The following is a 60,178-nucleotide window of genomic DNA, read 5'->3' as shown; positions in this document are numbered from 1 at the left end:
CTGTAACAGCGCAAAGGCGATTCTGGCCGTTGTCCAGGTAGGAATGACCAACCCCCGCAGGGCCCTGACCTATATACTGCCCTACAAACACCACCCTCTGACCAATCAAAAGGCCCCATATCCGACCCGTCCCTATAGCTCTACCCTACACTTTTTGCGCACAAAAGATGCAACTGAAATTAACCCCTTAAACTCACCCTAAGGCCTAGCATCCTTCCTCAGTCATGCTGCCCTTCCTTGAGCCCAAGCCGCACTACCGATCCTTCTGAGTCCCGCAACGCCACTTCCGGGGCACGGAACATCACTTCTGGGTCACGTGACGTCCCCTCCATGTCAGGTGATCGGGACGCCAGGGCACATGATTGCGTTGCTGGGCCACACAGCTGCAATGCCTGCGTCATCGCGCCGTCCCACAGTCTGGAAGAGGAGGGGAGGTTGGCGCTGTCCATTACTGCGACTTCTGGCCCGAGCTCCGCGACGCTGGCACCGCTCCAGAAACTTCCACTGGGGTTGCGGGTCTTACGCTGGGGCTCCGGACTCGGCGCTGCCCCCGGGGGACCACATCCGGGCTGAGCCGCTGCGGTGGCCTGGACCATCGCTGCTGCTTAGGAGGCCCAGGAGTCTCGACCGCCTCTGCACATTCTCCGGCACCATCGGATGTCCACAGCTGCAGCTGCTCCTGAAGCCAATGCTGCCCATGCTGCTCCGCCATTTTCTTCATCTGCTCCATCAAGGCCTCCATCTCTGGACAGATGTGAGACAATATGAGACGATTCTGGCCATTGTCCAGGAAGGAATGACCAAATCCCCCCTCCAGGGCCCTGACCTATATACTGCCTTACAAACACCACCCCCTGACCAATCAAGAGGCTCCAAATCCCAACCGTCCCTATAGCTCCACCCTACACTTTTCCCGCACAAAAGATGCAACTGAAATTAACCCCTTAAACTGATCCAAAGTCCTAGCATCCTTCCTCAGTCATGTTGCCCTCCCTTGAGCCCCTTCGGGGCAGCAGTCTGGGCTGTCCCTTTCCTTGATAATCAAGAATTAAGTTTAGAGATACAGAATGGTTCAAGATCAAGAACGGCACAATACAAAAGGCATCCTTTCTCCTTTTTTTTTCAACCTATATGTAATTTAATCATGTGGAGGATGGACTTAGATGATTCGAGTGTTGGCATGAAGATAGATGGAAGAGCCATCAGATGGGAAAACGCACCGCAGAAAAAAAGGCAGCCTTCCTTACCAACACCAAGACACCACATTAATGCACTGCAGGATGCAGCAGATCTCCATTATGAAGGCGAAGGAAAAACAGGTGCAAAATACTGATGAAACAACCACCACCCACAAACTTACCATTCATGGAGGGGGTGGTTGCTTAGTATTCTAAATGTACATGGATAAGGCTTGTATAGGACGCCATCTCACAGGTTTGTGTAGTGCGCAGTGTCTGGCTTATAGCCTATTTGTGATGCCCATAGATCAGGCGGGCTGCCCAGCACTGTACACTGTAAGTTCCTCTCACAAGGACAGACACCCCAATTCCCTAAGCTAACACTAAAGTGCCTCAATGCACCCTACAAAAATGAAAAAGATGTATAAAAAGAGAGTGAGAAGGAGCTGATCCTGACGTTGAAAGAAGAAAGTGACCATACCTGAACGTCAATAAGACCAAAATCATGACTACCACCAACGAACAACGCGACATGTAGCTCAACAAACAAGAAGTAGAAGTGGTTGACCTCTTCATTTTTCTTGAGTCCCCCACATTTCTCCACAGAGCCAGTTCAAAGGCGGACAACTAGATTATTACAAGGAATGGAAGGCCTCCCATGTGATGAGAGGTTGGAAAAGTTGGATTTGTTTACCTTGTAAAAAAGACGTCTCAGAGGAGATCTCATTTATATGTATAAATACATGTGTGGTCAATAAACGACTGGCACATGACTTAGGCTGGTTTCACACTACGTTTATTTAACATCCGTCCTTAACGTTATTTTAGCGGAAATACGGATCCTGCTTTTACAGCAAATAACGTATGCAAACGCATCTGTTATTTTGCAGGATCCTGCACTGGATGTTTAGGGGCGGGCATTGGAGTCATGTGATCGGGAGTGAGGGAAACTAGACTGGGAGCCGGCTTCTGACAGCTGCAGACACTGGTAACCAAGGTAAACATCGGGCTTGGATACCCGATATTTATCTTGGTTACGAGTGTCTGCAGCTGCTAGGAGCAGGGCTGCCTGCACACGTAACCAACGTAAACATCGGGTAACTAAGAGAAGTGGTTACGCGATATTTACCTTGGTTACGAGTGTCCGCAGCTCTCAGGTGGGAGAGAGAGGAAGGGGGAAAGACATAGATAGAGAGAGAGAGGGTGAGGGAGGGAGGAGGAGAGAGACAGATCACGCGAGACTGGTTCTGGGCATGCTCAGTACTTTCTGGGCATGCTCAGTACAAAAGCAGGATCCTGTCTATCAGCACGCCAGCGTTCACCTGCGTTCGCGTGCTGTTTAGTCAGGATCCGGTGACTTGCAGTATTTTGACGCAGCTCAAAAACGCTACAAGTAGCGTTTTTGAAACATGTTAAAAAACTGCAAGTCACCGGATCCGCACTATAACGCACGCAAACGCAGGTGAACGCATGTTAACGCGAGTCCATTGCAAATGCATTGAAATGAAAACGCATTTGCACTGGATCCGTACTTCCGCTAAAATAACGTTTTCAACGGATGTTAAAAAGACGTAGTGTGAAACCAGCCTTATTCTTTCCAACAACCTTACAAATGATTCAGTAGCTAAATAGGAAAGGGTTCTTTACAGTCAGCCTATGGAATACCCGACCACAAGAGGTAGTAAGGGAAGACACTATATCCAAATTTATAAAAGGACTACATGCTTTTCGCACCAGTGGCATTGTGGGTGATAGATAATATAGCAATAGAAAATGTATAACCAGTGGAGAAAGGTAGAAGTTAATGGACCAATGTCTCTTATCAAGCTATATACCTATATTCTGGACAAAGGAGAGAACCACGATTAGGAGATCTTATGTGAAAGCTGCCAGCTGGTGATTTATAACTGCATCTCTTCAGAAGATGGGAGGGAAGTTAAGCATATAGATCAATAGAGTGGTATCTGGTATGTTAAAAGTTAACCTCTCTCCTGGAAAGTAACTACTGCACACTCTTGGTCAGGCATTAGAAGCCGAGCTCTATGGAAACAAGCTTTAAGGTGGTGTCACACACAGCGACGACGATGACAACGACGTCGCTGCTACGTCACCATTTTCTGTGACGTTGCAGCGACGTCCCGTCGCTATCGCTGTGTGTGACATCCAGCAACGAGCTGGCCCCTGCTGTGAGGTCGCCGGTCGTTGCTGAATGTCCTGCTTCATTTTTTCGGCGTCGCTCTCCCGCTGTGAAGCACACATCGCTGTGTGTGACTGCGAGAGAGCGACGAAATGAAGCGAGCAGAGAGCAGGAGCCGGCGTCTGGCAGCTGCGGAAAGCTGTAACCAGGGTAAACATCGGGTAACCAAGGGAAGACCTTTCCCTGGTTACCCGATATTTACCTTCGTTACCAGCCTCCGCCGCTCTTGCTGCTAGTGCCGGCTCCTGCTCTGTGCACATGTGGCTGCAGTACACATCGGGTAATTAACCCTATGTGTACTGTAGCTAGGAGAGCAAGGAGCCAGCGCTAAGCAGTGTGTGCGGCTCCCTTCTCTCTGCACTGTGACATGTAGCTGCAGTACACATCGGGTTAATTAACCCGATGTGTACTGTAGCTAGGAGAGCAAGGAGCCAGCGCTAAGCAGTGTGCGCGGCTCCCTGCTCTCTGCACATGTAGCGACGTTATGATCGCTGCTGCGTCGCTGTGTTTGACTGCTAAGCAGCGATCATAACAGCGACTTACAAAGGTCGCTGTTACGTCACAGAAAATGGTGACGTAACAGCGATGTCGCTGTCGCTATGTGTGAACCCAGCTTTACACTAGACAAGATAAAATCTCTTTATACAAAAGAGTAACAGCAATAGAAGAAGCAAGTCAATTGCAAACTTCCTTATATTCATGTTAAGTAATTACCGCAATTTAAGAACTTGAGAAAACCCCTTTAAGATCTTTTCCGTTTTTTTAAGGCAAACCTTTTTTAAGAATTATATTGATTTTATTTTGTGTTTTAATCTTTATATTAAAGAAATCCTGATATCTTAAATATTTCGCTCTCGCCACTAAGCCTCATTATTGGCAGAAACTTGTTCTGCAGACATCACTTATCAGCAGCCATCACATTATCATCAGAGGCAGGATTACAATGACATAACAATAGATACAGAAGATCCTGACCAAGCCTAGAGCGGTGAAACACACGTCGGGGCTCCTTCTGCTTTCCAGGTGTCACGTTTATACTAACAACATTGCTCAGGGTATTGTTTGGATGCTTTTAGATAAGCTTGTTGAGTAATCACTTTATCTTTAGTCAGCACAATGCACCATTGTGATGCTTTTATAGACAGTTAACATTACTTAGTCTACCAAGAAAAAAATGAAAGAGCAAAAATTAAAATCCTCCCCCTCCCCCGCCCTGGGAAGTTACGATCTTGTAGTTTATTTTTATCCTGTAACCAAGCAAAGTTTAACTTCTCCTTCCCTATGACAATTGTTTTTGCTGACGCTGAATTTGGTGCTGTCATAATCATATCATGACACCTGCAAGCCCCTTCCTCATCAGTGTTTATCCATATGCACCCATAACTAGACATTGTGCAAGACGCAGAGCTGTCCGGTTTGAGGGTGTGGGCTTATAAATTGGACGTGTGGTCAAGTATTGCATCATTTTAGGCTGAATTACAACATTGCTTCTGACAAAAAATAGAAGAATGTGGCCATAATTCATAAAGTGTCCACATAGCAGGGATGTTATCTGCCAAAGGTGGTAGATAGAGTTCCCCCATATCTCCCAACCTGTAAACATAGGAAAGAGGGACACATACTGCTTCAGCATATCAGCCATTCTTAATCCATGCTAATGTTAGGGTGAACTCTTAACCAGAGATCACTTGTTGCCTACTGCCTGGCCTAATTGGTGTGGACCAAGTGCATGCGTAAAGAATTCACGCCAGACACAGTTGGATGTGAAATCTCTTCTTGATCACAGTAAAAATGGCAACCAAGAGAGCAGTACAGAGCATGCGTCCTCTGATATAGACTAGGGGCGTACACAAGTTCGGATATGCCCATTTAGTGGGACAGTTCAAGGGCTAGCCAATGTGGAGATCCGTGTTGCTGTTGATGGGCGGGTCTGACTTCAGTGGATGAATCCATGGTGTCATCTGATCTGTGGGTTGGTCCTCTAGCTTGGCCAATGGGTATTTTCCTTATATGGTGGTCTTCTTACATCTGGACATTCCTTGCATTCCAGGCAAGGTGTGGAGAACAGGAAATGGCAGCCATCCTTAAATCTGTGTCATGTGTATGATCTGAAACCTGAATTATGTAAGGCAAATCGACATATATTTGCCACAATCCTCTGTCAAGAGGTTAATTAAGTATTTGATGGAAAGGTCCTCCTCAACACTAAAGGGCGCTTTACACGCAGCGACATCGCTAGCGATGTCGCTCGTGAAAGCACCCGGCCCCGTCGTTTGTGCATCACGGGCAAATCGCTGCCCGTTGCACACAATATCGCTGGCACCCATCACACATACTTACCTTCCTTGCGATGTCGCTGTGGGTGGCGAGCAGCCTCTTTTCTAAGGGGGCGGTTCATGCGGCGTCACAGAGACGTCACACGGCAGGCGTCCAATTGAAGCGGAGGGGCGGAGAGCAGCCGCATGAAAGTCACGCCCATCTCGTTGCCGGAGGACGCAGGTATGGTGTTGTTCGTCATTCCTGGGGTATCACACGTAGCGATGTGATCTGTCTCAGGAACGACGAACAACCTGCGTCTAAAAGCAGCAACGATATTTTGGAAATGGACGACGTGTCAACAATCAACGATTTGGTAAGTATTTTGCATAGTTAGCGGTCGCTCGTACGTGTGACACGCAATGATGTCGCTAACAAGGCCGGATGTGCGTCATGAATTCTGTGACCTCAATGACATCTCGTTAGCGATGTCGTTGCGTGTAACGGGGCCTTTAGACACCTACCTAGCCTTGCCCTGTCCTTTATATGTGCCCACACAGAAATATTGCTCATAGTGAAGGCCATTAGTGTTCCTAAACAGTATGATACCCCTTTCATGGTCTCCACAAATAGTATGATACCCACTGAGACCCCCCGATACCGAATGATGCCCTACAGTACATTACCTATCACTTTATGATGCACCCACAGTATGAGGTCCAGACAGTTCCCCCCACATAGTATAAAGTCCCTCCTCATCCAGTATGATTCCCCCCACATTCCTCCAATACAATATAATATAATATAATATAACCTTGCCAGTTGTATTCTCTAGTTCTTTAGTTGTGCTGTTGGCTTGTGTCTCTGTTAGTGTTCTGATCTTGGTTTTCTGACCTCAGACTGTTATTTGACTTCTCTTTGACCGCTTCCTGTTCCTATCATGACCTCCTGCCTTCTGACCTCGGACCGTTACCTGAGCACGTTTCTGTTTTCTCCCTGAACCTAATGCGTGCTCTTCTGGATTTCTCATCTTTGGATACTGACCTGACTACGCCTTTGTCTACGCCTTTGACTACGGCTCATACGCCTCTTCCGTTACCAGACCCTGGCTTTCCTAACTACTCTTCCGTCCATACTACCTGTAAGTAGTGACTAGCATCACAGTAACAGGTTAGAATAGGTATATCATTATATATGGAAAAAGATAATGTGTTCGATATAAATAAGATGTCAGATCATCCTAAAAGTAGCCAACCTGTAAGCATGTTCTCCTGCCGCTGGAATGGCACCAAACCAGCGGCAGAAGAACCTGTATTGAGCCATAGGTGGAGGTAAGAGCTAAGAAATTAGTATCATTGTACGGGATATTGGATAAAACAAAAATGGCTGAAGCTACCTGGTAAAGAGTAAGACCAATATGTCTTGGACAGGCTGACAGTATATTATTTGTCCCTAGATGTCACTGTTCCCATGCGGACAGGACCAGGAGCCGATGTGAGTCATACTGCCAGAAATTCCCTCCTCCACAGCTAAAAATAACAAAAGCTTCCGGCTTTTCATTGAAAAGTCACACAATGTCCAGGATGACTGAAAGTGTATTGGTGTCACAGGTTGGGTAAGGGGAGGTTAGCAATTCATGGAATAAACAACTTCTAAATGTACCGACCGTACGTCGGGCAGCATAATGGTCAACCTTGAGAAAATCCCTTTCAAAACTTAAAACGATAAGTTGTGTTTTGTGAGAAGTAAAATAAGCGAATTGTTAATCCCCTTTACATGCTAAAAGAAGAATTGTGTAGATTCAGCCTGAAGGGAAATGTTTGTGCCCTTATTGTTTTCAGTTTTGGTTTTGGCTGAAATAAAATCCAGAAAATGACACCAGAACGCCTAAAAATAAAAATCATCAGGAGGAGCCACCACTTTATTACATTTTTTCTGCCCAGAGACACTCCATGGCTCCCACTGTCCAAAATTAGCAGAGGCAAAGGTATCGCTGCGGTTCAATTATGGTGCAAAAGACGAGGGTTCAGAAACACGGGAACAGCTTGATTATCGGACAGGAGATAAAGATGTGTGACGCCCTGGACTATCCAGGTCGTCCCAGGTAGACACAACAACACTACACACCACCCTTCCCAGTTAGGTAACAGCAGTCAAACTAAAAGCCTTGTCACCACCTTCCAGGTTTGATGTCCACACCAGGGGGGGGGGGGGGTGGAGCCAGGCCGTTGGCTCCACCCACCGAGGAGTTCACAGGCCTGGAGGCGGGAGAACAGAGTAGTTGGAGTGGTAGTTGTAGTCTAGCTCAGGCTCTGGAAGAGTCAAGCTCAAGTCCAGAAGCAGACCTGTGCTCAGGCCTGCCAAAGACTACTCCGGTGGCTGGGTTGGAGCCCAGTCACCATTGGCAAGGAGGCAGACGGTAGTGGCCACCTGCAGGAGACCGGGAATATGACTGGTGGAACCGTAAGGGACCGGGACAGGGTAGTGGCCCGCCGGAACCGAACCGGGGAGCCAACTGGATACCGGAGCCTGAACTAGGCTAGAAGCCACCACCATAGTCAAGTTAACTGATTGCGGTCTGGACCTCAGGGGTTCATTCCCACCTAAGTCACGATTGAAGGCAACAGCCCAACCATTCCGGATAAGTGCCACCGCCAAGGGCCAGAGATCCAAAGGGCCAGCGTCTGCAGGCAAACGGTCTCCTATGGCAGATACACGTCGGGGAGCAGACTACCGGTGCCTAGGCACAGGACTCAAGATTCACACACAAAGGTGCAGGAGAAAACTCTGTTTGGTTTACCAGTGACTCCAGTGTCTTGTGTCAGAGTGAGTACACCAGTGCCATCCGGCACCGCGCCGCGCAGCACCGCAACACTACCCCCTGCACCCGGGCCCCGGCCCACCAGACCCCGGGACCAACATCCCCTACCCACGGAGGGGTCAACACCTAGCTGCGCTACTACACCGCTCCTGGGGGCCCCCACACCTTCACCGCAGCGGTGGTGTCCACAATCACCACAACCCGTGGGTGGCATCACGAACTATCACTTCAAATCCAAACACCCCAAATCATCGTGTGTAGCGCCAACTCCCTTGCAGAGCGACATGACCCCCGGGTCCGTGAGAGGCTCGAGCCACCACCCGCAGTACGAGCACGGATCCGAGCGGCTCGGCGGTCGCAGCAGAGCCCGCGGGGCGGTACAGATGCAATTCAATGGTAAAGTCTGGTATGGTAACGATAAAAGTAAGAAACCTTTGCAGGTTCTAGCTTGGCTGCACCAACACTGCGTCATCCCAACTATTACAAACACAAATGAAGCAGAAAACTTTGATATACTGTACAGGATAAGTTAGAAACTACTGTACAATCACAACTAACTGGCCTCTGCTATTCGGGCCTACGCTCAACCCTATCGGAGGTGTACACTGGTAAAAGACTCACGGTATTGCGATGGAGGACCAAGACTGTTCCTGGTAGCTTGATACGGCAGCACTCGGGTGGCTCGCCGGTGCGCACTCTCCTTCCAAGGCAGGGGAGAATTTCTCCTTGTCCATGGACCAGGGGTGCCTGTCTACCCGGCATGGCGCCTCTTCTCAATCTACATGGCTGTTGCGCTCCCCATAAGGAAGCACGGTAGTGAACCCACTGGACTACAGAGGACGGTGGCAGCTGACTCCCCCCAGGAATGGACTCAGACAAAGCTTGAGGAAAGGGAAGAGCTTTATTGATCAGAGTGCCAAATAACACTGATCCTAGAATAAAGTCCAGAGCATATGTGCGACCAGCACAAGAGAAGTCCAGATACCTGTAGGTATGGCCGAGTAATAATGCACAGTAGGTACGAACAGAGCAACAACGGAGTCCAGTCCAAAGTGGAGGTAGATGGTAACACCGAACCAGGCCTTTGTCTAGTAGCAGGAAGGATGTAGACGCCAGACGACTCGGTACAGACCTCCACAGGTGGTGTTTGAACCGTCTGGCAAGCTGAAGCAGGATAGTCACAGCCACCCTGGTGTGGAATCTTTGGGATGCAGGAACCCCATGTAAGTACTGGAGCAGCGGACAGGCATGACTAGCTCTGAGCGGAGACAAGGAACACAGGTTAGGAATATAGTCACGGATAAACAACAAGGACAGGGAACAGGGACCTGACTGGAAGCAACTCTGCACTAAGGGACAGGAAGACATTGCTCAGGCGCCTCCCAGAAGGGAAGGGTGCCCTTTATACCCAGTGCCTCTCCTCGATAGACTAAGAAGCACTTCCAAGTTACGGCGCTCCGGCCCTATATATCACAGCAGGATGTGGTGGTTAACGCCTAAGGAAGGTCCTGGAAGATCCGTTCAATGCATGCATCTTTCTGGTCAAGCAGGACACAGGTGGAGAGCTGGAGGAGGATCCAGGACTCCGATCCGAGTGAGTACCCTGTATGGAAGAGAAGACAGTGGGATGGGCAGAGTATACGGGACCATGTCCTGGGCACCGACCTCCCTGCCCAATAGGGGTCGGATCCGCAGCTGGAGGCATGACAATGGCGGACACCAGGGCGTTGTCACGGTCCGGTTCACAGTCTCTTTCACAGCCTGGCTCTGTGCCTGTCTACCAACTGCCATTTTCGGATAGTCTCTCATTTAGTCTAAGGGTCATGATGACTAATGCCAAGACACACAGGGTATCAGGAAGGCAAATGGGACATTGGCTCGAATCCTAGCATTGGATACAAACCTCACAGATTTTGCTGTTGACGCCGTAGATAGTTCAGAGCAGGATAACGTTACACTGAGATCCATGGAGGTCTATGAACCTATACTGTACTTGGTGTGCCTACAATATTCTCCACTAAATGTTGCATTTCATAGGTGTTTTTTTCTAGATGCATTGCCTCTAAGGGAAAATCCATGTATATATACTGTATGTATGGTATGTATTATGAAGGTGGTGTATACCTTGGATGTCTGCTCTGGTACTTGTAGTGCCATGAGGCTTATTATGGCTGTCCAGAGACAGGGTTTACGGATAGCTGGAGAGATGGGAGTTTCTGGCTATCCACACACCTTCACCCATAGGTGTGTCTCATATTGTTAAAATGATGTCTGTTTGTTTGACACGTGATCAGTGTGTGGAGGTTTGTGACACCTCCATAAGGATCTCCTGAGAGAGAAGGCTCTTGTGAGAAGCCCTGTGTGAAGTCTCTGTGCTGGGACTCTGTATTGAAAAAAAATTTATTTTCTGTATTGGCAGCAGGCTTTATGGTGTTTAATAAAGCAGCTGTCACACGGAGGTTTTTACAAACATTGCCGACTGTCGTGGCAGCGTTGGGTTCTATTCAGACTATAGATTCTGACTCTGCCTGATAATTTCTGTGATGTGTGTGATCAACACAGGCAGACTCGGGCGTCCACCAACAGATTGGTAGTTCATAGGCAGGCTAACAAGAGATACTGGTACTTTGCACACTACGACATCGCAGGTGCGATGTCGGTGGTGTCAAATCGAAAGTGACGCACATCCGGCGTCGCTGTTGACATCGCAGTATGTGAATCCTTTTACATACAATTAACAAACGCAAAAGCGTCGTTATCGTATGATCGGTGTAGGGTCCGACATTTCCATAATTTCGCAGCAGCGACGGTATGATGTTGTTCCTCGTTCCTGCGGCTGCACACATCGCTGTGTGTAAAGCCGTAGGAGCGAGGAATATCTCCTACCTGCGTCCTGGCTGCAATGAGGAAGGAAGGAGGTGGGCGGGATGTTTACGTCCCGTTCATCTCCGCCCCTCTGCTCCTATTGGCCACCTGCCGTGTGACATCGCTGTGACGCCGCACGACCCGCCCCCTTAGGAAGGAGGCAATTCGCCGGCCAGAGCAACGTTGCAGGGCAGGTAAGTGCGTGTGAAGCTGCCGTAGCGATAATGTTCGCTACGGCAGCAATCACAAGATATCGCTGCTGCAACGAGGGCGGGGACTATCGCGCTCGGCATCGCAGCATCGGCTTGCGATGTCGTAGTGTGCAAAGTACCCCTTAATCTCTGCCGGTTTGCTTGTTAGTCTCCTTTGATCACATGTTATGGGGAGCCAATCAAATCTGCTCCCCTCCTATCTACGCTGGCTAGATCCTTCCTTCTATGCCAGCTATAGTTTATCTAAGCTGGTCTAGTTTGTTGTTGTGATCCAGACTAACTGGTGGTTGTAGTACTTGTTGTGTGCATTTGTGGAGTTAACCCTTGTTGTCTTTTTGTTGCTACCTTCTTGCTCTTGCTTTTCTCCTGAGTTATTGTTTCTGTGAGTCTGCAGTGTGTCTGAGTTTTGGTTTCCTCCTGTCTGGTCTGTCTTAATCAGTGTTTCCATCTGACTCCTGACCCTTTCTTCCTTGGTGAGATAAGGGAGTCAGATTAGTTCTGGTCAGGAGCATAGTCAGGCACGAGCCTCATGCATCTCCACCATTAGGGGTAACCCTGAGGTTAGGGATAGCCTAGGGACCCCTAACGTGAGGGACAGCATAGGAGCTCCTGTCCTTCCCTATCACAAAGTGCCACCTGTGCCTACCTGAATGCAACTGAGAAGCAAGCAGAGTGAGTACTCCCATCACAGGAGGTGGGAATGTTTTCTCAAAAAATTTGAGAACTTTACTGCCTTAAACACAAGTGACCCCTGGGTACTTCTCTAATAAGCCGCTGTGGAGAATTGTGTGCTGCCCCTGCAGGTGCAATGGGATCACTACAATAGTACAAAGGTGAAGTTTTGAAGTAGTTTCTTCTAAGTCTGATATGGCTGACAACAGGGAACAGTAATCTCCAGCAGTTCCATAGAAAAAAAATGAGCAGTGTCCCCGCCCCCATCACTGGTGATTGACAGCGCGGGCTCAGCTGAGCTTTCTATGCAGTGTTTGCTCCAATCATTGGCATCCAGCGCTGTAAATCACCAGTGAAGGAGGTGGGGGCATGCAGCACCAGCGGAAAATACCAAAAATACCTTTATCATTTCTGTGAAAGAATTGCTTGGATTTCATTGCCAAAACCTCGCCCCAACACATAATATGCACATGCGTCACCTGTGGTTTCCGATAGAGGTTCAAGATCAAGACTTTATTATTTTTTGCAGGTTTGAAAAGCTCCTGGTCACTATTAGCTTGAATTAACTCTTTAAGTCCTTACTTTAGAGCTACGGTTCTAGCTTTCTTGAGCTGTCAATTTATGATAGAGTAAAAAGGTTTTGCCTTAGAAAATAAAAAAAATAAGATATTACAATTAGTACCAGAGGGCACCTGTGCATGTAGGACTCCTGTGCAGTTGTCCATGTGTCACATATGGTATGTTTTTCCCACGATATATGCATAAACCAGGATGTGAGGATTAAAAAGCACAACAGGGTCTCTAAATAGATAACGTGGATAAATGCAGAATGTCTGCTCTCCTTGTGAGGCTGCGGTAAACACAGCGATGAAATGATTTGTAAAGGACAGCTGCTGCAGAATTCAAGGACTGTGAAGCGAAATGTAAACGGAGAGGAGAAAGAAACGTGGTTTTCTCCCTGCTGCTGTAGATTTTAGATGAAAGGATCAGGACACAAGGACCAGGATTTGATGCGGTGTAATCAACAAGTTTCGGGGTATTCCAACTTTGTCATCAGGATTCAACTCGGTTTTATTTTGATGAAATTTGAATACTGTACTTTAGGCCCCCTTCACACGCACGTGAAATAAACGTATAATTTTTTCACGTATGTATCAAAGTGGTGGTTTGCTCCCCGTGTGCCGTGTTTGTGGCACATGCGTGTTCTCCGTGTGTTATACGTAATAACACACGGAGAACGGAAAGCCCCGCCTTACCTGTTTCTTCCGGCGCTGTCTGTGGTGCTGAATGACAGCGTCCGGCACAGGCCAGGCCCCGCTGACGCTGCTTACGGCCCCCAGTGAAGAAGATGCGTTGTTCAAATTCACTGGGGGTCGGATGCAGGTGACAGCCGCAGCAGAGACTGCAGGGCTGATGGAGGTGAGTTTGTGTTTTTTTATTTTTAAAATGACACGTGTGTTTATCTGGCGTGTGTCACGTGGGCCCGCATCCACACTATATCCGTGTGGTACATGTGCGGGCCGCATGACACCCGTGCTGCCAAAGAAAAACGGACATGCCTCTGTATGGAGCACACGGACTCACGTGTGCTCCACACGGAGGCACAGGCCAATGGCTGACTACGTGCGTGCACATAAACCCATTGATTTTAAGGGGTTTACGTGTGCCCGTGTCTCCGGTACATGCGGGCACGGACCTAGCACGTACCGGAGGCATGTGCGTGTGAAGGGGGCCTTAAAACGCGTTGATTAAACCACATCGGATCAATCCCTGCAATCCCTGTGGTTTCTGATGATTCTGGTGTGGAAGAACATTTCCTTTCCAGGCAAATGAAATGGTTCAGTGACCAATAAGGGTTTTTTTTTCTTCTGCCAGATGACAGTGCATGGCATTACTGCCTTATTCTCAGAACTTCAAAAGCTGAAACAGCCAATGGTGCCAAATTCACAATGGACGGAGCTTCTATTTCCATCTCTACACATAAGACTTTAACGCTGTTTAAAGGAAATGGAAAGTATGACACTCTGACATCGACACTTCCTGTTTCCTTTATTTCTATATTATAATGGCACAAAAATTGCAAACCATACAACTGCTGAAGCCAATGTCGTGTTACACAGGCTTAGGTCTAGTCATGGGGGTCTTCCTTGGAGATTAGTGACAGGCTCAGGTTCGGAGTCTCTGTTATACCATATGAGTACATTGAATGTGTTTTTTAATTTTGGCATACACAGGGTTAATGTCAGTTTTCCTTGCCAGCAGCAAGCTCTTTACCCCTGCTTAGGTCTGCTGAACCACTCGCAACCTGGATAATTACCCTCTGCTCCCAAAAGTCGGCGCCGGTTATTCAGAATTTATTCTGGAGCTTGGTCTGGAGGGTGAAGGAGGTGTTTGCTGCTTCTGTCGTCTTCTGTTGTTTGGTGCAAAAGTTACCCTGTTGTTTAGTTACCTTCTCCTTACCTCATTTACTTTCTCGTAGCCCCCTTGGTGTTTACTTTTGGTGTGCGTGAGTTTTTTTGTCCACCCTTTCTGTGTTCGTTGGTGGGGTTTGTGACTACTGTCGTGGCCCATCCCTTGGGTGGTGGGCATGGAGGGTGCTACATCAGGCCCATGGACAGGAGATAGGGATTCGCTGATGGTTCAGACCTCACTACCATCAAGTGTACCTCTGGGATGAGGGACAGTTCAGGGTGCTACCTAGTTTGAGGGCCAGCTTAGGAGTCCTTATCCAGTCACATCATAGTCCCCAGCGTGATAGGCCCCCTTCGCATGTCCATATATAAACAAGTACATGGGGCAGGGGCAGTTTTAACCACCCCTGTGCCATACGTGTTTTTTTCCAGTATGGATATAGAAAATGAAATTACTTAGCTTCTATTCTTTCAATGTACAGCAGACGTATGCTATAAATGTTTAATCAGATGCATTGACTTATATCGACCCTTGGAAAAAGAATGGACATGTTTCTATGTGGTTCACACGGAAAAATGAAAATGTGAAGATCCCCATAGCTTATACTGGATAGGTTTGTTATCCGTGAAAAAAAGTGTCACATGTACGAATGCTACACGTACCAAAAACACTGATGTGTAAAGAGAGCCTTATGGGTGCTTTACACGCTGCAACATCGCTACCGATATATTGTCGGGGTCACGTCGCTAGTGACGCACATTTGGCGCCGGTAGCAACATCGCAGCGTGTAACACTAATGAGCAGCGATCAGCGATCTCAAAATCGTTCCAAAACGGTGATCATTTACACGTCGTTCATTTCCTTAATATCGCTGCCACCGGTACGATGTTGTTCGTCGTTCCTGCGGCATCACACATCGCTATGTGTGACACCGCAGGAGCGACGAACATCTCCTTACCTGCGTCCACCGGCAATGAGGAAGGAAGGAGGTGGGCGGGATGTTATGTCCCGCTCATCTCCACCCCTCCACTTCTATTGGCCGGCCTCTTAGTGACGCCGCAGTGACGTCGCTATAACGCCAAACGCACCTCCCCCTTGAGGGAGGGATTGTTCGGCGGTCACAGCGACGTCGCTATCAAGGTATGTGCGCGTGACGCTGCCGTAGTGATAATGTTCACTATGGCAGCAAGCACCAAATGTCGCACGAGCGACGGGGTCGGGTGCTATCGCGCTCGACATCGCTAGCAATCGCTCGCGATGTTGAAGCGTGTAAAGTACCCCTTAGATGGATTTATTAATATGATCACATTGCTAAAAAAAATAGGAGTCTTGCCTTATCTGGTTGCTCATATAGTGAAGACTGTGGGGCCAATTCACGAAGGAGTTTCAGACAGTTTTCTTAGATTAATCTGCGTGAAATGCTGTAAACTTTTTGTGCAATCCGTACTTGTGCAAAAATGTAGCAACTTTTGTCATTTTATAGGGGGCATGGCCAAGTGTGCCAAAGAAATGGATTCAAATTTATGCCAGAAATGTGGCGTACATTGCAACAAAAATGTATGCCAGCCCCTGATCGGTGTACATTTTTTGCAATGGTCCACAGCAGATGAAAGGTACACAACTCTCAATAAATTTGTTGCATCTTATTCCAGCAGACACCTTTATCAAGACTGACGTACAAATGCCAATCCTAATGGATCGGGGACTATATGCATTATTCATGGGCCTTGAGTGACAATGTCATTGCACTGGTGGACTGGTTTGCCATCTTCATTTACACATCATAGAATCATAGAATGGTAGAGTTGGAAGGGATCTCAAGAGCCATTGGGTCCAACCCCCTGCAAGTGCAGGTTTTCCTAAATCATTCCAGATATATGTTTATCCAGTTTCCACTTGAAGATTTCCATTGATGGAGAGCTCACTACCTGCTGTGGTCGCCTGTTCCACTCCCTGACTGACCTCACTACCTTCTGTCGTCGCCTGTTCCACTCTCTGACTGCCCTCACTACTTCCCGTGGCCGCCTGTTCCACTCTCTGATTGCCCTCACTACCTCCCGTGGTTGCCTGTTCCACTCTCTGACTGCCCTCACTACCTCCCGTGGTCACCTGTTCCACTCTCTATCTGCCCTCACTACCTCCCGTGGTCACCTGTTCCACTCTCTGATTGCCCTCACTACCTCCCGTGGTCGCCTGTTCCACTCTCTGATTGCCCTCACTACCTCCCGTGGTCACCTGTTCCACTCTCTGACGGCCCTCACTACCTCCCGTGGTCGCCTGTTCCACTCTCTGATTGCCCTCACTACCTCCTGTGGTCGCCTGTTCCACTCTCTGACGGCCCTCACTACCTCCCGTGGTCGTCTGTTCCACTCTCTGACTGCCCTCACTGTCAAAGTTTTTTCCTAATGTCTAATCTGAATCTCCTTCCTTTTAGTTTCATCCCATTGCTTCTTGTACTTCCTTGTGCTAATGAGAATAGGGTGGTTCCCTCTGCACTGTGACTACCTTTCAGATATTTGTAGACCGCTATTAAGTCTCCTCTCAGCCTTCTCCTTTGCAAACTAAACATCCCTAGTTCTTTTATCCGGTCTTCATATGACATAATTTGCAGACCTTCTACCATCTTGGTTCCTCTTCTCTGGACTTGCTCCAATATATTGATGTCTTTCTTGCATTGGGGCGCCCAGAACTGTACATAGTATTCCAGGTGGTGTCTGACCAGAGCAGAGTATAGGGGAATAATCACCTCTCTTGATCTAGATTTAATGCTTGTCTTGATACATCCCTTTTTGCATTTGGATAAGAAAAATATGTCGCTGTCCAGTTGTGCGCGTTTCTTCAGAAGTGTCTTTAGTTCCATAAAGATGCGGTACATTCTGGTATCCTCCATTTTGATACAGATAAAATATATCTTTGCACCGTGTTAGCCAGTAGAGATAAAAAAGAAAATAATTTTTTATCTCTACTGGCTAACACGGTACAAAGATATATTTTACTTGATACATCCCAGAATTGTGTTGGCCTTGTTAGCTGCAGCTCCACATTGTTGGCTCATGTTGAATCTGGGATCTACTATTATGCCCCAGTCCTTTTCCCCGATGCTATCACCTAGTTCTATTCCTCCCATACTTTATATGCATTTTATATTTCTCTTACCCAGATGTAGGACTTTGCATTTGTCCCTGGTAAACACCATTCTGTTCTCCTCGGCCCATTGTTCGAGTGTCCAGATCCTTTCGAATCCGCTCTGTTTCCTCTAGTGTTGCTACTTCTCCTATCTTAATACCATGCGAATTTTATGAGTTCCCCAATAATTCTGTTGTCACTGTTATTTACTGAATTTGTGTCAGTGTTATTTACTCCCCAGATGGCACAAACACACCTATGGAAAAGGGTATTAGGTTGGTGTTGAAAGTAGAGATGAAAGAATCGGGGCGTGGCCTGGACGGCAATGTGAAGAGACGTGTTTGTGGAGCTCTCCTGCAAACTCCCTTGATAAATCCCTGAATACCGCTGTTATCACTGCCTCAGCCGGCTGTCAGGAAGATAAGGTGGTGAGGACTTATCTGGAGTGAGTCTGGTGGATGCAGAGAGGTGCCATGGTCCGTCACAGGCAAAAAGATAATGGAGGCGGGAAAGTCCCCAGCTCTCAAGATGGTGCCATGATAAGGCAGGAAGCTGAGAAAGTTAATGCAGCCTGTCAGGAGAGGATGCAGGTCGCTGCAAGGCTGGAGAAATTTGCCCGGACTTCAGAGAAATCACTTCAGCATATAGATAACAGAGGTGAGGAGGGAGAAGATAATGCCAGCTCTGATGAGATGGGGGATGGTGAAAAGCAGCAAGATAAGACAGGAGAAGTGGAGAAAGCACATAGTGCACAGGAGGCTCCAGAAAACCCCACTTTAAAGGACGTTTTTGCAGTGGTGTCTTTTTGTAAAGAGGCTCTGACTACTCTGACGAAGCAAGTTAAGGGATTACAGGCAGAGGTTGCTGACATTAAGAAAGACCTCAAGAAAGCCGATCTGAGAACAACGGCTGTGGAGGAGAGAGTGGCGATAACAGAGGATCATATTACAAAACTACAAAAGTCTGAAAAAACATTTGCACAGCAGATAGCTGAAATCATGGCAAAAAATGATGATTTAGAGAACCGCTCTAGAAGAAATAACATCCGAATTGTCGGCATCCCTGAGAAAGCGGAAGGAAGAAACCCCACTGAATATGTAGAAGACTGGCTCAGGGGGAAAATGGGTGCTAATGTCTTATCCAAGCTCTATGCCGTGGAACGTGCACACAGAGTCCCGATGCAGCCACAACCAGCAGGCAGGGGCCCTCGCACTATGCTAGCCAAGCTCCTCAACTACAGAGACAGGGACACTATACTGCGAAAGGCAAGAGACATGGAGGATCTTATGATTGACGGCCAGAGAATTTCCATATACCCGGACTACTCCATTTCTGTTCAAAAGCTACGTATGACTTTTACAGGAGTAAAGAGCGTTGGAGCGGGTGCACTTTTTTACAACTCCAGAGGAAGCCATGCAGTGGTTGGACGCAAACGAAAAGCGGATCCGTTTGAAGGAATGAGCTGACTGTCTGAATCTGCAGTGTGTTGGAGAAGGCCGGCTGAGGCTCTACAACATCCTTAGGAGCTTACAGGGGACCCTTCTTGTTTTTTCTTTTTTTCTTTTTTCTTCTCCTTCCCTTTGGGATTGAGGTAGTATGCAGGGGGAATGCGAAGGGTTTGATGTGAGCTTCGCAGGACATGGGGACTGCCTAATTAGGCGCGGTGGTGGTATTTGCAATTTGAGATTCCAGTTTGATTACTGTTCGCCATTTTACTGTTATATTGGTTGAGTGGAATATGATTATACATAGAAAGGGGGGGAGTGGAGAATTGTTGGAAAAGGGACGAGTTTTAAAATGTATCTAAGAGGGGAAGGCGAGGGAGGTAGGGGGGAATTTAGTAGGGATTATGGACCAGGTTTGGAAAACCCGATGCTTCACGGGAGTACTCGAAAACAGGAAGTGGTGGGGAGTAGGAGGGGAGGGGAGCAGGGGGGGAGGGGGAAAAGGGGTAGGGTAGAGGCAGCATGGGGAGATACTACAAGGTTTGATGGTTTTACTGGGTGGGATAATGGGGGATAGAATTAAGGTGTTGAGTTAGAATATTAGAGGGTTATCAGATAGGTCTAGGAGAGCGGCATTAATTAAATATGTTCAAGACCAGAACCCGTCAGTAATATGTCTACTAGAAACGCATCTCACAAAGGAGACAACACATGTTTTAAATAGGAGATGGGTGCAGAAGGCCTATCACTCCACCTTTTCCAACTATGCAAGGGGTGTATCACTGCTGATCCATAACTCTGTGCAATATGAAGAGATAGAAGTGTATGTGGATAAAGAGGGACAGTGTGTGGCCGTCAAGTGTAAAATATTTGGCAGACTCATGTGTATAGCTGCAATATATATACCACCTCCATATAAGTGCACCAAACTAAGGGAGATAAGGGAGTTCTCTGAGAAGGGGGGAGTAATCCCTTTTTTACTGGAGGGGGACTTCAATAATGTGATAGATCTGTACTGGGATAGGAGTAGTAGACCTCCAGGTATCCAGGATAGTTGTATGACTTCGTTTGGCACTCTTATTGGGGAACTTGGAATGGTGGATGCCTGGCGAGTGAGGAATGGGAGGGTATCCTGCTTCTCTTCTTATTCGGCTTCGCATAACACTCTGTCCCGTATTGACATGGCTCTAGCTAGTGATCTGATGGATGCAATGATAAGTGACGTGCAATATCTGACAAGAGTGATTTCAGATCATAGCCCAATTCTAGTGTCCATACGACGGGGGACCCTGACAGGGGGAAGGAGGGGAGAGTGGAAGCTTCATCCAGCATGGATCCGTCATATTAATATGGGGAATATAGAACGGGATCTTGGGGATTTCTTTATCCACAACGAGGGTAGCACTGGTCCGCTGGTGGTATGGGATGCGATGAAGGCATACCTCAGGGGGCTCCTGTTCAGGGATATCTGTAAACGTAAAACACAGACGAGGCAGGATGAGAAAGATAGCCTGGAGGCCTTAGATAAGGCAGAGCTGGAAGCAATCCGGGGTACTACTACGGACGCGAAGCAAAATCTTAGGCAGGCGCATGAACAGGTTAATAAGATGCTTTTGGAGAAGGCGGTAAGGAAGCAGGCATTCCAAAAATTGCATTTTTATGAGGAGGGGGAAAAAGTTGGTCATCTATTATCGGTCATAGCTGCAGCTCAAAGGAGTAGTTCATTTGTGCATGGTATGGACACGGTGGAGGGGACACAGGTCACTGAGGTTGAGGAGAATCTTTGGGTCTTTAAAGATTTCTATCGCACGCTATATTCTTCTAGCGGAGAGATGAGGGTGGAAGAGGTGGACTCATTTCTTGAGCGAGGTGAGCTTCCTGTGTTGTCTGTGGCGGATAGAGATAAACTGGAGTCACCTATTACTATTGATGAACTGGAGGGCGCTCTGCATGGCATGAGCAATGACAAGGCACCGGGAGCAGACGGGCTACCAGTTGAAATTTATAAACAGTTAGAAGAAATCCTATTACCCAAACTTTTGAAAGTCTTTGAGGTGGCGGAGGGGGAAGGTGTATTGCCTGAATCTATGAGAGAAGCAATAATAGTAGTAATTCCTAAGGAGGATAAAAATCCGAGGCTTCCAGACTCATATAGACCCATCTCGTTATTAACAGCGGATGTGAAGCTTCTGGCTAAGGTGTTGTCAAACCGGCTGACTGGAGTTATATCTAACCTAATCCATATGGACCAATCAGGGTTCATGGCCAATAGGTCGACAGCTGCTAATATCAGGAGATTATATCTTAATCTACAGTTGCCGCCTGACAACCCTGGCCGGAGGGTGATCGCTTCACTAGATGCCCAGAAAGCGTTCGATAGTGTTGAGTGGGGGTATCTGTGGAAAGTGTTGCAGCATATGGGTTTTGGCCCACGGTTTGTAAAGTGGGTGCAGCTGTTGTATAATAGGCCTACTGCTAAAGTTAGAGTTAACGGTATGACCTCCTCAGCGTTTGAGTTGCACCGGGGAACGAGGCAGGGCTGCCCACTATCGCCGCTCCTATTTGCTATTGCAATAGAGCCTCTGGCGGCGGCCATTAGGAAATCAAAGGAGATCCATGGATTTAAGTATGGGCATTTAGAGGAGAAAATAGCTCTTTATGTTGACGATTTATTACTTTTATTGGGGGATCCATCAGCCTTATTGGATCATGCCATGCAGATAATAGAGAAATTTGGAGAAGTTTCGGGACTGACCATTAATTGGTCTAAATCGAGCCTCTTTAAAGTGGATGGGGAAGTAGCCTGGACAAATGAGGATACTGGGGCTAACAAATTGAAGAATGTGGACGAATTTAAATATCTAGGTATCCAGATATCTCTGCCAGTAGAAAAATACATACAGGTGAACTTATGGCCTCTCCTTAAAAAATTGAGAGCCAAGGTGGATTCCTGGAACAAGCTACATTTGTCAGTTGTTGGAAGGGTTAATTTGCTAAAGATGGTAGCAATGCCTAAACTCCTATACATACTGCACAATGCCCCTGTTTGTATTTCCAGGAAAAGATTTAAAGGGATAAACTCGCTGTTTAGGGACCTGGTGTGGGGTAAAAAGCAGCCTAGGGTGCGATTAGAGACTTTACAAAGGCCGAAGGATGAGGGGGGGTCTAGCAATCCCAAATCCGGAATTGTATTATATAGCGGCGCAATGTCAACACCTCAGGGGTTGGTCTGATCGAGAGGAAGATGGGGGCATTAAAGAAGTACTGGAAAACATAGTGGGTAGAAGTCCATTGGTAATGGGACTAGAGGATGGTGCGGTGGGGCTCCTGGGTAGAACATCTCCTACAATGGCACTTATAAATAAGACCTGGGATAGGCTGAAAAGGGTGAGAGGGGTGACCCGGTTAACTAAGTTTACACCTATCTGGGATAACAGTAATCTCCCGGAGATTCAGAAAATGGGGAATATTGAAGAGTGGAGACGCAAGGGTGTGATATACATGCATCAGATATTGGACGGAGGAATTGTGAAATCGTTCCCGCAGTTACAGAGTGAGTTTCAGTTACCGGCGTCCGGCTGGCTCCACTAGAGACAATTAAAACATGCGATTGCAGCCCAAGCGGCTAAACAAAGTGTGGCCATACAGACTGACCTGGTACTGGAGTATGTGTGTAAGGGCGGAGGAAGCACTAAAGGGATCATTTCTGGCACGTATAAAGATATACTACATACCTTTCTTTTAGACTATCCAATTAAAGCTAAATCTAAATGGGAGGAGGAAGTTGGGCCGATAACGGAGGAGGTGTGGGAGAGTATCTTAGAGTATATCCCTAAACTTTCCATGAGCGAACCAGCCAGACTGTCTCACCTATACGTGATTCACCGGGTATATAGGTCTCCTTTACTGATGTTTAAAATGGGGTTGAAAAGGAATTCGGAGTGTCCAAGGTGTCAGGGATCTGACGCAGGTATTTTTCACATGATGTGGTCTTGTCCGAGACTGGTCTCCTTTTGGACTAAAGCTGGTGTCACACATAACGACGACGACAACGACGTCGCTGCTACGTCACCATTTTCTGTGACGTTGCAGCGACGTCCCGTCGCTGTCGCTGTGTGTGACATCCAGCAACGACCTGGCCCCTGCTGTGAGGTCGCCGGTCGTTGCTGAATGTCCAGCTTCATTTTTTGGTCGTCACTCTCCCGCTGTGACACACACATCGCTGTGTGTGACAGCGAGAGAGCGACAAAATGAAGCGATCAGGAGCCGGCACTGGCAGCTGCGGTAAGCTGTAACCAGCGTAAACATCGGGTAACCAAGGGAAGACCTTTCCCTAGTTACCCGATGTTTACGCTGGTTACCAGCCTCCGCTCTTGCTGCCAGTGCCGGCTCCTGCACTGTGACATGTGGCTGCAGTATGCATCGGGTAATTAACCCGATGTATACTGTAGCAAGGAGAGCAAGGAGCCAGCGCTAAGCAGTGCGCGCGGCTCCTTGCTCTCTGCACTGTGACATGTAGCTGCAGCACACATCGGGTTAATTAACCCGATGTGTGCTGTACCTAGGAGAGCAAGGAGCCAGCGCTAAGCGCGGCTCCCTGCTCTCTGCACATGCAGCACAGCGACGTTATGATCGCTGCTTCTGCTGTGTTTGACAGCTAAGCAGCGATCATAACAGCGACTTACAAGGTCGCTGTTACGTCACCGAAAATGGTGACGTAACAGCGACGTCGTTGTCGCTGTCGCTTAGTGTGACATATCTTTAAGGTTATCCACAAGATAGGAAGAACATATGGGTGTGTCCTCCCCAGGGAACCAGTGATATGCCTATTGGGATATGTTGAGGAGCTTGGGGTGGAAAATACTATGAAAATTGCCATTGCTAGGCTGCTGTATGCGGCAAGAAAGCTAATCGCCAGGTCCTGGATTAAAAAAGACCCCCCGACCAGGGGAGAGTACATTAAAGGGGTGAAATGTATTCTTCAGCTGGAACAGGGAGTGTATGAAAGAAGGGGGAATGTTAAAATGTTTGAGAAGCTCTGGTCTCCTTGGCTGCAATGCGGATAGGACGAGTGATGGACCAATAAACTGGTCTGGGACCGGGATAGCCGTCCGAGACCTCTGATGTGTATGTTTTGTTTTGTTTTATTTGTGTTACTAGTTGTTCCTCCTGCACAACGGGATGGTTGCTATACTACAGTTGAAGGGTATCCTAAGTGTGTACTAAATGGGATGTAGTATCGGGGAGAAGTGATGCTGCCGGGGTGGGGGAGGGGGCGGGAGGGGGAGTTAAAGGGGTAATAGATGTGATAAATTTAATTTGGATGCCGATTTGTTATTCTGTTGTATGTATTCTGTTTTAATAAAAAAGTATCTGATTTAAAAAAGAGATGAAAGAATCGATTCTTAGGACCCTGGTCCACTGGCCACATCAGTAATCCAAGGCGGCCGGGTGGAAGCCCTGCAAACTGCCTCTTATTTGCTTGGCTCCACTTTTTATTAGCCGTCCTGGCACAACATCATGCCACAATGATAATATCACGCCAGGACAGCTAATCAAAAGAGGAGCTTGGGATGCCAGCACATTAAGGAGGTTTGCAGGTCTTCAGCTCGGTGGTCGCAGAATACAGGTGTGGCTGGTGGACCACGGTCTTGTGAATTTATTCGCTCATCTCAGAATGAAAAATGTAGGTTTCTATTTTCTTTTCTTATGACGCCCTCCCCCGCCCTGTACGCACTTTGGATGGCTATTACTCATGTGATCTGTGTGCAAAGGTGAGTTATAAGAAACCTCAGCTCAAAGGAGTCCTTCAGCACCACACCCTTATTGAGCAAGCCGATAAGGTCTCTGAAGGAAACAAGACATGAAAAATACTAACCTTCAACACCTATCCATACGCTCTTTTGTTGTTTTCACACCAGTTTTGTTGAGAATTTAGTTGTTTTCACACCAGTCCCAGCTAGCTCCACCAAAATTGGTGTAGCATGGTCAGGAGGGGACGTGGCTAAGCCAACCAATCTAATTAATGGAAAGTCACTTTGTCACCCCACCATAAATTGTCACTGCACTCAGCTTTTCAAAAGGTTTTCTATAAGAAACTAAAGCTTAATCTCTGCAGTTTTTTCATCTGCAATGGTCATTATTTATCAAAACTGTCCAGGAGGGAAACCGCCCCTATAAATCTGTAAAATATATACAGCAGGTGAAATACAGTAGGTTATGGATAGGTCACCAATTTTCTGAGTAAATATATTGCTAAAGATGCTATTGACATGAATTTCTCACTAGATGTAGGTAAGAAATCAGACCACAGATGTCCATAAATTAAATTATGTGCATTAATGCGAAATGATATAGGGAAAAAGTATTGGACACATGAAGAAAGAGAGATACAAAAAGCCATGGGAAGTCATGACACCAGCTGAAATCTATCAGTATTTATAAAGCAATTATGCCACTAAGTGAAAATTAATATCAACTGGGTCAACTGATGGCCTAAAAAGATGTGTCCAATTACCAAGGTGCCACACAAGAAACATCTCATGATGGGTAAAACCAGTGAGCTGTCCTAAGACCTTCTTGTTGCAAAACATACTGGTGGCAATGGTTACAGAAGAATTTCTAAACTACTCAAGGTTCCAGTGAGCACTGTTGGGGCCATAAACCAGAAGTGGAAAGAAAATAATTTCATCATAAACTGACCACGACCAGGTGCTCCCCGCAAGATTTCAGACAGAGGAGTGAAAGTAATTATCAGAACAATTGTATAAGAGCCAAGGATAACCTAAGCTACAGAAAAACCTGGAATCAGCAAGAACAATTATTTCAAAGAAAACAATAAGTAATGCACTCCCCCTCCATGGCTGTATGCACGCTCACCACACCAGACTCCTTTGCTGAAGAAAAAGCATGCTCAAGTAGGTTTAAAGTTTGCTCAACCACATTTAGACAAGGCTGTGAAATACTAAGAGAATATAGTCTGGTCAGATGAGACCAAAATTGAACTCTTTGGATGCCATAATACACACCATGTTTGGAAGCCAAAAGGCAAATCACCTCAAAAACATCAACAGTGAAGTTTGGAGGTGGGAACATCATGGTGTGGGGCTGTTATTAAAGGGAACCTGTCATCAGTTTTTTCCCTATTAAACCAAAAGTATCCCCTTCTGCAGCTCCTGGGCTGCGTTCTATGAAGATGCACCTTGTTGCTGCCCCCCTTGCAGACCCCAAAAACAACTTTAGAAAACGTCACCATTTCCTATGCAAATGATCTGTGTTGGCCAGATGGGCGGGCTCTATTTCGGCTCCTGTCCCCCCTCCTGCCGCTGTTCGCCGTCCTCCTGTGTTGATTGATGTGATGACACCACCGTCATCATTATCCACGCTGCTGGCGAAGTCTTGCGCAGGCACAGTTCTCTGTGCATCTATGGCGGGCCTGAGCTGAAAGTTTCCCTCACGCACGCCGGTGATGTATTTGCGCAGGCGCGAGATTATGGCCGGCGCTGTGCATGACCTCACCAGCGTCATCCTCGTACCCAACCATAATCTTGCGCCTGCGCAAATACATCACCAGCGCGCGCGAGGGAAACTTTAAGCTTAGGCCCGCAATAGGGACACAGAGAACTGCGCCTGCACGAGACTTCGCCAACAGCGTGGATGATGATGACGGCAGTGTCATCACGTCAATCATGACAGGAGGATGGCGAACAGCGGCAAGAGGGGGGACAGGAGCCGAATGGAGCCCGCCCATCTGGCCAACACAGATCATTTGCATAGGAAACGGTAAGATTTTATAAAATTCTTTATAGGGTCTGCAAGGGGGGCCAGCAACAAGGTGCATCTTCATAGAATGCAGCCCGGGAGCTGCAGAAGGTGATACTTTTGGTTTAATAGGGAAAAAACTGATGACAGGTTCCCTTTAAGAACACAGCATTGACAATCTTCAAATACTGTATTTTTCAGACTGTAAGACGCACCGGACCATAAGACGCACCCTGGTTTTAGAGGAGGAAAATAGGAAAAAAAATTTAAGCAAAAAATGTGGTCATGACACACTGTTATGGAGCGAGGATCTGCTGCTGACACTGTTATGGGGGTAATGTCCTCAGATGCTCTACTAAGGTTCCCCAGCCTGGTAATGATCCTCCTGCCTTGTATATGTACCCCATCCTGGTATATGCCCTTATCCTGCTATATACTGGCATCCTGCTATATACCCCCATTTTGCTATATACTGCCATCCTGGAATATGCCTTCATCTTGCTATATACCCCCGTCCATCCTGCTATATACCCCCATCCATCCTGCTATATACCCCCATCCATCCTGCTATATACCCCCATCCATCCTGCTATATACCCCCATCCATTCTGCTATATGACCCCATCCTGCTATATACCCCCATCCTGCTATAGGGCATGTATCCTGTGTCACATAAAAAAACCCCCAAACGTTTATACTCACCTTTCCTTGCTCCATGCAGCATCGCTCCTCCCCATCTGTCGCGGCAGCAGTGCTGCTGGAGTGTGGAGCCGTCACCATTATCTGCAACATCGCTCCTCTTCCTGTCTGCCTGTCACCTGATCTGTGTGGAGACTAACGGTGCACACAACGATGACATCATAGCTGTGCTCACCACTCTCTGCACACAGATCAGCTGGCCGGCAAGACAGGAGGAGATCGCGATGCTACAGGGATCAGTGACCGGTTAGTATACCATAATATTCACTGCACCCAGCGCTGATGATGATGCGCGGGGGGGCAGTGAATACAGCCGCACATGATCACTCTAGGCTGTAGTTGCCAGGGGTGATCATGCGGGCCGGCTGTTAATTATGGGCACACACCCCCGCCCACCTGTCAGCGCCGGCTTCAGCGCTGAGGGATGATGGGCGGGAGGACGGGTGTGCATATGTAATGAGCGGAACCACGTGGTCACGGCAGGCGCTGCTACAGCCTGCTCGTGCCCCCGATGACCCGCTCCACCGCAGCACCCTCATTCCCCGCAGCCACAGTCAGACTATAAGATGCACCCCCAAATTTCCCCCAACATTTGGGGGGGAAAAAAGTGCGTCTTATAGTCCGAAAAATACGGTAATTGAAGGAAGGATGAATGGACAAATGTCACGAGACATTCTTGATATAAATCTGCTCCCATCTACCAGGATGATGAAGATGTAAATGAGGGCGGACATTTCAGCAAGACAATGATCACAAACACACGGTCAAGGAAATACTCAACTGGTTTCAGAGAAAGAAAAAATAAAGGTGATAGAATGGCTGAGCCGATCACCTGTCCGGAATCAAATAGAACATTTATGGAAGGAACTAAAGTTCAGAGTTCATAGAAGAAGCCCAAGATACCTTAAGGATTTGAAGAGTGTTTGTGTGGAAGAATGGCCAAAAATCATGCCTGAGCAATGAATGCCACTAGATTTTCCATACAGGAGGCATCTTGAAACTATCATCATTAGCAAAGCTTTTTGTACAGCTATTAAATGAGCTTCAGTAAGCGTGTTCAATACTTTTCCCCTGAGTCATTTCTCATTATTACACATAATTTAATTTAAGGACATCTATGGTTTGATTTCTTTGCCTGTGTGGATTGGATTGGTTGTTACAGACATCTGGTGACAAATTCATGTCAATAGCACCTTTAGAAATATATTTGCTTTGAAAATTAGTGACATGTTCAATACTTATTTCATTACTTAACATTGAAAAAAAATGACAATATTTCTGGCTGCATGCTCGTTTTTTTGGTCAGTTGGGCAGGGAATGGTACGTCTCAGTTGAACTAACAAATTCCCACGTATTAATGACTCACTGCATAGCTCATGATTTTGATGAGTTAAGCTTTTTTATTTTTTTTGGGGTAAGTTTTATCTTTTATTTATTTTTTAAAGACTTTTTTTGCATTTTTTTCACAATAAATAAAATATAAATAAGATTTGCCTGTAAAGCCCCCACACATATTAGAGTAACATCAGCTGAACTCAGTTTTGATGGGTTTTAACGGGTCCTGATAATAGTCTAATATGTGTGGGGGCCACAGGCCACAAGTATGTACAGATTTGGATTGTGAATCCTTTTGTTCTTCCTGAGATAAGTCACTGCTAAAGATGTCTGACAGTGGGTATGTCATAAAAAACACATGAGTGCTCGGCCAGCCGGCGGAGCACTCTCTTGTATGGTAGAGATCAACGGGATAGCTGAACGATCGACCGACCATAGTTTGGCCAACAGCTATCTAAAGTCTATGGTGTTCTTAAGTTGACCTCTTGAGCCATCCATTCTCAATCAGTTTGGCAGTTATGTCTTGGGCCACTTTCCCCAATTTCATGGAGTCCAGTTTGCTCAACCAGATGTTCACGTCAAAGTTTTTATTCTGGTGCAGTTGTGACAGCATGGTGTAACGCTGATTTTCTACTCCTGTGTTGTCCGCTTTACTGTTTTCAATATCATTATCAGAAAGTCCTAGTTCTCGAACAAATCTCTCAAATTTTTTTGCAGGGACCAAATCCACAAACATATTGAAAGCACCATTAATGGCTGTAAAGATAAAAAGAAAACATGTTGTGAAATGGCGCCTTTAATAATAGGTTCAGTACAATGGTTTGCATACATAGTTTTATCAGAGAACGTCTGTGTATTGTAAGGACTTAGTAATATCTAATTTCCCCTGTTGTGGGGATGAAAGAGAATGAAACTTGTAAAGGGAATGTGTCATTTGTTTAAATCAGGTTTTTCTCTTAAAATCTTGCAATTTCCGCATTGGCCACTGAAGCTATTTTATCCTATTTTCCTGTTGTTTCAGGAAATTCACATGTACATTAGCCACAATGAACAGACTCCTCCCTTATCTTCTGTAATGAAGCATCTAATAAGTGTGTGCAAAGATCATTTTGAAAGGAAGAAGAGGAGGTCAGCTATGGCATCGCCTTTTATGACTGATAGATCCCATGTTCTCAGTTGTGCAGAGAGACATTACCCATCATTGGAATCTGTTATGATTCAGTGACCGAGGAGGACCAGCAAAAGGACAAAAAACTAGGAAACCCAGAATGTACCAGAGTGGTTGAAATCTCAGCGAACTGCATACCTAAAGGGGGCTTTACACGCTACGACATCGCTAATGCGAACTCGTTGGGGTCACGGAATTGGTGACGCACATCCGGCCGCATTAGCGATGCCGTTGCGTGTGACACCGATGAGCGATTTTGCATTGTTGCAAAAACGTACAAAATCGCTCATCGGTGACATGGGGGTCCATTCTCAAAAATCGTTACTGCAGCAGTAACGAAGTTGTTCCTCGTTCCTGCGGCAGCACATATCGCTCCGTGTGACACCGCAGGAACGAGGAACCTCTCCTTACCTGCCTCCCGGCCACAATGCGGAAGGAAGGAGGTGGGCAGGATGTTATGTCCCGCTCATCTCCGCCCCTCCGCTGCTATTGGGCAGCGGTTCAGTGACGCTGCTGTGATGTCGCTGTGACGCCGCACGGACTGCCCCCTTAGAAAGGAGGCGGTTCGCCGGTCACAGTGACGTCGCTAGACAGGTAAGTATGTGTGACTGCTCTGGGCGATGTTGTGCGCCACGGGCAGCGATTTGCCCGTGTCGCACAACAGATGGGGGCGGGTACCCACACTAGCGATATCGGTACCAATATCGCAGTGTGTAAAGTGGCCTTAACACTAACACACAAATAGAAGTAGCCGTGGGATGTGCCTACGATGATCTGGTCGCCTCGACAGAGCTGGAGAACTTATTATTCCTACAGAGAAAAATACAGGAAAGACTAATCTGCCTCAGAGTAGTCCCCAAAGATATAGATAGCCCCCCACATTTAAAGATTACGGTGATGTAAGAAAACACAATTCACAGGTAGAAAACAAATTAGCAAAGATGAGGCCCAAACTTGCTAAATAGGAAAGGACAGAAAAGAGCATAGTCTGCAGCCATGCAATACCCTAGAAAAATAACCAACACGCCTGATATGGAAAAATACTGAGCTCACACAGACTCTCCCCCACTATATCAGGACTCTGGTGTTCCTGGGATCCAAACAAACACTAATATAGTGGAGGTACTGAAATTAGTACCAAGTATGAGAAAACAAAATACATAGCAGAATATGAAGCAAGGTACACAGACATTCCCAGCAGGGAATGATCCAGCTCCACCCAGAACTCCACACAGGCAAAATTAGGGAATAAGCCTTTGTACATAAACAGAAAAAACAACAAGAAAGTGGAAACCACCAGCAGAGGTACGAAGACAAAACTTATCTGAAAGTAGTTCTGGTAGACACAGAAGGAAGGGCTGGCTTCAGAATGTCCTTAGCACACAGGAGACGACATTGAGCATGGAACAAGAGAACACTACTCAGTTATATAGGCCCAGTCAGAACCATCTGATTGCCAATCATCCTCAGCTGTCTGGTTTCTATTCAGCAAGCCAACTCCACTACCAGCACTGACCACAAGAGGGAGCCCCAAACTGGAAACCAGTCTAAATGTATTCACAACAGGAATCTTTCCTCTGTTGATAAGGAAACTTCTGTAAATTTTGTCCGAAAGTTTAAAAAATGCCCCAGAGTCCATTGTGAAAATAGCAAGATTGTTTCTTTTTAAATTATTGATTGTAATAGGAGAAAAAAAAATTGACATTTTTGAAAAACTTGATTTAATACAAAACGTCTTTAAACAATCATTTTCTGATGATAGTTGTCCTTTAAGTTGTGTTTAGAATCTGAGATTTTATGGCCCTTTAAAACCAATAGTGAATGCGTGTTGTTCAGCTAGTCAAATCTTTTATGAGGACTGGTAGAACGTCCTGAGAATTAAATTGGTCTGATTGGACAGAAATTGGTAAGATATCTATGTGTATAAGCAACCTGAAGCCCCCTCCCCCCCCTCCATACATATTAGACTAATGTCGTCCAATCCTGAAGATAATGGTGGGTTTGGCCGATCATCTAATTAGTAAGGGGTGATAGTCGGGTGAGATGTCGATTGCGCATGGCTGATTTTAGACTGCTGATCGCATTGTTCTCCCGGAGATTAGCCGCCAGCCGACATGTCATCGATAGCTTTCTCATAGAGGACACAGGAGCGCTTGATCAAGCGAGCGTTCTTGTGTATGGGAGATTTGGCAGAGATGGCTGTTGACCGATCGGCCAAAGCATCATTTGGCCGACAGCCATCCAATGTATACGGCCAGCTTTACTGCTAGGGATTTCCCCAAAGAGTACAGTAAATTTATGTGAGTCCCAATAGCGGAAGATCCTATATTCAGCTTATCGTTGGTGGAGTCTTTTGACTGGAGATTGTAAAATTGGACCCCCACTAACCCGTTAAAGGGTTTGTCCAAACCAAATCTTTAAATTAATAAATGGGGATCTTCCTTTCCAGACCCTCATTTCATGATCAAATTGGAAATATAGCCTCATATTCTGTAGGATCTGTATTGTCCTGGCTAGAGATGAGCGGACCCGGGGATGTTCGGTTTTGCTGGATTCGGTTTGACTTCAGTTAAAATTTCGCAACTCAAAGTTGACCTGAACTTGTTCCTGTACCTCTAACCCCATTATAAGTCAATGGGGACTCAAACTAACGGGCTCAACTTGAGTAATGAATATAATGGAGGTCGATGATTGGGCAGTTCGGCTCTGTGCCCACATACAGCCAGCCATAAACAGGGCATTTATGGGGGAAGGAGTTTTTTTTTTGGACACACAGCATCCAAAGTGCGAGCCATTGAGAGATTGCAGAACGTACGCAGGAGCGGAACAATCACGATCGCAATGACGTCATGCACTTCCATAGCACGGATGCCAATGAAAGCTGCCGGCCACAGCGGACCAGCTATAGAGGAGGATGCCATGCGGCGTGGGAGGTGGTGAGTACAGTATATAGCAGGAGGGGCCCAGGAGAGGAACTTATATCAGGAGGGGGACAGTATATACCAGAAATGGGACAGTATATACCAGGAGGGGCCCAGGAGAAGAACATACTGTATATTCCATGAAGGGAACAGTATATATCAGGAGGGGCCCAGGAGAGGAACATATATACCAGGAGGGGGACGGTATATAACAGAAGAGGCCCAGGATGGGGACATATATACTAGGATGAGGGAAATATATACCAGGAACTAGCCCAAGATGGGGTACATTGGAACAGGATGGGGGATATTACTACGTAATGGGGGAGGACAACTCTCATGTCTTTATACGATTTAGAACACTAAATGTATACATACATATACATGCATCTGGCCAACATGCAGTGATGGGGAGGGGCTGGTCTAAATTTTGCACTCGGGCCCATCAAACTCTAGTTACGCCACTGTACTTGAGCATGCAAACTGCACACGAACCAGGGCAGAAACTTTTTTATAAGATCGTGATGGGGTTCCAGTCCCAGACACCAAGTGTTCGGTACAAACCCCGACCTTGATAATTCAGGTATCCTGATCTCTAGTCCTGACTCACACAGACAAAGTATTGATTTGAATGGACATTGTGTAATGCATATTTTCCCCTGTGGTGGCGCTGCAGGGCACTCAACCATTTACTGGCAGCGTTTCCACAGATTACTGACGATCTTCTGAAATTCATGCGTACTGCGAACATGTAGGGATTGGAGGTTTCTTGTGAAATCTGCGCTTCCAGTTGCAATTATAGACTGTGATTAGGGTGTAATAATACATACACCAATCTGTAGAACTAAAACTATAGAACAGATTTGAAATTCAGGAAAAAGGGTTGAGATGTGGTCACAATTTTCATTTTACCTTCATTCTTCTCATTTGGTGTGATGTTTTCCTTCAGGTGAAGCGTGGGTCTTTTTGATAGGAAAGGTGTCTCCGTGTCCTCCGATGAAGCCTCATCACATTTTAAAGACACAGTTAATATCTGTCAGTTAAATATAGTTTATATGCTTCAGTCGGTGAACACAAACATGTAGAAGCTAACATCTATATGCCGGAAATAAATACGTAATCAACCCAAAAGAGCAACATATAGCTCATAAAACAAGAAGAGACAGCGCAGGACAGGGTAAGACATACAGCACAAAATTACAAACTGAAGCAAAAATATGGGTGCCAACATTGACACTGATGTGTTTTTTTTGCAAAGTTTTGATTTGGGCTAAAAGGATTTGAAAATTACGGCAGTCATAAATTGGCATAAAAAGACGGGTGAGTAATAGATCTAATGAATTTCACCTAATATATTTAACTGCCTAGTTTATGCTGTTTTAGCAGCTTGTCACACGTCTGTCATGGCGCCATTGGGCTCTATTCAGATTGCAGAATGTGAGCCTACGCCCGACGGTTTTTCTGATGTATGGGATCAACACAGGCAGACTCAGACATCGACCTGCTGTGTGCTGATTCATAGGCAGGCTAGTAAGAGTTATACTCTGCTAGTCTGCTTGTTAGGCTCCTGTGATCGCATGTGGTGGGGAGGCCAATCTTATTTATGCTGGGGAAAATCTTCTACCTATGCCAGCTATAGGATATCCTGTGTTTATCTGTAAGCTTTGGTGTCCCAGGTTCTCTGGTGAAAGTGTTGCGGTTCCTTGACGTGGTTACGAAGTTTACCCCTGTTGTCTTGTTGCTTCCTTTCTGATCTTGTTTTCTTCCTACTCTCTTATTGTCTTATACCTCTATGTGTGTGTACTGAGTAACAGAGTTTTGGTCTCCCCTGTCTGTCTATTTCTGTGGTTTTCAACACACTCCTGTCCCAGCTCCTACACCGGGTGTTCTCCTACCGTGTTTACCAAAAATAAGCCCTAGCAGGAATGTTTGGCCTTTTCGAAGTAAGGCTTAAATATAAGCCCTACCCCTAAAATAAGCCCGAGTAGCGGTTCAATAATGAAGTATCCATGCATATAAAAAAGTTAAAGACTACAGCATGACACCTCATTAAAGAAAGCATACACAATCAATAGAAAGAAGATAGACCCCACACCCCATACTCACTAGACCAGGATGCTTTGGAACACAAGGACCTGCTGTGGAACGCATTAAGGACCTACGGTGGAACACAAACCACACACACACATCCGGTGATACTGTACTGCTCCAGTGACCTGGAATGCTGTGGAATGCATTGAGGACCTGGGGTGGAACATTTTGAGAACCTGGGGTGGAATGCATCAAGGACCTGGAGTGGAACACATGAAGGACCTGGGATGGAAAGCATCAAGGACCTGGAGTGGAACGCTTTAAGGACCTGGGATGAAATGCATCGAGGAACTGGGGTGGAACACACACCAGACACACAGACATGCGGTGATACCGTATTGCTTTTTTGACCTGGGAAGTGGTGAATTGCATGGACGACCTGCGGTGGAACACATTGATGCGTTCCACCACAGGTCCTCGATGTTCACCACCGCAGGTCCTCACATTTACAGCGTCCCCCTGCCAGCCGGAAGAAGCAGTGCGGTATCTGATATGTGTGTGATGTGTGTGTGGATGCCCAACCGGAAGCAGGGGAAAACCGCTATGGAGAAGGCAAGGACCTGCTGGGAGCGCCCGCTAAGGACTTAGGAGCGTCGCAGATGTCTGGAGTCAGGTAAGTATGAATCTCCTAGGAGGTGTCTGCCTTTTTTTTCAGGGGGGGGACTTACCCCCAGCCAATGTTTCCCCCAAAATAAGTTTTACTCTGAAAATAAGCCCTAGCACTTTTTTTGAGCAAAAAATAATATGACAGTGTCATATTTTCGTGGAAACATAGTATGTTGTGCTTTGCCTGAACACAGGGAACCTTATGGCTGTTCCATCACAATGTAGCAGGAAAGTAAAAGCAAGCGAAATGTGATAAGCAGAATCTTCCATAAAAAGCAAAAATGCATGAATTTGGTGGCCAAGCTACGGTGACTCCGGTGTACCATGTCCTATGTGAATGCCAGTGTATATTTGTCTCGATAAAACGTCACCTTTACTGTTAACAATCACAGAACATGCACACGTGTATGAGAAAAATTAATCTAAAAGCACTAGCATAATGGAAAAAAAAACAAAAGTATATGATGCAATTGCTTGATGGGATAAAAAGAAAATGAGACAACATTTATCAGAATAAATATGAGAGCAGCAGAACACTTGTACTTACCTTTGGGATCCATTTTGATCCTGGAAAAAAAATTAAATAAAAAAGGTCAAAATTAGTTGGAATTTATCTACAGTGATTCAAGATTTCAAGGAGGTTGGAGCCTTGGTCAGAGGGTGAAGGCACCACATGAGGCTTCTGTGGGACAGTAGAGGTGAATTAGGAGGCAGTATAGAGCGCATGCGGGGAGTAGGGGGCAGCATTGTGGGCTGTTATAAGAATTTTAATCCTATATTAATATTCAGTAGTCTGTATTAATTATAAGTACTGTTATAGGAATTTTAGTCATAATAGCTGTGTTTTCGTAATAATAGCTGGATATTATAAGTAATTCTCTGTACTCATAATTCTGTATATATTGATGTATGAAGCTATTCACCCAGACTATGTTTATCTAGGGTTCTCCTATCTGGACAATATGGCAGAAGATAAAGATTTATTGAAGGCCAAACAAAGTCTTATCTAGAATAGATGAGTTAAAAGTTCCTTATCTGGTGAACTGGGAATTAAGGGATTTATGTTTTAAGACAAGGGTGATACCTGATTTTTGCAGCTGTTTTCTTTGAATGTATAGCTATAAAAAGACCGATGTAATTATAGAAAGACAGACACTCGCCTATTGAGCTTAGAAGGTGCTTTTCAGTTGTCTTCCCATATTTGAAAATAAAGACTTCAAAGAAAATAGATGTCTTTGGCCTCCTTGATCGATAAATAAGAAATTCTCCTATCATAGTTAGTGATGGGGTCCCTAATAGCAGGTGGAAAGCCTCCTTAGCCACAGGATTAAAATGGTGGAATATAAGGAGGGATTATTTGGATGCCTGATCTTTGGAGTTCAAAAGAACCCCCTCTGTTTGTGTCGGTAATTTATATGTGCATATATTAATATTAGTGAATAACACTAATAAGAGCAAATTCAGATATTTGTATAACAGGGTCCGTGTATGCACCATAACGCATGGACTGGCTTGGGGTCTGTTGACAGCCAACTTAACAGTCTCCTAGACATGATATGAGGTGGTTGCATTCAAGTCAGGAGACCCCAGGCCAGTCTGTGCGTTATGGTCCGTACACAGATGGTGTGTCACCGGTCTGAATTTCACCTTACAGTATATTGTAATATCTACTTACTTGTTAAAAAAATGGCTGGTGTGGCCAATTCTATTAAATTCCGGTATCAAATGTTTTATTCGGAATTGAGTTAGAAATGGTAAAGGAGGCCCTAGATTGGTTGGTGGGGATGGGCGACAAATTGCCAGGATGGGGGGTTTGAAGGTACATATTATGCTCTATTTAGCCCAGGACAAATCTATAACCTGTGGAACTTCAACTCCATGACCGGTAGGGAATGCTGAGAGTTCTAGTTTATTAACAGAGGGAAGATTGGAGGTTGTTGTCCACAATTTACACTATATCATATGACAGAGGTTCCATCGGACACTTACTATCAGAGGACTTCCTGAAGCAGAAGAACCAGACACAGACGGCAGCCAACAAGAGGAAGATGATTCCCAGAACAGGCAGCAGGAGGGCGGCAACTGAAAGAGAATAGTAAAGTTAGATATCACGTAACTCAGGAGAGGTTTCATGTTTGAAGAAAGTTATCTAGAGCTATAAGGATTCACCTACATGCAGCTTATTCAGTGCATGAAATTTTGCTGCTGATTTATGCTGCAGATACTGTGAGACCTTCTGCTTGGAGAGGGAGAGAGGGAGCTGCCTAGTTCATAGTCTGGACACAGAGTTATTCATATAGACTAAAGGAGGCACAGATATAAGGGTTTGGCTACATTCAGAGGATTTGCTGGATGTGACTCAGCTACTGGTTGGTGCTTTATATCCTGTTTGAATTCTTGCTTGCAGAAGGAGAGAGGGAGCTGCCTTGTCCATAGTCTGGACATAAGAACTACTGTTGAGCGGACCCGAACTTTAAAAATCCGGATCCGCGCGGTTTCAGCGTCAGATCCGGGTCCAACCCAGATCCGGGTATCCGGCTGCACGATCCGGATTCGGGATTTTTTTTTTTCTCTCTCTCTCCCCTCTCTCTCTTCCCTCTCCCTCTCTCTCTCCCCTCTCTCTCCCCCTCTCTCTCTCCCCTCTCTCTCCCCTCTCTCTCCCCTCTCTCTCCTCTCTCTCTCCCCTCTTTCTCCCCTCCCCGGATCCGCTCCCCATTGACTTATAGAGGTCCGAACTCCAGATCGGATCCGGACTTCTTTGTCAACCCTCGGCTGATCCGCCGGACCCAGATTATTGTCAGTCCGCTCAACTCTAATAAGAACTATTCACAAACGGAGGCACAGATATAAGGGTTCGGCTACATGTTGAGGATTTGCTGGATGTAATTCAGCTACTCGTTGGTGCTTTATATCCTGTTTGAATTCTTGCTCGGAGAGGGAGAGAGGGAGCTGCCTCGTTCATAGTCTGGACACAGAGTTATATCCAATTACATGTCTGGGTCTTGCTTTATATCTTTTGTTGAGGAGGTGATTTTTGGTTACAACTTGATGGGCACAGTTTTAATAAAGTTTGTGAAGGGGAACACCAATATCATAAGTAAAAGACAGTAAGAAGCATCTTACCTAGATTTATGCCGGCTTCTGGAGGCGCACATTGTGTGTCAGTAGTGGAGTTGCAGGGTGCCTGTTTCACCTCATTTGGGGGACAACTGATGGACAAAGAAAATAGTCAATTATGATGAGCTTGTGCGTTAAAAGTTCAAAACAAGTTGCAAATTTTTTAGAATAAAAAAATCTTTCAAACCCACTCATTACAGTAGGATCGTTTAATATAGGGGGGGAACTCCCAACGTTCTTGTGATACCAAATATTGGGTCGAATAAAGAATCAGTCAAGTTGGATTTCAACAAGTCGTAATTTAACCATAACCTTATGGCATAAGATGGAGCATGTGTGCCATGCAGACCCTCACCTGGTTGTACATTTCAGGCAGATCTCACAGGAGTCATCAGGGGGGCAGTACGTCCCCTCCTTGCACTGGCACACCGTGTTCTTCGTGATCGTGCATGGAGACTCCTCGATTTGGTCTGTAAACGACAAGTGTGATTAGGAATTCTAATAGTTTGAATGACCAGGAGGAGGCTGGCGAGCATTGTTACGAGCGCTGAGTGTCCAAGAGGGAGGCCAACAAGCCAACTTTTTGTTGACCAGGGTGGGACATTAATGCTGATCTTTACTCTATAACTTATTTGTTTATCATCACAAACAAAATGATTGTCGGACACCAATTATCACACAGAAATAATGGATTGTTGGCGTGTTGCCCCAGAAGTGGGTTATTCAAATCATATTGATAGATACTGTATATGCGTATAACCGTACTGGTTATGACTATGCACTTTTACAATTCCGAGGCTGGAAAATCCCCTGCTTCCTCCATACTGTCTCTGCCAGAAAGTTCTAGCAAATGGACGTGTTTTAGTTAATGAATAAACCACAGCTCAAGGATGAGTCAGAGGAGTTCAGTCGTTGTTTGCAGGTACAGTATGTCCTGAACCAAAGAGCGTATTTACTCCATTCCTCGGAGGAAGGTGCACAGCTGAAATCCCCACATGTGAACTGTCTGTAAAGAGGACCTGTCACTTGCTCAATAAAATTGAGTGAAGGGGAACCTGTAAGGTCCCCTATGCACCCAAAACCATGAGCAGTTCTGGGTGTATATTGCTAATCACTACCTAACCCTCCCTGTATACACTAGCATAGATAAAGAGATCTTTTAAAAAAGTATTTCTAAACATCTTTTATCATAAGCTAATGAGCGCAGGGACTAGTCACAAGGGCGTTATATCCCCCCTCTATGCATGTCAGTACTCCCACAGGGGCGTGCTAACATGCTATTCAATGCAGCATCCCCAGCGGTGATGCACGTACCGGTGTTCGCTGTGACCTCTCCTCTGAATGACGGGCACTTCCAGTCATACGCAGTATGAAGCCGGGTGTGCACGTCCTAGCTTCATAGAGGTCTACCGCGCGCATTAGCATATGATAAAAGATCTTTAGAAAAACTTTCTAAAGATCTTTAAAAAAATCTCTTTATCTATGCTACTAGATGCAGGGATTAGCAATATGCACCCAGAACTGCTCCTAGTACTGGGTGCATATTGCACCTGACAGGTTCCCTTTAACTTCTAAAAATCCCCGAGCTCCCCTGATTCTGACGCTCTTTTTTGCTTTGATCTGCATTATTCAATTACAGACATAGCCACATTTGTTGCTTTTGGAGCGCAGTATGTGAAATCTTTGTGTACAGACCAACTGGGCATGTTTTTAGAGTCTTCTCTTTTGCCTGCACTTTGATACCCTTCCTTCCAAGCACTGCCAATCACAGTTCAGCAGCAACTGAGACTGCTAATGTCACGGGTGTGTTACGCTTCCACGACAGTCCTGTGGTGTCCGGCTGTAGAAAATTGCAGTGTTTGACTGCACAAACTTCTCCCTGACATTCTCGGCTTGGGGTTAATCCCTTTCCCTTTAGGACCCTGCAAAGTTCGTCACATTTCAGCTGTTAATCATCAGTACTTCCCTTTGTATGTTTAACTGCTCTCATTCCCTCTGCATCTGTGCTGGTGATAGACTTAAAACCTATACAAGCTCTGGATACAAGCAGTCAGCTTGCACTCATCTGAAGAAACATTGTTGTTCTTTGCTGTACTTCTCCCTTAGTCATCTGTAGATAAGTTATCCATTTACATGCCCCCTGTGAGTGATCCCTGTGTTTTCTTTAGAGCTTAGTGAGGTTGACAAATCACTCATCCCACTCGTTCCCTACCTAGTGCCCAGTACTACGGTCAGGTACCCAGCTCAGCTCCTAGGTGCAGAACCTATCTAGGATGGTGAGGGAAGCCAAAGGCCAGCAGTAGGCTTCGTCAGAGGTCACCATCTCAATCTTCCCTAGACACGGTGACCTTTTCTCTTCTCTTTCGCCATTTGCTTGGTACTTTCCCGTACCTAGCATGACAGCTCAACTGCTAGATCAGCTAAAATAATTGCTGACATCTGTGAGGGAGAAGTGAAAGCATATGCCCCCAAAGAAGACTCTGAAGAAACGCCCTGTTGGACTGCAAAGCAGAAATTTTACATATTGCGCTCTTGATGAAATAAATGTGAATATATATTTGCAATGAGGTGACACAGCACATAAGACACCTCCGGTCCTCCCAAGATCTCCTTCTCTCCTCCTCTCTCATTCGCTCCTCACGCAACCGCTTCCAAGACTTCTCCCGAGCATCCCCAGTCTCCTGGAACTCTCTGCCTCACCACGTCAGACTATCTACTACCCTTGCAAACTTCAAACGGAACCTGAAAACCCACCTGTTCAGAAATGCCTACAATCTACAATGAACTCACTGCCGCCCGACCACCGTGCGGAGCTGCCGCCCGACCACCGTGCGGAGCTGCCGCCCCATGTACACCCCCACCTACTGTCTCCTCCCCAAAATCCTTTAGAATGTAAGCCCACAAGGGCAGGGCCCTCTTCCCTCTGTACTAGTCCATCTACTGTAACTTGTATGTGTATTTTGTATGTAACCCCCTTCTCATGTACAGCACCATGGAATCAATGGTGCTCTATAAATAAATAATAATAATAGAAAGAGAAAATAATGGCAGAATCAGGAGAGCTCAGGGATTTCTAAAATATATTTAACTCATGGATGAAGAAGTGGTCCAGATATCTAGTGTGCTACACCGCTACAATAGAAGAAGGGGACCCTGTAAAGGCTGTATTCTTGATGCCTACCAGGAAATGATAGCCCTATAGACTGGATATCTCCAAGGAATTAGACACAGCCTAGTGTTCACCTCGGAAGAGAACCAGATTACTAGGGGGTTAATGCATTGTGTTGGACGAACTACCTTCCATGCCCATGGTCTCCAATCCGCACTGTAAGTGAACTATCAGCAGTAAGATCTAGTTAGCACACCTTATATACAAGAAGTGATGTAGGAATGGTCTTGGTAGAAAGGTAGAATGTCGTCACATTAACCTCACCACAAAAAAAGCATACACAAAATATATAACTATATACAATAGGAGGAAATACTGGAGAGAAGCAGCTCACCTGCACGGCACACTGCACAATGAAGGCATTCAGTCAGACCGGTCAGGTGCTCGCTATAGGTATATCCAGGATGACAGGGAGCACAAGTGCCCAGCGTGTCCTCACTGGTGCAGTGGCTCCGAACATAATAACCTACAAGAGAAAGAGAGAAATGGAAGTTCCGGTACACACGAGGCCACTACCGATTGTATTTCATCTTATGTTTATCCTATTTTGTCTTATATTAAAAATACTACTGAAAAATAAGGAGATAAATCTTCTCTTATGTATCCTAGGAGCTCAGCCATGTCCCCACCTTCACAATCTTGTATATGACTGTAAGATAACTGGCTACAGCAGGAGCCTCCCCCCTTAAGTATCCAAAATTCTTTATTAAACTGTTTTAAAATGTATCTTTATAGTGGTTGGAGGTCTGTATTTCTGACACATATCCCCTAAAAGACAGAGGAGAGGTAAATCATGAGTTCAGGCTTTCTGGAGAAGCCACTTGAGGGAGCCTACTGCAGGCTGTATGCAGTTAGCTTCCATGCTCCTTCTAGTGGTGGCCTTGTAGCACATGCTGAGCACTGACCACTATAGAGATGTTTTAAAGGGCTTGTCCACTATCTCACTCCACATTTTTCCCTCCGGTAACATATAGTCATAATAGTCCGGTAAGAAGCCTATAGTCACCTCCCATGCCATCACTCTTCTTGGAGTGTCATGGCTCACATGGGGTTGTGCTGTCACGCAAGCCCTGCTTCCAATCAGCGCCAGTTTCCTTCTCCTTCAGACCAAGTGAGTTAACCAACAGGAAGTGAGCGCTCACTTCCTGTTGATTGATCGTTTGGTCCGGAATCAGAGAGAAGGAAGCCGACACAGATTGGACCCAGGGCTCACGTGATGACACAACCCCACGTGAGCCATGGACACCGCTGGAATGGCAGCGGTATGGTAAGTGAGTATAGGCTTTATTATTTTACCTGGGGAAAACAAGTGGAATCGTAAGGGGTTGCCCTAGTAGCGGAAAACCACTTTAAAAATTTACCAGTGATTGTCTAACCTAAAAATGACAAGGTGAACATTCATTTTAAGTAAGTTCTGTGGGTTATATAAATTATGTAGCTTCTCCAGAAACATGTATCTCATTATATGAATGGATGAAACACAGGTACAAAAATCAAAGTTCTCTATTTATACGTGATTTTTTTTGTAGGAAGAGATCTACCTTAAATTATACCTTAACTTTTAAGGAGAAGCCATCATCAGAAAATGACATTGTTTAAAGACTTTTTTTGTGTTACATAAACTTTAAAACGAACAAAAAAAACCCATTTTCTTTCATATCATGTTTATTAAAAAATAATATTAATTATGTTGCAGCTGTCACACATGCCCCTGGGTCTTCTTAGACTCATATTTCCTGTCCTATCAGGAGGAATTTTCAGCAGGCTCATTATCAGCACAGGGAATATGATAATGACAGATAACAGCTTTATACACAGCTGGTAATAGAGGATTCACCAGTCCTAATAAGTGATATCACAGCTGACCCTGCTCCCACTCCCTTCACAATGACCTTTGCACATGCTCCTTGGATGTTTCAATACAAAAAATAGGGTTAAAGTCTGTTCATTGCTGCTAATCTGAATTTCCTGAAACAACAGGACGCTAGAGTCTAAATAAGCCCCAGTGGCCAGAGACATTTTTTTTTATTTTCAATATAGATTGTGATTATATATATATATATATATATATATATATATATATATATATATATAAAATGTAAATATAGGTATATATGTGTATATATATGGTATATATGTATATGTATATCTAAATATATATATATATGCACATATATATATATATATATATATATATGTGCAAACCAAATCTTTTTTACAAATGTATTGAACACAAAAAATTTGATCTAAACAATAGAGATGAGATGCTAAATGGCAGTATACATTATACTGTGCAGTGACTAACGTTTAACTGGGTAGTATAGTGGCTGAATGAGATCATTCAGCTGTGCACGCAGAAAGCCTGCTGTTAGACACAACTAGACACCCCCTAGAGAAGGCAGAGATGGTTTGTTACCATCTCTGTCTTCTCTATTGGTGTTTAAACAGGTCTGAGCAAGCACTGTTTATACATTAATAGAAAGTATTAAGTGCATGTCCTCTTCCCAGTGGCTACCTGATACCTAGGTATTGGGAGATAGCAGGAACTGGGTTTAGGAGACTTAAGGCCGCTTTACATGCTACGATTTATCTGACGATCTCATTAGCGATGTGACACCCCCAGATCGTAGTTACGATTTGCCGAGATCGCTCATAGGTCGTTTATTAGCGGTCACACGCAACGATCGCACAAGCGACGCAAAATCGTTCAGCGAAATATTGTTTGACCAATGCGGTCGTGTGGATGTTGTTTGTCGTTTGCAGGGTGTAAAACGTACCAATATGTCTGCTGCGTTCCAAACGATGAACAATATTTTGAAAGTGAACGACGTGTCAACGATTAACGATTTTCAACCTATTTGCGATCGTTTGGAGTCGCTCATAGGGGTCACACGCAACGACGTCGCTAAAAATGCCGGATGTGCGTCACGGAATCCGTGGCCCCGACGACATATCGTCAGATAAATCGTAGCGTGTACTGCCACCTTTAGTCAGCTCTGCTATACAGACAGGAGACTGAATTTCCCGTTGAAAAAAACCCATGACTGATATAAAAAAAAATTCTTATGGAAAGAGGAAAAAAAAATAAAATTTATCTTAGTGGTCCCTTGTGGTCATTAAAAAAGAAAAAAATATTAAAGAGATATGACTTTCCTTTTCTTTCCCACTAATTTCAGCAAAAAAATAAAAAAAGTGGAGAAAACCCCCCCCACAAAAATCATGCCTCATTTATCACGGAAAAACGATGCAAATACTATATGCTTAGCCAAATGAGACATTTTTACAGCTCTTTAAACTGCATTTATGACATTACAAAAAAGTGCCTGGTCAGGAATGGAGGTAATGGTCTGGTCCTGAATTGGTTAATGGAAGGTAACAGCTAGAGAGGGATTTGTAAAGTTAAAGGCTTTATTGTAATGGGAGTGTTAGAGGCGGTGTACAGGAAAGTATGTTAACAATGTGTTATAGGTATAATACGTGTAATATGGCTCCCTGCCACCTAAAAAACCCTTTCTTGCCTCACAGTCCTGATTGGAATGAACAGAGCCGCACCCTGGCAGAGCGGCGTGATGTGTTCTTCTTACATAAGGCTTGTTATCATAGCAACTGGAAATATATGACTTAAGTTCTGATATAGAACCAAAGGTCTAGGCCATGTGCGCACTAGAAAGTGACTTTTTCTTAAGGAAAATCCGGACCCTCTTAAAGAATCCCGCACCCGCGGTAAAAAAAAACACAACGAAATCCGCATGCGGTGTTACCGCGGTTTGGTGCGGATTTTGTGTGGAGTTGACGCAAATTTGCCGCGGTTGTTCCACAGGTTGGTCCCTGCAGATTTTTACTATTATCTATGGCAAAAACCACAGGTACCTGTGGAAAAGAAGTGACATGCACATTAATTTTGCAGTGGAAAATCCGCAGGTATAAAAAGACGCAGTGTGCGCACAGCATTTTTTTTATACCCATAGGTTTTGCTGGGGAATGACTGCAGCAATGTTAGACACATTTTCTGCAGCAAATCCGCGGCAAAATCCGCAGCGTGCGCACACAGCCTAAAGCCTGCTTTACACGTTGCAATTTCGCATACGATGTCGTATGCGATCGTAACCGCCCCCATCGTATGTGCGGAACAGGCAATTTGTTGAATGTGCCGCACAAACGATTAACCCCCATCACACGCACTTACCCGTCCATACGACCTCGATGTGGGCGGCGAACATCCACTTCCTGGAGTGGGAGGGACGTTCAGCGTCACAGCGACGTCACGCGGCAACCGGCCAATAGAAGCGGAGGGGCGGAGATGAGCGGGACGTAAACATCCCGCCCACCTCCTTCCTTCCGCATTGTGGGCCGGGAGCCACAGGACGCAGGTAAGATCTGTTCATCGTTCCCGGGGTGTCACACACTGCGATGTGTGCTAACCCTGGAATGTTGAACAATCTGACGTTCAATTCTAGAGAAATGAACGATGTGCATGCGATGAACGTTTTAATGTTCAATCGTAATAGCACGTAGCTGTCACACACTACAATGTACCTTACAATGCCGGATGTGCCTCACTTACGACGTGACCCCGCTGACACATTGTAAGATATATTGTAGCGTGTAAAGCGGGCTTAAGGGAGGTTTATTGGGCCATGTCCAGCTGCCGCACCTTTCTGGTAAGTCCGACCCAACGGGGACAGGTCCTGGTTGGATAGATGTGCTCCTTTATTTTAGGAACTGATGGGATTTCAGAATCCACACCCTCTCCCCAAATATCAACGTCAGATGTCCAAATTGTAAAACAGCCAACGACTCAATTTTAAAACTTTGCTTGCAAAAGCCACAACTAGTGGGGGCTCATACTTTATCCATATCTCAGATGGCAGTACCATGTCTAGTGTCCAGGGATAAATCAATTTATGAACAAAGAAGGAATCCAGCTCCACGGATATGCGGAATGTGGACTTCTTTATTTGGATGTGTGTGACACACGGGACATAAGTTTCGAATTTCATGTTGGCGTATGTTGTATGTTGTATGAGCTCTGTCTCTGTCACGGCCGTCTCTCTGTATTTTGAGACTAGTGACAGGATCAGGACTGGAGTCTCTCATTGTCATCTGAGACTACAAATTAAACGTGTTTTTTTTTCTTTGGGTGTGGCAAGGGTTAATCTCAGTTTTCCTTGCCAGCAGCTTCTGACTCCTGGTCAGGTGTTTCCGGTTTGGGATCACTCCCAGTTCCTTTCTATACCCTCTGCTTCCGACTATTCTAAATCCATTCTGAAGCTTGGCCTGAAGGTGGAAGGAGCTGCTGGGACCCTTGCTGTTGGTTGCGGTGTAGGCTGCAGTATTGGTGCCTGACTGCAGCCTAGTTGTTGGAGTTAAGGGTGCTTTACACGCTGCGACATCGCTAACGATATATCGCCTGGGTCACGTCGTTAGTGACGCACATCCGGCGCCGTTAGCGACATCGCAGCGTGTGACACCAATGAGCGACGATCAACGATCGCAAAAACGTCAAAAATCGTTGATCATTGACACGTCGCTCCTTTTCATAATTTCGGTGGTGCATGCCGCTGGTTGTTCGTCGTTCCTGCGGCGTCACACATAGCGATGTGTGACGCCGCAGGAACGACGAACATCTCCTTACCTGCGTCCACCGGCAATGAGGAAGGAAGGAAGTTAGCGGCATGTTCCGGCCGCTCATCTCTGCCCCTCCTCTGCTATTGGGCGGCCGCTTAGTGACGCCGCAGTGACGTCGTTATGACACCGAACGCACCTCCCCCTTGAAGGAGGGATTGTTCGGCGGTCACAGCGACATTGCTGAAAAGGTATGTGCGTGTGACGCTGCCGTAGCGATAATCTTCGCTATGGCAGCGATCACCAAATGTCGCACGAACGACGGGGGCGGGTGCTATCGCTAGCGATGTCGCAGCATGTAAAGCACCCTTTAGTCTGTTGTTGTTTTCCCCCTTGTCTGTCTTACCTTCCCTTGGTGTGTTGTTTTAGTGCTGCAATGGGACTAGTGATCCTTACCTTCCCACTCCCTAGCCAGGGCTTAATGCAGGGTCTCTCAGGGCTTCAGGTTTCTGCTCGGCGATAGGTGAGAAACCTGTATAAGGGCTGGATAGAAGTGCAGGGTAAAGCGACAGGTAAGTGGAGAGGTGTTCATCTTCCCTCTCTTTAGCATCAGAGCCCACTGTTGTTGTGTCCCCAGTGAACCCCTGTTTGTTGTGTGTTTTGCCTCACGTCAGATGTTCCCTAAGTCCATGGCATGTCAGTATCTACCTTGTGCCAAAAATGCTACTCTAATCAAGGATTGGAGAAACACTTCTGCCGTAAGAAACTCTTCCACTTTTGCTGACTTTGAAGGGCAGGTATAGCCATGCCAAATCCTGCAATGCCTCCTCCGCAGCCCTTCCAATTTTGGTGCAGCTGCTTCAAAATGTCATGAAAACGTTAAACTTGTCCAAATATTTGGAAAACGTCACATTGCGCAAAAAAATTCGAGAGTTTACCAAGCATTTTATGCCATTTTTTGGGCGAAAACACTTTGATGAACGCCCTCATAGGGTGTATTTGGCTTATGCATACAGTGTCTATAGTCTCTAGCAGGTTTTGCAGCAGATGACCTTTGCATTAGATCCTACGCAGAACGCCGGATGAAATAGATCAGGAAATTCCAGTCTTTCCAGTCTGCAGTCCAAATTCCCCTGATAAAGCAACAATTTCCTCACAGAACAGATCACAAGGCACAAGACAAGGGCGAGTGCGAAATATGTCATCTCACCAGCTAAAACCGGTATATCATCCTGGGGTCTTCCCGGTGACCTCCATATCACACCAGTCTCTAAGTTGTGTTTTAGGGGATGCAGCTGCATCATGAGAGGTGCCAAGGACCCATAAGACACCAGTATTACAATGGAAGCCAAGGGGAGGGAGGGGGTCTATTATAGATTTTGCACAGGAGCCCAAGATCTTCACATTAAAGTTAATCTGTCAGCACAAAATGACTGTTCAAACCAAGCACAGATGTACACTTTGTGTTGTTAAACGGTTCAGTGCACCTCCTCACCTACTTGTTTTGTGTCCACCTCTGCACTCTTCTGGATAGAGATGAATGGACTCGTGGTAGTTCGGTTTGGTGAGTTCAGATGGACTTTAGATAAAGTTCGGTTTGGGACCCGGACTTGACCCGAACCCCAGTGGAAGTCACTAATTGGGCAGTTTGGGTCTCCGCACACATACAGGCAGCCATAAACAGATCACTTGTGGGGGTTGGTGAATGGGGTTTTTCCTTTTTTTTTTTTTACATCTGATCACGCTGTTGTTACCCCCAGTGCGAACCGTACACACTGCAACCGGCTCTCACACTGCGCTGAGCACCAAGCGTACCCGAGCACAGTGAGGCTCATGGCAGTGGTTTGCATACATAAAGCATCCGAACTCCAAACCCGAACTTTGTTTTTTTGTAAAATCTGTGTTTGGTGCGAAACCCGAACCTGGGGTTCTCTCATCTCTACTTCCAAACTGTTTGGCCACACCAAGGGTGCCTATGAGGGTTTGGACAGTGATTTTGTGCTGACAGAGTCCGGTTCAGACTTTTGATCCTATATATAAAAATGGTGGCCTCCTCCATCTAGCGTCATATGGAGATAATCTCTCCAACAGGCACCATATGGTGTACTTTGAAGGTGCAAGGAGTCCATAAAGGCTATATTCAGTCAACAAGGCCAAAATCTACAACCATTTTTATACTGATGTTATATTTTTTGATCATTTCATTAATCATAACACTAAACCCCAAAATATCCGGGGTTTTCCAAGCTTCTTGGAAATAGAACGACAAAAAAACTACCCAACGCCTTTGTGTTTCATCATTCATATCCTTCTTCTTTGTTTGGCACTGCTTTCTCATATTCTTCCCCTTTCTGTGACATTGCTTTCTGCAGTCTCATGTACCTACAAATCCATGCAAGATGTTGCATTCATAGTGACCCTATGTCGCATGAGCACATTGTCCTTATATGAATTTATATCAAAATTTTGTGGTATTTTGAGAAGTATTTGGAGGGTTTCTTTCAGTCTCCGTAAAGACGGAAAGGTTCCAGATCCAACCGGTAGTTGAAATCGAGTTTTATTGAATAATCCACTAACAAGAGACGAGCAAAAAATACAATGCGTTTCGGATCACTAATGATACTTCTTCATTGCTACAACTCCGTATAATCACATTATAAAATTAAGGAGCTCAATATTCTGATCGGCCGTGGGATTTCAGTCCTATCCAAAGCCTCAGATGCAAATATAAGACCCGCGACCAGTCCGACCAGTCTGAACAATGATCTATAATTGCGCCATGAATGTTGGACGTGCGAAACAACTTTGATCCTCACTGAAATAAAGGGGCAGATACTCTCAGCTAAGTGCTGAACCCCTTCGACTGTGGTTTTCTCTCTAGGGTTATTGGTGTATGAGCTCATATAAGTCAATGTACACAGCCCTGTCTCCCTACGGAGAGCACACCTCAGGAGTTCCCCACATAGTAAAAGCTAGCCCTCTAAATCTCTCGACGCTCTGCAGAGCATATAGTGAACTGTTCAGCTGCACATTACAGTCCTTTACCACATCTCTGCCATCAGGGCCTTGAGAGAACAGAAAGCTGAATAACCAGTCTTCAGCTTCCTATTATGTCTACTGTGGTCTGAAGAGTTGAGTAACTGCATGACAACAGATAACTAGGGTATGACCTTTACCCTGCCCTCGATTACTAAAATCAACCTACACTGCTTAGACCATCAAAATTACTGAAATTTACCTTCTCTAGTCCACCAGGGATCATAAATAATGTTTACCTCCAACCAGCGTCCTGACATTACCAGTTTTTACTTCTCCCGGTATACTCTCCTTACCCATTTATTATGCTAACCACCAAGGGTCCTATAATAAACCTATAAATCCTGACATTATTTCTTCAGCCCACCAGGTATACTGTCATTACCACTTCACTGCCCTAGACCACTATGGATACTAAAATAAACCTGTAAATCCTGACATTACCAGCTTTACTGCTCCAGTCCACAAGGTATATTGTCATTGCCACTTCACTGCCCTAGACCACCAAGAATCCTAAAATAAACTTGTAAATTCTGACATTACTGCTCTAGCCCACCAGAAATACTGTCATTCCCACTTCACTACCATAGACTACCAAGGATCCTAAAATAAACCTGTAAATCCTGACATTACTTCTCTAGCCCACCAGGTATACTGTCATTACCACTTCATTGCCCTAGACCACCATGGATTCTAAAATGAAACCTGCAACAACCCAGACCACCAGGGATATTGACATTAATAGCCTCTCTGGCCTAGACCTAAATGCTATGTAATACAATTTCGCTGGATTTTATACGTTACAACATTATATTTTGCATTAGATATTTTGCTCAGAAGGAGAAATTACCTGGAGGACATCTCAGACATCGAACGTTTCCATTCATGTAGTAAATCTCATCATGGTCAATACTTTTAGGGATGCGGTATCCATGTGCCAGCCCCTGCGGGAAAGACGTATGAGTGTTAGATTTCACAAAGCATATATTAAATTAGACACAAATTCATTACATTTTGGATTATACGTTATTACAGTAGAGTGCCGTCAGCCTCAGTGTTTACCAACCTGTAATTCCCCTATATCTGTCATTAGGTTTCTCCCTCAGTTACCAGAAAATAAAGTATCAGAGCTGTGAGAGGGAGGAGGGAGCTGCACTGATGTGACATCACACCAGGAAACACCTGTCTGCTAGCAGAAGGAAAGCTATGTGTTGGGTGTAGCGCAGATAATACACCAGTATGTAAGCAACTAACACTGATTACTTGATTCCTACACCCTAACAGTGCAGTACGGTAGCTTAAATGGGTTTTTCCAATATCAAGTTATTCCCTATTCACAGGACTACTGGGACCCCCAGTGATCTCGAGAATAGCGTATCATAAACCCGTGTGTTGAATGAAGTGGAGGTGCTAATGCTCAAACTCCGCAACATAAATTGTCTATTTAATGGTTGCAGAAAGCCAAATACAGTTTGCTGCTATCTCTAGCACGCCCATAGACAATGAATGGAGCGAGCTTCAGGTATGGGCACCTCCACTCAATGAGAACCAGGGCTCTTCAGAGCGCCACTCTCGGGAATGAGTGGTCATATGCTATACATGGGGGATAACTTGGAAAAACCCTTTTAAAGACGACCAACCACCAAGATTTTCATATATAAACTAAAGCCAGTGCTATACTGGCGCTATAATGCTGATTCTATACATACCTTTAGTTGTGAGAACGGATGTATACTTTCTGAAATATAGGGAAGTAAAGTTTGTGAAATATACTGTTATTTGATGAGAAGTGCAACAGAATATTTAATACAGTAGGTGGGTCGGATTTTGCCAGTTATTCCCGCCCGTCTGCTGCCTGTCCTTCCTCCCCTTTCGCTGTTATTACAGGGGGAGGAAGGACAGGGGGGAGGAAGGACAGGCAGCAGACAGGGACGAGCATAACTAGCAAAACCCGACCCACCTATTAGATATTCTGCAGCACCTATCAATCAAGTAACAGTACATTTCACAAACTTTACTTGCCTATATATCAGAAACTATAAATCCGATCTCACAACTAAATGTATGCATAGAATCAGCATGGTAGCACCAGTATAGCACTGCCTTTAGTTTATATAGGAAAATCCTGGTGGTTGATCCTCTTTAAGACACAGATCTTACACCATTATTTTTATTGTATACTTAGTTACAGAGCAATATCCAGAAGATCCCTTTCTTTTCATGATATACTAAGATTAAAAACGCATTAATATAACCTCACTTATCTAAATATTCCCATTTTACTCTTGTAAAGTTTACAAAACCCCCTCGGCAGGCACATGAATGTCTTTTTCAATCATTAACGTGGTGACAACTGGGCGCAATGTACATCATGATGTTATGTGATGCCTTGGACTAGACATCAGTTGATGTCCTGGCGTTCCGGGGGCCAAAACCACAAGTGGCGCCTAGGATGCCAGCATTCGAGTGCCAGCCGCAACATTGCGCACTGCCTTGGTCCAGCTGTCTTTGAGAACTGGAGTAAACGCCAGACGAGGATAGTAAAAGCTTTTTGCTCAACTCCTTTTACTATAGATCAATTTCCCTTTACTAAAAGCTGTAGATGATTGTGTACTTTTCCATTGTGCGCGAAACAAATACCAGCGAGAGAACCGACTTGTTACGTAACGGAGACGAACAGTTGTAAAACTGCATTCCTAAGATTCACGCCTGAAAAGCAAACTTCTGCGCAGTTTTGAAGCCATGAGCTTCTACAATAAACAGTCCTGCGTAAGGATAACAACACAACACAGAAAGAAATAATGAAAAATTAGTTAATAGCATGTAATATAAATGTGTACAGTCAATTGTAAATTCCAAGAACAATGGCCTTGGATCCCAAGATTCCTTCTGCATGGCGAGAAGGTGCTCAACCGTTCAATTGCCAATCTAGGGACTGTTGAGTACAGCCCTCCTGTTCTCAGCGGTCATATGTCAGCGATCAGCAACGTATCCCCTATCCTATAAATAGGGAAAAACATTCAATTGTGGGAAAATCCTTTTAAAGGAACCTGTTATGTCACAAAATGCTATTGACTTGCAGATATGGGATTAATCTGCAGGATAATAGCGTTCTAATAGTGGCTGCACTGAAAGCACAGCTACCAGGAGGAAATTAACTTTACCCCTCCAGGCAGCCACCAGCTTTCAGTTATAGGGGCGTGGCTTCATTCTTCACTTAGTACATAGTAAACTGTAACCATGCCCTGGCACTAACTGACAGCTGGCTCTACAGTGCATCAGTGCTGAGCTGGCTGTCAGTCAGTGTCGAGGGCACAATTACAGCCACCACTCACTATGTACTGAGCAATGGCTGAAGCCACAACGGGTGCGCCCCTTTGACTGAAAGCAGGAGGCTGCCAAGAGGAAGGCTGCCAAGAGGAGTAAAGTTCATTTACTCCACAAACTTGGGCTTTAAGTGCTGCGGCTGAACAACTTTGTAACGTTACTAACCTGCAGAGTAACCCCAAATCTGCATAAACTATAGCTGGCACTAATGGAAGTATCCAGCCAGCATATATAGGAGGGGAGTGAATGTGACTGGCTCATCCACAGCATGTGATCAAAGGAGATTAACAAACAGACTATCAGAGATTAACTCTTGCCTATGAAGTACAAGTCTGTTGGTTGACGCCTAAGTCTCCCTGCGCTGATCACAGACCTCAGAGAAGATAGCAGAGTGCCAGTATTTTCCAGAGATCCTGATGCCGCCATGACCGTTAGTGATACCTGCAAAAACCTCCTTGTGACAGTAGTAATCTGTGAGCTTATGTCCTCATTTATGGAGGGTGATTATATAATACATTGTGATGGATTTAATGGGTGTGTCATGATCAAAAGGAAGTCAGCCGGATTCTTGATGAGGAAGCCTCAAAGACTCCATATTACCTATGAACAGGAAAATGCAGAGGATACAAAACTCTCCATTCTTATTATCTAAAAAGCTGGAATTCTGAATAAATTTTCTGACATATTGCGCTTTCCACTGTGACCTCTTTCTAGTTTGTTGTTACATTACTAATGTTGGCAATTAAGTCCCATCTTCGATCCCAATCCAGAAAAGAAATGCTCTCTGGGGGAGAGGAGGGGGCATCATGTAAACCCCAACTCTGTCCAGCCCCGGATAGTGAAAAATTCCCTCGGACTGCTTCCAAAAACTCGAGAAAGTCCTGTCAAATTCAATACAGCTGGTATCATGTGCAGAGGCTGATGTACCGGACATGTTTGTGAAGTTTCCTTTGTTTAAAGAATGACTCAACCAATTTTTCTTCTCGTAGAGCAAGGAAGAAGAATTCACAGGATGTTGCAACTTTATTTGCGAAAGAATGAAGCTGGCATGAACCGGCTTACACCAGTTGTGTGCACCTCCCCCGCTTTCCCCAAAAAATGGAGACATGTCTATTTTTATCCGATTTGCAGAATAAAGGGAACATGTCTGGTGCAATATGCACCCAGGACCACGAGCAGTTCTGGGTGTATATTGCTAATCCCTGCCTAACCGTCCCTGTATACACTAGCATAGATAAAGAGATCTATAGAAAAAGTATTTCTAAAGATCCTTTATGATATGCTAATGAGGCCAGGGACTAGTCACAAGGGGCTAATTCTTGTACTCATTCTGCCCTCTTAGCATGTTAGCACCTTAGCACGACCATAGGGGGGAGCTAACATGCTATTCAATGCCCACTGCCCAGCGTCATCATTGGAAGTGACGTGCGCACCTGTGTCTCAGAACGCCAGGCTTAGGGTCAGTGCACATGATCAGAAGTCCCCGAAACTTTGCAGTTTGAAGCTGGGATGCGTACACCTGACTTCATAGTACACATGACCGGGCGTCCAGTGATTATGCGGACTGAGCTGAAATCCAGCGTCGGGCGCGGTGGCGGCAGAGGTGAGTACAACCATCTTCTGACTCTGCGCATTCATTAGCAGGGGCATACTTACATGCTAAGGGGGCCAACTAGCCAAGAAAACTAACACCCAGGGGACTAGTCCCTATGCTCATTAGCATATCAGAAAGGATCTTTAGAAATACTTTTTCTAAAGATCTCGTTTTCTATGCTAGTGTATACAGGGACCGTTAGGCAAGGATTAGCAATATACACCCAGAACTGCTCGTGGGTCTGGGTGCATACTGCACCTGACAGGTTCCCTTTAAAACTTACTCCACAAGCCCCCCTCTCCCCAAAAAAAAAATGGAGCTATGTCTATTTTGTATTCATTTTGTAAATAAAACTTGTCCATTCAAATTAATACCTCTGTGAAAAAAACAAACAAAAAATGAATAGCACTTCCATACAATCCGTGTTGCATCCTAGTGTTACTGGTTTTGGTTGTTTGGTTTTTACTGTTAGAAGTTCGGAATTTATTTTTATTATTTTTTTTTGCATTCAGTGAAATATGGTAAAAAATGCCCAAAAATCGATGAAAATCGGATGAAAAACGATTTTCAAGAAAAAAAAAAGAAAAATTTGGATGAGGCCCAATAGATATTTACAAGAATTACCAGGAATCATGGCAATTGTAATGTTACATAATTGTTTGTGAATTATGTGCAGCTAATAATAAAAAATGTAATAAAATATGATAATAATCAGCCGATGGTGGATTACTCTGGGAGGGGTGAGATGGGCCGACACTAATTATGTCGGCCCATTATGGAGCGTTGCCATACGGACACACCAAGTATTCACACTGAGATCTGTATAATTACTGAGTGCACGATGCAGCCCTTACTAATTATAAACTGAATGATCTGTACCGTCCTAGAGTAGAAACTATGGAGATCTAATTTGCATATAGTTTCCCAGGGAGCATTGCCTATTAGGCTAAATCTGTGCATGGAGGACCCCAATCCTCCAAGACCACTGAAATATGTATGGGCACACTTATTTGGCAGATTTTTGTCCATAACGAGTGTCGTTCAAGTACACACAAATCAATCGGCACTGGTTTAAAGCCTCATTGATACTGAACGGAGATCATTAATATGTCCCCATACTGCATGTGAGATGTCAGCAGCCCATTCCCGTTACTGGTAACGATGATTTAAAGGCCCCGCATAGAAAATCCAATCAGCCACCCAACAAGAGTTTTGCTCATTCATCGGCTGCATGCCAAGGATCGTGAAGGCTCGATTGTAGATTATATTGACCCATGTAAAACTCCAATCACATGAGGTTCTTCAGATCCCCCAGTTCTAGGGATCAGTGGAGGTCCTAGCGGTTGAGAAGTTCTCTCCTATCCCAGGAATAGGGAATAACCTCCAAACTTGAGGATAACCCTTTAATATTATTGGACTTCTCATATAGGTCAAAGAGGTCTCTTGTGCCCCCTTGGGCTCCAGGTCCCGGGTGCAACTGTAACTCATTACCCCACTATACACTGATGAGCAAAAGTGTAACAATGTTTTGAAATTTTGACTTTTAGGTTCCATATCGTACCATCTACTACAGCTAAGAGCATGAGATGACCTTCATTTTATAGACAATTATTTTGGCTATCTCATACATAAATTTGACTTGCATATATTTAGTATATGATTAGTTATGCAGATTCTTGTCATGTCACTGCATTGTTACTGTTTTGCTCCTGGTGGTGGAAAATCTGTTCTCACATTCCCTAATAGCTCAGTGTGTGTGTGAAAGTCACGGATTTGAATCGAGGAGGAGCAATGACGTTTTCCCAAGAAAAGAGAAACTGCATCATCCAGCTCATCGATAGCAGTCTCTTGGCCAAGAAAATTGTCAAACTGCATCATCTGAGGCCATGATAGTAGGAAAATGACGTCCATCCAATCAAAAGCCAAGAGGTGACATCCAGTCAAAATATTGGAGTCAACAAGTCACCTCATCACAAGGTCTATCAGTTCTGTAGCAACAAATACGGCAGTGGAGGCGGCTCGTCTGCTTCATAATAGTGAGATCACAGACGTCCATGCAAGGAACAAGCGACACACCTTACACAAGTCTGGAATGGTGGCCCGAAAAAAAGGTGAAGAAGCCTTGACTTCAATATCATCATAAGAAGCATCGGCTCAAGTTTGCAAAAAAGTTTGAAAAGTGAAGAATAGAAGATTGGAAATGGGGAATTTGGAGCAATGAGGCAAAAGTCATTAGACGGCTCTGATGGCTGCAAATGGTCTGGAATAAACAAGGAAAAAAGGGGCTAAATTGAAGGAATTGTCAAATTTGGTGGAGGAAGCCTGATGATATGGGGTTGTATCATAGCCAAAGGTGTTGGATACTTGCCCTTGATTGATGATGTTCTCAATCCTGAGCTATATGTGAGTATCGACAAGGTGGATTTACAAAATACTAACAAAATAATAAAAATTTAAATTTAGATCTTTAGGAGCAAAACAGTAACAATGCAGTGACCTGGCAAGAATATGCATAACTAATCATATGCTAAATAGCTGCAAATCAAATTAATGTATAACATAGTCAAGATGATTGTCTATAAAAAGAAGGTCGTCTCACATCTGAAGCTGTAGAGGATGGTGAGATATGGAGACTGAAAGTCAAAAGTTCAAAACATTGTTACCCTTTTGCTTATCAGTGTGACTTTGTCCCCGAGTACAACTTAGATATGTAATACAGTCCTGTGTATGAGGCCTTAGCGTATGATCACCTTCATATTATCTCCTGTGTATATAATGTACAATATAATGTAGAGTATTTTGGAGATAATAATCACCCTTTCCTCTCACCGTAGCTTGAATGTTTAAAGAAGAGACATTCTCCCCTTATACCACCTACATTTATAGTTTAAGACAGTGTAATTTTTCGACTAGTAGTTAATGACAAAACTATTATACTATTATAAAAGATATTGAGATAAAAATGTTTAAAAAAATCTAAAATAATAGTAAATAAATAAATATAAATAAATATATATATATATATATATATATATATATATATATATAGTAATTTAATATATAGAGTAATTTAACTTGTATACTTGACTTATGGTAGGAGCAATGCTTTTTTTTTTCCTATTGATATAATGTAGAAAACAATAATCACCTGCTGTAGCATAAATTGGCATAAAATTATCATGAGTATACTTTTTTTTTCAGTTCCGTGTTTAAACAGATAGATCAGTTAAGTTTATGGGGAATTTAAAGAAATTATTGAATATATTTTGAAATGTGTTATAGATTATTTGTAGAATGCTTATTGTCACATTAGGTTTTTAAGTATTTTATATTACTTAAAAATTAATTATCAGATTTTTTGGACTATAAGCCGCACGTGCTGGAAAGTCCCCGCATCTTAAATTACGCGGTCAGGATAACCTCATTGAGGTTGACCGAGGTATATATTTTTTTTACCAGCAAATAAAGCTGACGCTTTGACCACTTGGTTCAAATGGGGAAAAAAAAAATTCAGGTGACATTGTTGGCGGTTCTTGTGAGCTAAATACTAACATAGACTACTAATAGAATTTAGATCAATTTTATAGCAGATTTTTCTCATTTCATTGTTTTATCTGTTTTGCAATCAATATCTTTTCACCTACATATAAGATCCAAAATATGGGTCTCAGGGACTGGGACTGACTTCTGCACTGAGAGAATAGGAAACACCGTTGTAATGTGGATTTAAAAAAAACTTTTCAAAAATTTGGAAAATCAAAAATAAATACATTTTATTACAATTATTATTTTTTTTAAGTTCTATATATCCCTCTATCTATCTATCTATCTATCTATCTATCTATCTCTCTATATATCTATCTATCTTTTATATATCTATAATATAAAAGTATATAAACTCACCAAAAAGAAAATTGCCAGCATCATAACCAAAAATTTTGATTTGTTATGTCCCCTTTGTGGGGCCATCGGCGAATAGTCCAAAGAGTTCAGCATACAGGAGAAGTTCAGTCATCGAGTGACTAACCATCTAGGACGTAATCAGGCTTGTGTAAGTGAATTTATAGAGAATGCCCCGCCCTGTCTCTTATACAGAAAGACACCTAGAATATCATCCAAAATGTAACAGCTCCCACTAGGGGCAGAAGGTGCAATTACAATAACTTTAAAGAACTAGTGACTGAAATATTCCCCACATAACACCAACATTTGTTTGAAGAACTGAGCCTTGGTCATTTTCCCAGGTTGTGTACAATTGTGGTGTCAGCGTGTTCAGAGATATGATGTGTAGTTATGACATTGTTCACATTGTTTTTTATTTCCCACACCACGTTTTACTTTTAAGGGGTCTGGTTTAAGGGCTGTATTTATTTAAGGGTTTGGTCTGGGGTAGAGATAAGCAAACCTTGTGTCATTTATTTGTTCTAAGTGGACTTCAGATTTGATTTGGTTGGAATAAAATTCGTCCGAATTTAATCTGCCCTGAAATACATTTATTACGCTCTGAGGTCTCCACAGACCCCAAATCATAAGAAAGAAAAAGCCGTGGAAGGGTTAAAAATAATACAATATTATGCTTACCTGTCCCCGCCTGATCCTCGACTC

At 44.8% G+C, this 60,178-nt stretch overlaps 1 protein-coding gene across 2 annotated transcripts; it reads right to left on the bottom strand.

The window, feature by feature from the left end:
- Positions 1-29,024: 29,024 nt before the first annotated feature.
- Positions 29,025-59,612, bottom strand: LOC142304229 (tumor necrosis factor receptor superfamily member 10B-like). 2 transcript variants are annotated; one of them, XM_075346422.1, is made up of 9 exons: positions 59,477-59,612; positions 51,503-51,596; positions 42,386-42,517; positions 39,238-39,352; positions 38,889-38,974; positions 37,755-37,847; positions 36,313-36,332; positions 33,981-34,101; positions 29,025-29,735 (listed from the first exon to the last, which is right to left on the bottom strand). In XM_075346422.1, exons 1-9 carry the CDS (start codon positions 59,567-59,569, stop codon positions 29,452-29,454), a joined length of 1,038 nt encoding a protein of 345 aa, XP_075202537.1. In that variant the 5' UTR covers positions 59,570-59,612; the 3' UTR covers positions 29,025-29,451. The 2 variants fall into 2 exon arrangements, with proteins under 2 accessions (XP_075202537.1, XP_075202538.1); XM_075346423.1 differs by having other exon boundaries at positions 33,981-34,071.
- Between the last annotated feature and the right edge of the window lie 566 nt (positions 59,613-60,178).

This window comes from Anomaloglossus baeobatrachus, chromosome 4 (assembly GCF_048569485.1).
Source record: "Anomaloglossus baeobatrachus isolate aAnoBae1 chromosome 4, aAnoBae1.hap1, whole genome shotgun sequence".
Taxonomy (NCBI): Eukaryota; Metazoa; Chordata; class Amphibia; order Anura; family Aromobatidae; genus Anomaloglossus; species Anomaloglossus baeobatrachus.
Note: the sequence above shows the minus strand (reverse complement) of the source record. Positions and strands in the feature narration are given on the sequence as shown.

What these genes read in the sequence shown, in the direction of transcription:
- LOC142304229 (XM_075346422.1), bottom strand. Translation starts at nt 59,569, where the DNA reads ATGCTGAACTCTTTGGACTATTCGCCGATGGCCCCACAAAGGGGACAT. An exon ending in ATGTCTGAGATGTCCTCCAG is followed by an intron (nt 42,518 to 51,502) that starts GTAATTTCTCCT and finishes TTTCTCTTGTAG; the next exon opens with GTTATTATGTTCGGAGCCAC. An exon ending in GATCAAAATGGATCCCAAAG is followed by an intron (nt 34,102 to 36,312) that starts GTAAGTACAAGT and finishes TTTAACTGACAG; the next exon opens with ATATTAACTGTGTCTTTAAA.